Source organism: Conger conger, chromosome 2 (genome assembly GCF_963514075.1).
Source record: "Conger conger chromosome 2, fConCon1.1, whole genome shotgun sequence".
In the NCBI taxonomy this organism is placed as follows: Eukaryota; Metazoa; Chordata; class Actinopteri; order Anguilliformes; family Congridae; genus Conger; species Conger conger.
The window spans coordinates 77,695,050-77,767,138 of NC_083761.1; positions in this window are offsets into that span (position 1 = coordinate 77,695,050).

The following is a 72,089-nucleotide window of genomic DNA, read 5'->3' on the forward strand; positions in this document are numbered from 1 at the left end:
CAGGCAAAACCATGACCTTTCCTCTCCTACGGCTGTTACTGTTACCATGGGGATATGATTACATGAGCTCCCCAGTGGGTGGAGCTATTGTGTGTTATAAAAGGGGGCGGTTCATCCAAAAATTTAATAAAAGTATGTATCCATGTACCCACAGTACTGTCTATCCATCCAGATGCATTCACATGGCAGCTTTGAAATTTGTGCTTGGGAAATTTAACAGGTGTAATTTCTGTGACATAAATTACACCATGTTAACATCTCAATCTTGAATTTCGAAGCTGTCGTGCTAATTTAGTCAGTTGCAAAACAAGTTTTTATATTGAGACTACAAAACGCTGCACTCCACCAGTCAATTCTGTGAATCTAGACGCTCAAGCACGGGATAATATCTGGAAAGACACGCAACTGTTCACATTTTTTTTTTAATGTCAGTTTTTGGTACTTTGAAAGACACAGAACGAAGCATCTGCTTCACCAGGGTGAACTACAGCAAATATTAGCAAAATGCTACATAGCTTATTTCAGCGAGACTAGCTGGAGGGACAAGTGCTACACCTGCCAGGTGGAAACGTGACGTTACAGCGTCCAGCCGGGTACTCACTGCTGTTGAGCCTTCTCGCTCTGTCTGAACGCCTTTTTAAAAGTCTCCTGCTCCAGTCTGATTCTCTCCTCTCTCTCCTTCACCATCCCGTTGAGTGAGTCTCTCTCTTCTCTTGTTTTTCTGCACGTCCTGTCGAGCTCCCTGACACGTGCCTTGATGAAATATGAAACAAAAACTTTGTTTGAATGCCCATTTCCAATTTGAGCTGTTGCAGTAAGTGGACTACGTCAGCTATAGATTCCATGAGAAAGTCACATTCTGAAAGTAACTGAAAGAAATCACACACGTCTACAGTATATGATAGTGTTGGCCAATATTCGGTTGACAAATTGCTCAGTTTTGCTTCTCACCCTCAGCTTTCTGTTATAACGGTGGGAGGAAAGAAGAAATCTTTGTGTCCTTCTCATTTTTTCTTTCGTGTCTCGAATCTAAAATGTAGAAACATGTTGATTATGACAAATACAAGTGTTCCCAAGACATATGCTTTCTATCGGGATAAAATGAAACTGAAGCTTACTTTTTTGTTCAGGGCTGAAATTTTCATATGATTTTCATTGTTGGTCACTAAGAAATGGAAATAGAAAGAAAGACACAATGAGAGATTCTGGCACACAGTAATCAGGCCCATAAAACATTAAATCAGGAAATGATGGCTGATATTTAAACACTATCATGAAAACAGAGAAACTTACTTTGGTTGGTCCTGCTTTTAAACTGGAAATGGAAAGATAATGGAAAGGAGGGATCAGAAAAACAAATGAAATATATTCATTATAAATATAGAAATTAAATAAAAATGATAAGTTTATTAAAGTGTAAGTGGGTGTAGAGCATCCTGGTCAGCTGAAGAATCTTCATGCAGTACAATATGTGGTGGGAACTGAGAGACACTTTACACTGGTAATAATGAAAGAAACGCTTACTTTTCTCCAGATAAAGACCAAAATGATGAGCGCATCCAGAGCCGGGGTCATGGACATGAGCATCTTTGCCCACTGATAGAAGACGGAGCCGGGCGGCCAATCATGTGGGAGCATGCTGATGACCTGAACAGGAACAACCGGGGTCAGAGGTCAGAGGTCACTGGAGTCTTCCATTAGCCGAGGCTTCTTATGACATGAAGCCCCTCGGGTAATGATAACGCCTGAAAACACAACACTAGAAATGCGCACGATATAAAAGAGGGCGAGTCATTACCTTTGCTGAGTATGCATGGATATGCAGCTCCATCTGAAGGAGTAGACTGGTGAGAGTCACAGAGTTCGGTGAGGACACACTGTCCTTCATCTCAGCCATTTCATCCTGTGACACTGTTCCTGAATACAAAGAAGGTGCATTTCAATTTGGCGCGACATTAGCTCAGGTGCTAAGAGCAGTCGTCTGGCAGTCGGAGGGTTGCTGGTTTGATCCCATCCCTGGGTGTGTCTGAGTGTCCCTGAGCAAGACACCTAACCCCAAATGCTCCTGACAAGCTGGTTGGTGCCTTGCATGGCAGCCAATCGCCATCGGTGTGTGAGCGTGTGCATGAGTAGGTGAATGGGAATCATCAATTGTACAGCGATTTGGATAAAGGCGCTATATAAATGCCAGCCATTAATAACAGCAGGGAATGATGAGAGGCAGATATTTACATTAAAACCTCAATAAACATAAAAACATTAAACCTCAACAAACATGGCTAAATACCTGGTGACTTGTCTGACTGAACCAGCTGTAGCAGGAAGCAGGTACCAGTCAATGGGCGATGTGATTCAACACAGATATACGACAATGGGAAAACGTCCAGGTGCATTTTTGGCGTGCCCATGGGAACTAACGCCGTGCTTTTTCTTGTGTTTTCACCAGCAAAATCCATTTCCTGAAAAATGAATGATGAAGGAATGGGATTTTGTGAGAACAAAATGGATTCCCAATTCCTGGAGGCTATATCTGTTTCTAGATTTTAGATTATTTTTGTTTTGCTTCAGCCACAATATACTGAATCATGTATTTTCACCAAATTATTAATGCAGTTCTTTGATATTTGACTTTACACTTTGACCATGTGTTTTTGACAATTGCCAGGGAACTGCAGGAAAATACTCAATAACCATATCAAAATATGATTAACGCAGGTGTGCAGTGTAGCTTACACTTCCTATCTGTAAGATGCTCTGGTCTTTCACAAGATGGCCATCCGGATGGCAGACTGTCCTGGGGTGCAGAATCACTGAGAAAAGAACAAAATCACTCTGATTAGATAACACTCCCCAAATCACATTGCAGCAACAAAATAACACTCCCCAAATCACACCTTAGAGACAAAATAACACTCCCCAAATCACACCTTAGAGACAAAATAACACTCCCTAAATCACACCTTAGAGACAAAATAACACTCCCCAGATGACACTGCAGAGACAAACTGATGAGAAAACTATTTTTGTATGTGCTTTGGGTGCATTGTTTTGTTATTTAAATATCTTGGTATGTACTTGTGTTCATGATCAAGTCTATCTTAACAGGTGCTCCAGGACCATTTTTCACATAAAAAAAGAAAAGAAAAACAACCCGCCATATTTCAAAATGTATGGGATCTATTCCTACATAGATTTCACCACATGCAGTACCAAGTCCTTCCAATGGAGGGAAGAACGGTGAAACCGATGTAGGGCTTGTTTCACATAACTTGTGTGCTTCACGTAAGTGAAACAAACCCACTATTCTAGCGCGAATGGCATCGACGCAAAATCGCTGCGCCAGTTTGTTCCCCGGCCTCCCCTACTTAAATACTTAGATGATGCGTAGTGGTAAAGCAACACTGGATCAATGCAGCATTTTACTCTTACCGTCATACTCGTCCCTGCAAAACAGACTGGGATCCTCAAGAATCACGACGTATTGCGGTACCTTTAAACTAAGGAACGGAATTATGAACAGCCAACGCCAAAGTGGCATACTGGCTGTTTGGGACGCAATCCGATTTATAAATGCAAGTATATTGGATGAACTCACCAAGATAAGACGTGAAAATAACAACCTGTACACCAAAGAACGCAGTAATTAACTAACAGCTTTACTCGTTCGAAGCGTTTTAAATGTAAACCCTTCGTTCGAAATCGGAATTATGACGCAGATGCGGCGTTGTGAGCTGTCACAGAGGAATCGTCACGTTGCGGAGAAACAGGCTGCCATTCATGAGTAATTGTTCGTTAATTCGAAAATATTACATTATGGTCCAAATACGGATTTAAAAACTAGGTTATGGATCTAGAAACGCGGCAGACATGTTGCTACCTACTTCCAGGCCCACAAGTAGGCCAACTGCCATTTTTTCATCGCACTTTCATCTGTATTTTAAAAAACTGTTTCAATTCCTTTTACATTTATTTAATTTGTATGGTTCTGTTAGCAGATACACTGTGGCATAGACCCTTTACCAAAACAGAAACTGGAAAAAATAGGCCAGTCCCAGGAATTCTGCAAGTGAGGTCAAACTCCCCAGTAGAAAAGACACTAAAATAGTAGGAGTCATGTAGTGGTTAAGGTACATGACTGGGACCCGTAAGGTCTGTGGTTCGATCCCCGGTCTAGACACAATAAGATCCGCACAGCCGTTGGGCCCTTCAGCGAGACCCTTAACCCTGCATTGCTCCAGGGGAGGATTGTCTCCTGCTCAGTCTAATCAACTGTATGTTGCTCTGGATAAGTGCATCTGCCAAATGCCATTAATGCTAATGGAATGGGTCATGCTCGGTTGCTCAGCTGGTGTGCAGACAGATGGGGTGTGGGTTTCCTGCAGATGCACTGGGGAGTGCTCACTTTGGACCAGAGTCTTGGAGAATATGGATGGAAGCTCTGTTGTGCAGAGAATCAGCATCCACAATAAATAAAGGAGTGTGTGTCACAAGGATACTCTGTGATCATGGACAGGATGCTGGATTGATCTGCTCAGGTAGGACTCTGTGTTATTCAGCTCTTTCCATTGTTCTTACCCCAACTCAGTACATTGGATTTCAGATTTGTTTTCATCGTACAATAATAACACACACACACACACACACACACACACACACACACACACACACACACACACACACACACAGCCAAGGCTGTGTCAAAGTGTCCCTGAGCAAGACACCTAATCCCTAAATGCTCCTGACGAGCTGGTCGGTGCCTTGCATGGCAGCCAATCGCCGTCGGTGTGTAAGTGTGTGTATGAATGGGTGAATGAGAAGCATCCAGTACAGCGCTTTGGGTAAAGGCGCTATATAAATGCCAACCATTTACCATATATTAACCAATCATGTACTCCATGTTCAACATATTAACCAATCATGTACTCTCAGTCAACCCACAGAGCAGCAGATGATTGGCCAGAGTGGTGTCCCCGGAGTGCATGATTGGTTATGAGGAACAGATGCAGAAGTATCATTTTTGTAAGGGTACAATATGTTATTTCGGACTTCTAACGGTCAAGAGAGGAACAAACACGCTCAAACCACAACACTGTTTATCCCACCCCCTTCTCTGTGAACACACTGACATTGACACACCATTAGCTGTTAGGAACGGATTTACAATGGTCTTGTAATGGTATGTTTTAGCACAAAAATACCTATTACCTATTGTATGTTCTGTATACCGCTCATGTGCAAGTTTTGGATAATTTATTTTCTGCTGTGCTCTCTGAGCACCTGTGGGTTGCTGGTGGCTTTTTTCTCAGACAGGAAATGTGTGGGTGATCTTCAGCAGGTACCCAATGTGGTCTGTATTTGGGCGATGATGGTTTCATTTGACGGTTTCATTTGAAACTCATTGTGCTGGAGCACAACACAATACATTTGTGTCACTGTCCAAATACTTACGGGCCACACCCTATGCTGTATTTTCATTATAATTACCACAATAGTGGGAGGACTTGAGAGAATTTATTTGCAACTTACTGACCAAAGGAGTGCATCAGAAAAGAACACACTGGCTGTATTGTACAGTGTATTAGCTCTCTGTGTCTTTTCATTTTCACCACTGAAGTTGAAGCACAAAGGTCAGGGAAGAGGGATGGGTTAAGTGAGAGAAGCACAGTTCAGCTACTCTATATGTCAGGAATTACATCATATTTCAAATAGTTGCTTCAGTATGTTTTTATAAATGACACTTTTCTGACTAATCAAGAAAAAACTGTCATTTAGTGGATTTTGCCTTTTTAATTTGTCAACTTTGTTTTTCCGTGGCAACATACCCTGCTGAAAGCAGTTCAAGCTATGTTTTGAGACAGCTGGTAGTTGATGACCAGCTTGACGGGCTCCATTTCCACACAGGTCGGGCTGGCATAGCTGGGTTTTACAGCAGGGCAGCTCATGACTTCTGCGAGGAGCAGGCAGGAAGTGAGCTCAAGTCTATGTCGAGAGAGGTATCACTAAAAATAAGGTGAGACATCTAGGGCTGAGAGGCCTTGGGTGGAAAATGTAGCGGTCCGCTCGCTAATCTGGCTAGCCACAGTGGTCATGCAGCCACTTGTCAGCCACAAGACAGACTGTCTACTCGTCTGTCTAAGTGTGTCGTGGATAGCCAAAGCTGAGCGTTTCAAGATTAAAAAGGTGAAATCATCTAAATCGGTGCTTCTGGTCGTGAAAATGGACAATTAATTCATAAGAAATACTGAAGCAACAATCTGCAAAATATTTTTGTGGAAAAAAAAGAAAGAGAAAAAGATTCCCAGTTGAATTAACTTAATTGTAATGATTAGTTTGCTTTATATCTCAAAGAATATGAACATTAATGTGTAGTTAAGTAGGTTCAATGTAATTTTACATATGAAGCAAAACCCACATTGGTTGTTGTTCTTAAACTTATTTGCATGACATTAAGGTTATAGAAATCCCAGAAGCAGAGCTCTACAGCTTTAACCAGTCAACTGCCCCTCGTAATAGTACTGTAAAACAAAAAGTACAAAGATCCCACTCTGTCAATTGGTATGTCTATCCAGCAGACTGTATTGAACAATTTGAATATTTTAACAAAATTGTACAGGTTTGTAGGCCAAAAGTGGAGTGAAAACCAACATTTCGTCACTAATTTATTTCATGATATTTTGCAGAGTTTGTTTCACAAACGTATACCGAAGGTCCTTACTCCAAGCATACATTTTAGGTTTCTAATATCAGAAAAAGGATCTATCTATGAGGGAGATTGTATTTTTACACATGCCACTGAGTATGAGTTGTGATTTAAGTGAAAGTGAAGGCTTGTCCCTTGTGGAATATATATTCAAATTTGCAAGATGAATGAGAAATATGTGTTGAATAAGTTGGAATTACTGCATCCTGAGTCGGCTGAACTTTAATGAACACTGAATGAGTTACGTCTGTAAGTTCCAGCAGAATAGAAGCTAAAGCAGTGATCTGATAGTCTGCGTACTGGGTTTGCTGACATCGGAAACAGGAAACAAAAGAACACACCGTCTGTGCTTAAATAAACCACCAGGGGTTTGTATCACCATTTGACCAGTGACGTTCAATTGCCTCATCATGCAGGCAAACATAGGGTTTGCTTTGATCTGTGAGTACTGCCAAATGTCTTGCAATGTAAAGATTTTTTTAGCACACAGGCATGTTTTTGGGATGAAGTTTGCATTTGATTGATCCTATAGTAATGCATTTGCAGCTGATGTGACCTTCTTAGCACTAAAATTCACACCCAAAAATAGTCATTAATCAGGGAAACATTGTAATGACCTGCAAGTACCTTGAATGATAATTAAATGGCGAGAAGATCAGAGACACAATTTTGTATTAGCTCTAGATGTAATGTGTTTGACTTCAATTTGGATCATATTAAGAGTCAGATTTGTTATATGTTTGATTTAGTGGTGAGAAACAGATTGGTAGTTTGTGGCTGTTACTTTGCAACTTACTGGTTTGGGGCGGTTGAATATTTCCTATTTCCTGTTTATCCATCAAGCATCTTTGTGGTCGTTTCTCTGTAAAATAATACAAGTGTATAACTAATTGAACCAAACTGAAGTCAGTGTTCAATGCCACAGTGTTTTGGGACCAAATAATGTTAATGGCCTGAGCTATAGTGTTTTAAAACAATAGTTGAATTCAATACATGAAACACTGCGTGTGTAATTGCTATTAGAAAGTCACATGATTCTAAAACAAGCAAACACATTTCAGAATGAGTTGCCGAGGAACAACAGCAAGGAGTTGTTATTGAACAACGGAAATGAATGGAAATATAATTTTTAAATTATAACTGAGGGAGGTTGTATTTTTACACATGCCACTGAGTATGAGAGAGCAATGGTGTGATGGTGAAGAACACAGATGAAGCACAGTTTTTTTATGTTGTGCTGAGTAGACAGTGGTGGAAGTAGAATGGACAGAAAGTGATGTGTGTGGAATATATTCAAATATGCGAATACAGACCTGGAACCACACTGACCATTAACTGACCATTAAGCCTCATACCCCGTCACTGGCCGGGGCCTGAGTTTGCCCAGCATTCAGGGGATATCATGAGAACAGAGATCAACAATGAGGGTGCTGTTCAATTTTAAATTTTCAACATAATTGTCATTTTCATTTTCCTTGCGCATATTGATTCTGCCGATGATTCCTGACTGTTCTGTTTTGCAGTGCTGAGTCTTATGACCAGATTGGGTTTCAAGCAAACACCACCTTCCGTCACCTAAAGATTTACATTAAACTGTATTCAAACAGCAATGGGAATTATGATGTGCTTAAATTCATAACTGATAACAGAATATTAGTATTCACAATGACTGTATGACAGCACTATAGGGTGTTTGATCTGACTGCATATGTCAGCAGTAGTGTCTAATGCCATCCTACAATAGGGGTCATAAACAGAAGCAGATCTTTCCTGTTCTAGGAAAACATAGCATTGATCAGGACACTGTAAACTTGACATGAGTATTAAAACATGTGTACTTACACAGTCAATGTGCTGTTTGTACAGGGAGCCCCAAGACTGCACTGACTGTGCAGCCAAACTGGCCCCTGATTTTCACCGGAGAGAGCGTCACACTCAGGTGTTCGGGACAGCCAGACGTACTCACCGGGTTCACATGGAGTAAATTTGAATTGAACGGCTGGATGCTGAAACACAAATCCCATGAACACACCTACACCATCTCACCTGTTACTACTGCACACAGTGGTACATACAGGTGCGCCGATTTCAGCTCCCACAGTGATAATGTCACACTGAACGTGTCAGGTGAGTCGAAACTGGTCATCAGGTGAACATACAGTCCTGTGCAAAAGGTTCAGACAGGTGTGAAAAAATGCTGGAAAGTAAGAATGCTTTAAAAAATAGAAATAGTTTATTTTTATCAATTAACAAAATGCAAAGTGAGTGAGCAGAAGGAAACTCAAAATCAAATCAATATTTGGTGTGACCACCTTTTGCCTTCAAGCCAGCATCAATTCTTCTAGGTACACTTGCACAATATCAGGGATTTGTTAGGCATACAGTCAGGTGTGTGATTAACCAATTATACCAAACAGGAGCTAATGATCATCAATTTAATATGTAGGTTGAAACACAATCATTAACTGAAACAGAAACAGCTGTGTAGGAGGGTTAAAACTGGGTGAGGAACAGCCAAACTCTGCTTCCAAGGTGAGGTGGCTGAAGACAGTTTAGTGTCTGAAGTCATACACCATGGCAAGACAGAGCACGGCACACAAGACAAGGTAATTAAACTGAATCAGCAAGGTCTCTCCCAGGCAGAAATTTCTGGCACAGAGTTCCAGATTGAATAAATGAAACCTGTAGGTAATTGAATAAAGTAACCTTAATCAGAACATGATTATCTCTCTGTAGTCATGGCTACAATACACTACGTGGATAAGCGAAACGTCTTCTACTGAATCACAGTTTAAAACCAGTTTGCGCTGTTTGATGAAACCATTATGATGAACATTGGGAGAAACATGTTCTCCCTCTTACAGATATACCCTGGGCTTTCCTGACTGTGTCTCCACATGGGCGGATTCATGTAGGAGAAGCCATCAAACTCTCTTGTGAGGTTACAGTGACCTCTACTGGCTGGGAATATTACTGGTACAAAACCAGGGGGTTAGATGGCATTGCCCTCATTGCCAGTACAGCTGAAGGCTTGTACATCCTCAGTGCTGCAGCTCATGCACATACACAGTTGTACAGCTGCAGAGCAGGGAGGGGAAACCCAGTCTGGTACACAGACTACAGTTACCCCGTCCGCATACAGGTGACAGGTGAGTGCTGGTACACAGACTACAGTCATCCCCTCCACATACAGGTAACAGGTGAGTGCTGTTACACAGAGTACAGTTACCCCATCCACATAAAAGTAAAAGGTGTGTGCTGTTAAACAACCTACAGTTACCCCCTCCACATACAAGTAACAGGTGAGTGCTGTTACACAGAGTAGTCACCCCGTACACATACAGGTAACATGTGAGTGCGGTTACACAGAGTGCAGTTACCCCACCCACATACAGGTAACAGGTGAGTGCTGACTGGTATTATTTAGCGTGTAAAACCTGCAAGGTCCCACACTACAGTGGGTATTACTGTGAAACCACATGATTTCATCCCACTTCTGGGATGTTTTCTCAGATTTTCAAACAAACATCACCTTCTGTCACCTAATAATTTACATTAAACAGTATTCAAACAGCAATTGGAATTTGTATCAGCTTAAATGCATAACTGATACCAGAATTTCAGTACTCACAATAACTGTATAACAGCACTATGAGGTGTTTGGTCTGACTGCACATGTTAACAGTCATGCCTAATGCCAGGTTACAATAGGGGGCACTACAGAAGTCACAAACAGAAGCAGATCTTTCCTGTTCTATGAAAACATAGCATTGATCTGTAATCTTGACACGAGCATTAAAAGTCATGTACTTACACAGTCGATGTGCTGTTTGTACAGGGAACGCCAAGACTGCACTGACTGTGCAGCCAAACTGGCCCCTGTTTTTCACTGGAGAAACTGTTACACTCAGGTGTTTGGGACAGCCAGACGTACTCACCGGGTTCACATGGAGTAAATTTGAATTGAACGGCTGGATGCTGAAACATAAATCCCATGAACACATCTACACCATCTCACCTGTCACTACAGCACACAGTGGTACATACAGGTGCGCCGATTCCAGCTCCCACAGTGATGATGTCACACTGAACGTGTCAGGTGAGTCAAAACTGGTCATCAGGTGAACATAGGTGTCTCACTAGTGCCACAGAGACCATATTTAACACATTTACGTAATCTGGCCCAGGGCACACTTTATTGCAACCTTAATCAGAACATGATTATCTCTCTCGAGTCATGGCTACAATGCACGACACGGATAAGCAAAATGTCTTCTACTGAAGAAGCCAGTTTGCGCTGTATGATTGATGAGACCATTATTATGAACATGGGGAGAAACATGTTCTCACTCTTACAGAGAATCCCCAGCCTGTCCTGACTGTCTCTCCACATGGGCGGATTCATGCAGGAGAATCCGTCAATCTCTCTTGTGAGGTTACAGTGACCTCTGCTGGCTGGGAATATTACTGGTACAAAGCCAATGGATCAGATGGCATTGGCAGTACAGCTGAAGGCTCGTACACCCTCAGTGCTGCAGCTCATGCACACACCGGGGAGTACAGCTGCAGAGCAGGGAGGGGGAACCCAGTCTGGTACACAGAGTACAGTCACCCTGTCCACATACAGGTGACAGGTGAGTGCTGTTAAACAGACTACAGTTACCCCATCCACATACAGGTGACAGGTGAGTGCTGGTACACAGACTACAGTTACCCCACCACATACAGGTAACAGGTGAGTGCTGTTAAACAGACTACAGTTACCCCACCACATACAGGTAACAGGTGAGTGCTGTTAAACAGACTACATTACATTACATTACATTATTGGCATTTGGCAGACGCTCTTATCCAGAGCGACGTACAACAAAGTGCATACCCATAACCAGAGATAAGTTCGCTGAAAGACCCTAGAGGGAAGTACAATTTCAACTGCTACCTGTACAACAAAGATAAGGACAAGGGCCATTTTTTTTTTTTTTTTTTTTTTTTTTTGAACAAACAAACAAAAGTGACCAAAGTTAACTATCCAAACACTGCTTACCTAGCCAACTAAAAATACCGATACACAAAGCAAGTCACAGAGACAACAATTAAGGTTCACAGGGAGGTAGGGAGGGATGGGGAGAGGTGCTGCTTGAAGAGGTGTGTCTTCAGCTTGCGCTTGAAGGTGGGGAGAGATTCTATAGTTCTGACTTCAACGGGGAGTTCGTTCCACCACCGTGGAGCCAGAACAGACAGTAGTCGTGAGCGTGAGGTGGAGGTTCTGAGAGGGGGAGGTGCCAAGCGGCCTGTGGAGGCTGAACGAAGAGGTCTGGCAGGGGTGTAGGGTCTGATGATTTTTTGCAGATAAGCTGGGGAAGACCCTTTAACTGCTTGGAAGGCTAGCACCAATGTTTTGAATTTGATGCGAGCCATGACAGGCAGCCAGTGGAGGGAAGTAAGCAGGGGAGTGACGTGTGAGTATTTGGGAAGGTTGAAGACCAGACGAGCTGCTGCATTCTGGATGAGTTGGAGGGGTCTGATGGCGGACGCTGGGAGGCCAGCCAAGAGGGAATTGCAGTAGTCCAGGCGGGACAGAACCATCGCTTGGACCAGGAGCTGGGTCGAGTAGGGGGTGAGAAAGGGGCGGATTCTCCGTATGTTGTATAGGAAGAACCTGCAAGACCGGGTCACCGCCGCAATGTTCTCGGAAAGGGACAGTCTGCTGTCCATCACCACGCCGAGGTTCCTTGCACTGGGTGACGGCGTGAGTGTGGTATCCCCGAGGGAGATGGAGAGATCCAGATGGGGAGAGGTATTAGCAGGGATGAATATCATTTCAGTTTTACCTGGGTTGAGCTTTAGATGGTGGTTGTCCATCCAGCTCTGGATGTCCCTCAGTTACCCCACCACATACAGGTAACAGGTGAGTGCTGTTAAACAGACTACAGTTACCCCACCACATACAGGTAACAGGTGAGTGCTGTTAAACAGACTACAGTTACCCCACCACATACAGGTGACAGGTGAGTGCTGACTGGTATTCTAGAGTGTTTAAAACTTGCAAGGTCCCATAATGCATGGGAAGGTTTATTAGACGACTTTGGCTCAGGCGATAGGAGTGGTCGTCTGGCAGTTGGAGTGTTGCCGGTTCACAGTATCCCTGAGCAAGACACCTACATCCCAAATGCACGGCTGGATGGTGCCTTGCATGGTAGCCAATTGCCATATGTGTATGAATGGGTAAATCCCATACTGATACCATAACTGGGAACATAAGAGCTTTTCCATTGTTTATTCTTGAGCATATTTTCTAAATATAATTAGAAATATAATTCCAACTGCCCTGGTTCTTTGTCCCTCTGTTAGGGTGGTTTGTTATCTCCATAGTCAATAAAATGAAAAAGGAACAGAGACCCAGTCTGTCTGCTTACACACTACTGCCTAAGTCCACTCTGGCTATAGAGCCAAAATGGCGCCCACTGTACACCAGAGAGACTGTCACCCTGAAGTGTGTGGTGGACCCCAATGGCATTTTTTTAAAATAATCATGCAATTCCCTGGAATTTGAGAGTTTGATTCAGATATTTCAGGGGACTTATCTTGAAATTCCACTAAATCAGCTTTGGTTACGAAGCAATTTCCCGCCTCACGCAGCTTGAGATTTACAGATGTACCTGTGTAAACATTACTAACAACAAGATTATAGCTAGTGTCACAGCTGACGGCAAAACATACAACCCCCTCCCTTCATCGGCTGCAGTTGCAGTGATTGGTCATTCCAAACTGGGGTGGGAATCGGACATACCCAGACCTTCATTGGGCACCAAATAAAAATAAAAAGAGTAATCTCTGCGTCTCTCCACAGGCAGAATGATGCTGCTCCCCTCCTGCTGGCCACCATCGTCCTGTGTGTGAAATGGCACAGGAGACCAGGTGATGTCCTGGGATTTACCCTCTGAAAGTGATGAGTCAGGTTTCAGGCTGCAGCACTGTTCATATGTAGTGTTGACACGTGTTTGTTGATGTACAGGGCCGTCTAATGAAGCAGCTGTCCAATACGCTGACGGGACTGTGGAAATGGACATTTAACATGCCGAACTTCTCACAGAAGCTGGAGCAGTGGGCTTATGTGAAATTGTAAGGCTGTGAATTTAAAGGATTAGTTTTCTCTGTGATGACCCTCGGCTTGCAGGAGGGGAAATCCTTATTTGGGGTGCTCTCAATGTGAACAGGAAGTTGTTGTGCCTTTAGAGTGCAACGAACCTGATCTTCTCATTCACCAAGGCTGCATTTGTGATGTTAGTCTAAGTTAGTTACCTTTGATTGCTTTGTATTTGTTCTAGGTCAGCTCACTGAATCTTGTATTTGATGCAGCAAATTGACATAGGCTTTCATGTGTCTACATGCATGTGTTTTAAATTAGATAGACATTAAAGTGTGTTATTTCATTATTAAAGTGTTGTATAGTTATGTTACTCTTCCTCTATTTAAGTTTAAATTTAAATTTATATTTAAATTTAAAAACACATTTAATGACCATACCCATCCCTGCATTTTCAAGCAAATGAATAAATACATAAATACACAGTAGAAAACATAAAATAAGAACAAAGTAAAATGAGTCTATTGAGTCTCATGAGTTTATTAGAAAATCTCTTATTTATATCATTGAAATATTGATATACAGAGCACTGAATAGCACTGGGACTAGCTGTGTGTGCAGAGCACTGAATAGCACTGGGGCTAGCTGTGTGTGCAGAGCACTGAATAGCACTGGGGCTAGCTGTGTGTGCAGAGCACTGAATAGCACTGGGGCTAGCTGTGTGTGCAGAGCACTGAACAGCACTGGGGCTAGCTGTGTGTGGACACTGCAGTCACGGCTGATTGACACTGTGAGGACACTGTGCCAGTCTAAAAGAGCCTTTACACCTCGGCATGTGGGTGATGGGGAATCCACCTCACTGTGTCACACAGGACCTGATGTGACCCGGCGTTAACAGTGAGACAGAGCACAGAGGAACACTGCGCCCCCTGCTGGAAGATGCCTCTAAGAATACCTAAAAATCAATGTGGGCTGAAGGGTAGTATTTCAGTGCTTCTGTGTGGTAGGAGGAGTGGATTAACAGTGTAACCCCTTGTGCCTATAACTGAAGTTTTAATATTTGTATGTGATAAATCTCAAATAGGACTACACCACAGGCATTTAGCAGACGCTTTCATTCAGAGAAACCTATACAGTGTTTGCATTTTTACACACATTTATATGTTTATACCAGTACCAGTTTATACGCCTGCATCCTGTGTAAGTTTGTTTTTAGTGCTGCCACCACTTACCCTGGCCCAATCAGATAATGAGCCATACTGTATGCATCATGACCGATCCACTCGTGAATAAGTCCAGAGTAAAATGCTACAAGACAAGGACATTAATTAACATTAATTAACAAGAACACTCGACCATCACGAAAAGAGGTCTGTCATTTTAATGTTTTCTTTTCTGTCTTGACCTATTATGCTATCAAGTTAAAATAAAGTATATTATTATGATTATTATGATTATTATGATTATTATTATTATTAATATTATAATCAGGTGAATATATCACAAAATGTGGTGAAAAAGTTTAAATCATGTAAACTAGTGGGCTAGTAATATAAGTAAGAGCAGAAGTTTGTCTGAAATCCAGAAATAGATATGAACTGCAGTGCCCATCCCTGATTTATACAGCGGGATAATTACTGAAGCGATTCAGTTCCTGAACAATTACAGCCTACTACACTGCTGTCTGTACTCCGACAAGAGTACATTTTAGTCTCCTGTAAAGTGCAGACTTCGATAAAACACTGTTATGGTTGAATTAACTCCGAGTAGGTAAGCCTAATTACGGAAGTAGATTCAATGAAGAGCCTTCCCTGTGCAGTGCAACAGATTTGCTCTCAGCTCTCTGTCTCCCCCTGCAGGCGGCAAAGCAGATGTGCTGCGCTCCACTGTCAACATCGGCTGAAGAGAGCTGCCTGATCCTTCCCCTCTTTAAATTGGCCTCCAGGCCAGGTTTTACCTCATACTGGATATAAAAACGCTGCATTAGCTTATAGTCTGACCTTGAGGATCACCACACAATGTGGGTTTTTTTTTTTTTTTACTTACTATCATATAATTAATTCTCCTATAAAAGCCTAGGTCCATATTTATAAAGCACGTCATAGTAGGATTGTTTTTAGCTTATGATGGATTTTGACTGAGGAAACATGATCTAAGACAGGAATGGGCAACTCCGGTCCTGGAGAGCCGGTGTGTATGCAGATTACCCTGGCCATATGCAACATAACCGATTCACTCGTAAATTAGACCACAATAAAATGCTACAAGGCCCCCGCTGTCTACGTTCGCATGGTGTTGGCCCTGTAACTACACCCTCCCACAAGACAGAAGGTATGAGAGCTAGTAGTTAATAAACTACACGGATTTATAAACTTGAACGTACCTCTCCTGGTTTAATGTTTAAGTCCCAATACCCATGTGAGATACCCTCCTGAAGTCCTCGCTGACTCTTGGCTGATTTAGTACCTACCTGTGTCCAGGTGGGGGCAGCAGAGGTCATGTTTCACTGTCAGCAAAAACACCAAGAAAAACTAAACAAGTCCAAGTGAACCACCAAAAAAACTAAAACAAAACAGGAAATAAGGTAAAAAGGCATAAAGTGTCCTTCCCAGTGTGAAAAGATCTTCTGGGGACCCTGTTTATAGAGGAAGAGCCCATCCTCCACTGGCAGGCCTGGTGTCGGCAGGTAAAGATGGACGAAATGGCAACAGAGAGCTAACGGGGAATCTGTCAGTGTAAATCATCAAAGTGGCTGGAGAGACTCTCACCTGAGGTGTGAAACCAGCTGGCAAGATACACACAGCTTTGTGCTTATGAATATGCAGCTCAGAAGAGTGACATCATCCAGGAGAGGAGAGCGCAGAGGCAAAATGCAGTGTGAATATTCCCTTTCAGACAAAGGAGTCTTCCTCCCTCCTTCTTTGTGCTCTTTTCTTCACCCACCTCCCTCTGGATCTTCTCTGATGTCTCCTCTCCCGCAGCTGGGACCTCCTCTGCTCCGTACTGCTGTCAATCGTCTGCAGGAGCCGTGTGATCTAGCCCTGTTCTGGTTCTGGTTCTGTCACGATGCTCCTGGCGCTCACGGCCGAGCTGCACATTGGTCTCTAAACATCTCCTTTCCCATCTGTCTCCATGTGTGAGCAGCACTATTCTCATACACCTTCATTCCACATTGAGAGTGGGCTGCCGATCGGAGATATTCTCCTCCCGACCACCAGGGGGTGGGCTTCATAACACTGCAGGGTAACACTGCCTCCCAGTGTACAATTAGACTGCGTCCCAGTGGGCCACGGTTCTCTCCTTCCCTCAGTGACGCCTGGAATGCACCAGGTCCAGTCCAGCCCGGTCCAGTCCAGTCCAACCCAGTCCAGCCACGGGTTATGTGTACATAGTACTTTGCAAGCAGCTTTTCTATATTTTCATGAAATATATCTGTATTTATGTTACTGAACTAGCTAGTTCTCTAAAAATGTCGCAGTGTGTTTTTCAGTTCTACAAGCTGCTGCCTTCCTGGTGTCACTGAGGGAAGATAGTACCTTGGACTTGCCGATGGGGAGGTAAAGCGACTATGAGGTAAAGCGGATGTCCCGCTGAATGGCATTTCTGGTGTACTGCTAAATGCTATGCTAGCACATTTCATCTTAGACTGCACCAGCCACAACTTTTTAGAAGCAAATTAAGCATTACATTGTTCTGCAACCACAAGCTAGTGATCGACATGCAGCTTTCCATTGCTTTTTTAAAAATATTGTAATTTCAAGCGCACGTTCATATTTGTGAACCAAACACAACAACAAAGATGACATTATCTATCCTGGGCTGCCGAGTCTCATGGGACGTACCAAAAACATTTGTGCCCGTGAGGCAGGCTGACATCGACAGGCTACTGATTACACCAATATATACGTTTCTAAGCCAAAGTAATTCCGGCTAAGCCGGGTTTTTAAATCGTACGTGGCATTAGGCAGGTCCAATTGAGGAAATGTTATCACTGTGAAACGAAAGCATTATGGATGACTAAGTTTTAGCCCATCACAGCGATCTAAAAATACAAAACAGGACTTTAAAAACAAACTGAAAACCCATGTTATTCAACGCTACGAAGCTTGCTTATATTTCGCTTTCGCTGTTCTATTGAAGCAGTATACCAGAAATGTAGTACTTCCGCTTTACCTCGCAAAAGCATTTAATGGTCATTTAATGAGCAGACCGAAGAAATACTCCTGAGCTAGAGGTGTTCTGCCAGGAAGAAATTCCAAAAGCGAGAATTGAAAGACTCTTCTCTGGGTGCAGGAAGCGTTTACAAGCTGTTACGGCTGCCCGAGGAGGAGTTACAAAGCACAAAGTCCCACACTTTGATTATAATAATAAATCATTTTATTATTTTGAAACTGTAAAAAATTGTAAATAAAAAGTAATTTTCCTTTAAAATTTAAAAAGTCTCATGTTTAACATTTAGAGGTCAGATTCCCTTTTGTTCACTTACGAACTGAAACTAACTGAAAAAGTTATTTTGGGCAGGGATGCGCAGATTTTTGAACACCACCGTACACAGCCCAGCCTGCAGAGCATGGACCCCCTTGTTCACACGCTGTCCGTACTCCCTGCTGTCCTCCATCGCCCATTTCAGCTCTGCTCTCCAGTCCTGCTCCAGCTGCACCAGCTTCCTGCAGGGCAGAGAACACGGCTTCAGTCCCACACTGGGCCAGAGCCAGCAGTACTCCATCTGCTTTCCATAAAAACCAGCACGTCAGCAAACGCTTCATCATTCCAGCGTCATTTCAGCTTGTGTCTTTTTCATAAGCATCCATCCATTGTTCATGAGGATGACTGCGGCTAAAATTACAGGCAAAACCATGACCTTTCCTCTCGTACGGCTGTTACTGTTACCATGGGGATATGATTACATGAGCTCCCCAGTGGGTGGAGCTATTGTGTGTTATAAAAGGGGGCGGTTCATCCAAAAATTTAATAAAAGTATGTATCCATGTATCCACAGTACTGTCTATCCATCCAGATGCATTCACATGGCAGCTTTGAAATTTGTGCTTGGGAAATTTAACAGGTGTAATTTCTGTGACATAAATTACACCATGTTAACATCTCAATCTTGAATTTCGAAGCTGTCGTGCTAATTTAGTCAGTTGCAAAACAAGTTTTTATATTGAGACTACAAAACGCTGCATTCCACCAGTCAATTCTGTGAATCTACACGCTCAAGCACGGGATTATATCTGGAAAGACACGCAACTGTTCACATTTTTTTTTTAATGTCAGTTTTTGGTACTTTGAAAGACGAAGCATCTTCGAAGCATCTGCTTCACCAGGGTGAACTACAGCAAATATTAGCAAAATGCTACATAGCTTATTTCAGCGAGACTAGCTGGAGGGACAAGTGCTACACCTGCCAGGTGGAAACGTGACGTTACAGCGTCCAGCCGGGTACTCACTGCTGTTGAGCCTTCTCGCTCTGTCTGAACGCCTTTTTAAAAGTCTCCTGCTCCAGTCTGATTCTCTCCTCTCTCTCCTTCACCATCCCGTTGAGTGAGTCTCTCTCTTCTCTTGTTTTTCTGCACGTCCTGTCGAGCTCCCCGACACGTGCCTTGATGAAATATGAAACAAAAACTTTGTTTGAATGCCCATTTCCAATTTGAGCTGTTGCAGTAAGTGGACTACGTCAGCTATAGATTCCATGAGAAAGTCACATTCTGAAAGTAACTGAAAGAAATCACACACGTCTACAGTATATGATAGTGTTGGCCGATATTCGCACAAGGTTGACAAATTGCTCAGTTTTGCTTCTCACCTTCAGCTTTCTGTTAAAACGGTGGGAGGAAAGAAGCAATCTTTGTGTCCTTCTCATTTTTTCTTTCGTGTTTCTAATCTAAAATGTAAAAACATGTTGATTATGACAAATACAAGTGTTCCCAAGACATATACTTTCTATCAGGATAAAATGAAACTGAAGCTTACTTTTTTGTTCAGGGCTGAAATTTTCATGTGACTTTCATTGTTGGTCACTAAGAAATGGAAATAGAAAGAAAGACACAATGAGAGATTCTGGCACACAGTAATCAGGCCCATAAGACATTAAATCAGGAAATGATGGCTGATATTTAAAGACTATCATGAAAATAGAGAAACTTACTTTGTTTTGTCCTGCTTTTAAACTGGAAATGGAAAGATAATGGAAAGGAGGGATCAGAAAAACAAATGAAATATATTCATTATGAATATAGAAATTAAATAAAAATGAAATGTTTATTAAAGTGTAAGTGGGTGTAGAGCATCCTGGTCAGCTGAAGAATCTTCATGCAGTACAATATGTGGTGGGAACTGAGAGACACTTTACACTGGTAATAATTAAAATAACGCTTACTTTTCTCCAGATAAAGACCAAAATGATGAGCGCATCCAGAGCCGGGGTCATGGACATGAGCATCTTTGCCCACTGATAGAAGACGGAGCCGGGCGGCCAATCATGTGGGAGCATGCTGATGACCTGAACAGGAACAACCGGGGTCAGAGGTCAGAGGTCACTGGAGTCTTCCATTAGCCAAGACTTCTTATGACATGAAGCCCCTCGGGTAACGATAACGCCTGAAAACACAACACTAGAAATGCGTACGATATAAAAGAGGGCGAGTCATTACCTTTGCTGAGTATGCATGGATATGCAGCTCCATCTGAAGGAGTAGACTGCTGAGAGTCACAGAGTTCGGTGAGGACACGCTGTCTTTCATCTCAGCCATTTCATCATGTGACACTGTTCCTGAATACAAAGAAGATGCATTTCAATTTGGCGCGACATTAGCTCAGGTGCTAAGAGCAGTCGTCTGGCAGTCAGAGGGTTGCTGGTTTGATCCCATCCCTGGGTGTGTCTGAGTGTCCCTGAGCAAGACACCTAACCCCCAAATGCTCCTGACGAGCTGGTTGGTGCCTTGCATGGCAGCTAATCGCCATCGGTGTGTAAGTGTGTGCATGAGTAGGTGAATGGGAATCATCAATTGTCCAGCGATTTGGATAAATGCGCTATATAAATGCCAGCCATTAATAACAGCAGGGAATGATGAGAGGCAGATATTTACATTAAAACCTCAATAAACATAAAAACATTAAACCTCAATAAACATGGCTAAATTCCTGGTGACTTGTCTGACTGAAACAGCTGTAGCAGGAAGCAGGTACCTGTCAATGGGCGATGTGATTCAACACAGATATACGGCAAAGGGAAAACGTCCAGGTGCATTTTGGGCGTGCCCATGGGAACTAACGCCGTGCTTTTTCTTGTGTTTTCACCAGCAAAATCCATTTCCTGAAAAATGAATGATGAAGGAATGGGATTTTGTGAGAACAAAATGGATTCCCAATTCCTGGAGGCTGTATCTGTTTCTAGATTTTAGATTCTTTTTGTTTTGCTTCAGCCACAATAAACTGAATCATGTATTTTCACCAAATTATTAATGCAGCTCTTTGATATTTGACTTTACACTTTGACCATGTGTTTTTGAAAATTGCCAGGGAACTGCAGGAAAATATTCAATAACCATATTCAAATATGATTAACGCAGGTGTGCAGTGTAGCTTACACTTCCTATCTGTAAGATGCTCTGGCCTTCACAAGCTGGCCATCCGGATGGCAGACTGTCCTGGGGTGCAGAATCACTGAGAAAAGAACAAAATCACTCTGATTAGATAACACTCCCCAAATCACACTGCAGCAACAAAATAACACTCCCCAAATCACACCTTAGAGACAAAATAACACTCCCTAAATCACACCTTAGAGACAAAATAACACTCCCCAAATCACACCTTAGAGACAAAATAACACTCCCCAAATCACACCTTAGAGACAATTACTCCCCAGATGACACTGCAGAGACAAACTGATGAGAAAACTATTTTTGTATGTGCTTTGGGTGCATTGTTTTGTTATTTAAATATCTTGGTATGTACTTGTGTTCATGATCAAGTCTATCTTAACAGGTGCTCCAGGACCATTTTTCACATAAAAAAAGAAAAGAAAAACAACCCGCCATATTTCAAAATGTATGGGATCTATTCCTACATAGATTTCACCACATGCAGTACCAAGTCCTTCCAATGGAGGGAAGAACGGTGAAACCGATGTAGGGCTTGTTTCACATAACTGTGCTTCACGTAAGTGAAACAAACCCACTATTCTAGCGCGAATGGCATCGACGCAAAATCGCCGTGCCAGTTTGTTCCCCGGTCTCCCCTACTTAAATACTTAGATGATGCGTAGTGGTAAAGCAAGACAGGATCAATGCAGCATTTTACTCTTACCGTCATACTCGTCCCTGCAAAACAGACTGGGATCCTCAAGAATCACGACGTATTGCGGTACCTTCAAACTAAGGAGCGGAATTATGAACAGCCAACGCCAAAGTGGCATACTGGCTGTTTGGGACGCAATCCGATTTATAAATGCAAGTATATTGTATAAACTCACCAAGATAAGACGTTAAAATAACAACCTGTACACCAAAGAACGCAGTCATGAACTAACAGCTTTACTTGTTAGAAGCGTTTTAAATGTAAACCCTTCGTTCGAAATCGGAATTATGACGCAAAAGCGGCGTTGTGAGCTGTCACAGAGGCATCGTCACGTTGCGGAGAAACAGGCTGCCATTCATGAGTAATTGTTCCTTAATTCGAAAATATTACATTATGGTCCAAATACGGATTTCAAAACTAGGTTATGGATGTAGAAACGCGGCAGACATGTTGCTACCTACTTCCAGGCCCACAAGTAGGCCAACTGCCATTTTTCCGTCGCACTTGATGAAAATTACAGGAAATCTGTATTTTAAAAAACTGTTTCAATTCCTTTTACATTTATTTAATTTGTATGGTTCTGTTAGCAGATACACTGTGACATAGACCCTTTACCAAAACAGAAACTGGAAAAAATAGGCCAGTCCCAGGAATTCTGCAAGTGAGGTCAAACTCCCCAGTAGAAAAGACACTAAAATAGTAGGAGTCATGTAGTGGTTAAGGTACATGACTGGGACCCGTAAGGTCTGTGGTTCGATCCCCGGTCTAGACACAATAAGATCCGCACAGCCGTTGGGCCCTTCAGCGAGACCCTTAACCCTGCATTGCTCCAGGGGAGGATTGTCTCCTGCTCAGTCTAATCAACTGTATGTTGCTCTGGATAAGTGCATCTGCCAAATGCCATTAATGCTAATGGAATGGGTCATGCTCGGTTGCTCAGCTGGTGTGCAGACAGATGGGGTGTGGGTTTCCTGCAGATGCACTGGGGAGTGCTCACTTTGGACCAGAGTCTTGGAGAATATGGATGGAAGCTCTGTTGTGCAGAGAATCAGCATCCACAATAAATAAAGGAGTGTGTGTCACAAGGATACTCTGTGATCATGGACAGGATGCTGGATTGATCTGCTCAGGTAGGACTCTGTGTTATTCAGCTCTTTCCATTGTTCTTACCCCAACTCAGTACATTGGATTTCAGATTTGTTTTCATCGTACAATAATAACACACACACACACACAGCCAAGGCTGTGTCAAAGTGTCCCTGAGCAAGACACCTAATCCCTAAATGCTCCTGACGAGCTGGTCGGTGCCTTGCATGGCAGCCAATCGCCGTCGGTGTGTATGGATGGGTGAATGAGTGTGTGTATGAATGGGTGAATGAGAAACATCAATTGTACAGCGCTTTGGATAAAGGCGCTATATAAATGCCAACCATTTACCATATATTAACCAATCATGTACTCTCTGTTCAACCCACAGAGCATTTTATTTCATTCATTTAATTTATGTTATTTTGGACTTCTAACGGTCAAGAGAGGAACAAACACGCTCAAACCACAACACTGTTTATCCCACCCCCAACTCTGTGAACGCACTGACATTGACACACCATTAGCTGTTAGGAACGGATTTACAATGGTCTTGTAATGGTATGTTTTAGCACAAAAATACCTATTACCTATTGTATGTTCTGTATGCCGCTCATGTGCAAGTTTTGGATAATTTATTTTCTGCTGTGCTCTCTGAGCACCTGTGGGTTGCTGGTGGCTTTTTTCTCAGACAGGAAATGTGTGGGTGATCTTCAGCAGGTACCCAATGTGGTCTGTATTTGGGCGATGGTGGTTTCATTTGACGGTTTCATTTGACACTCATTGTGCTGGAGCACAACACAATACATTTGTGTCACTGTCCAAATACTTACGGGCCACACCCTATGCTGTATTTTCATTATAATTACCACAATAGTGGGAGGACTTGAGAGAATTTATTTGCAACTTACTGACCAAAGGAGTGCATCAGGAAAGAACACACTGGCTGTATTGTACGGTGTATTAGCTCTCTGTGTTTTTTCATTTTCACCACTGAAGTTGAAGCACAAAGGTCAGGGAAGAGGGATGGGTTAAGTGAGAGAAGCACAGTTCAGCTACTCTATATGTCAGGAATTACATCATATTTCAAATAGTTGCTTCAGTATGTTTTTATAAATGACACTTTTCTGACTAATCAAGAAAAAACTGTAATTTAGTGGATTTTGCCTTTTTAATTTGTCAACTTTGTTTTTCCGTGGCAACATACCCTGCTGAAAGCAGTTCAAGCTATGTTTTGAGACAGCTGGTAGTTGATGACCAGCTTGACGGGCTCCATTTCCACACAGGTCGGGCTGGCATAGCTGGGTTTTACAGCAGGGCAGCTCATGACTTCTGCGAGGAGCAGGCAGGAAGTGAGCTCAAGTCTATGTCGAGAGAGGTATCACTAAAAATAAGGTGAGACATCTAGGGCTGAGAGGCCTTGGGTGGAAAATGTAGCGGTCCGCTCGCTAATCTGGCTAGCCACAGTGGTCATGCAGCCACTTGTCAACCATAAGACAGACTGTCTAAGTGTGTCGTGGATAGCCAAGCTGAGCATTTCAAGGTCAAAAAGGTGAAATCATCTAAATCGGTGCTTCTGGTCGTGAAAATGGACAATTAATTCATAAGAAATACTGAAGCAACAATCTGCAAAATATTTTTGTGGAAAAAAAGAAAGAGAAAAAGACTCCCAGTTGAATTAACTTAATTCTAATGATTAGTTTGCTTAATATCTCAAAGAATATGAACATTAATGTGTAGTTAAGTAGGTTCAATGTAATTTTACATATGAAGCAAAACCCACATTGGTTGTTGTACTTAAACTTATTTGCATGACATTAAGGTTACAGAAATCCCAGAAGCAGAGCTCTACAGCTTTAACCAGTCAACTGCCCCTCGTAATAGTACTGTAAAACAAAAAGTACAACGATCCCACTCTGTCAATTGGTATGTCTATCCAGCAGACTGTATTGAACAATTTGAATATTTTAACAAAATTGTACAGGTTTGTAGGCCAAAAGTGGAGTGAAAACCAACATTTCGTCACTAATTTATTTCATGATAGTTTGCAGAGTTTGTTTCACAAACGTATACCGAAGGTCCTTACTCCAAGCATACATTTTAGGTTTCTATTATCAGAAAAAGGATCTATCTATGAGGGAGGTTGTATTTTTACACATGCCACTGAGTATGAGTTGTGATTTAAGTGAAAGTGAAGGCTTGTCCCTTGTGGAATATATTCAAATTTGCAAGATGAATGAGAAATATGTGTTGAATAAGTTGGAATTACTGCATCCTGAGTCGGCTGAACTTTAATGAACACTGAATGAGTTACGTCTGTAAGTTCCAGCAGAAGAGAAGCTAAAGCAGTGATCTGATAGTCTGCGTACTGGGTTTGCTGACATTGGAAACAGGAAATAAAAGATCACACCTTCTGTGCTTAAATAAACCACCAGGGGTTTGTATCACCATTTGACCAGTGACGTTCAATTGCCTCATCATGCAGGCAAACATAGGGTTTGCTTTGATCTGTGAGTACTGCCAAATGTCTTGCAATGTAAAGATTTTTAGCACACAGGCATGTTTTTGGGATGAAGTTTACATTTGATTGATCCTTCTTAGCACTAAAATTCACACCCAAAAATAGTCATTAATCAGGGAAACATTGTATTGACCTGCATTACGGGGAAAGAAGAAAAATATGTGAAGTGAAGAAATCGGCCTTTTCTTCAGCAGATCAAGTACCTTGAATGATAATCAAATGGAGACACAGTTTTGTATTAGCTCTAGATGTAATGTGTTTGACTTCGATTTGGATCATATTAAGAGTCAGATTTGTTGCATCTTTGATTTAGTGGTGAGAAACAGATTGGTAGTTTGTTGCTGTTACTTTGTAACTTACTGGTTTTGGGGCAGTTGAATATTTCCTATTTCCTGCATCTTTGTGGTCGTGTCTCTGTAAAATAATGCAAGTGTATAACTAATTGAACCAAACTGAAGTCAGTGTTCAATGCCACAGTGTTTTGGGACCAAATAATGTTAATGGCCTGAGCTGTAGTGTTTTAAAACAATAGCTGAATTCAATTCATGAAACACTGCGTGTGTAGTTGCTATTAGAAAGTCACATGATTCTAAAACAAGCAAACACATTTCAGAATTAGTTGCCAAGGAAAAACAGCAAGGAGTTGTTATTGAACATGAAAATGAATGGAAATATAATTTTTAAATTATAACTGAGGGAGGTTGTATTTTTACACATGCCACTGAGTATGAGAGAGCAATGGTGTGATGGTGAAGAACACAGATGAAGCACAGTTTTTTTATGTTGTGCTGAGTAGACAGTAGTGGAGAGTAGAATGGACAGAAAGTGATGTGTGTGGAATATATTCAAATATGCGAATACAGACATGGAACCACACTGACCATTAACTGACCATTAAGCCTCATACCCCCTCACTGGCCGGGGCCTGAGTTTGCCCAGCATTCAGGGGATATCATGAGAACAGATATCAACGATGAGGGTGCTGTTCAATTTTAAATTTTAAACATAATTGTAATTTTGTTTTTCCTTGCGCATATTGATTCTGCCGATGATTCCTGACTGTTCAATTTTGCAGTGCTGAGTCTTATGACCAGATTGGGTGAGTGTTCACAGATTCTCAAGCAAACACCACCTTCTGTCACCTAAAGATTTACATTAAACTGTATTCAAACAGCAATGGGAATTATGATGTGCTTAAATTCATAACTGATAACAAAATTTTAGTATTCACAATGACTGTATGACAGCACTATGAGGTGTTTGATCTGACTGCATATGTCAACAGTAGTGTCTAATGCCATCATAAAATATGGGTCACAAACAGAAGCAGATCTTTCCTGTTCTATGAAAACATAGCATTGATCAGGACACTGTAAACTTGACATGAGTATTAAAACATGTGTACTTACACCTTCAATGTGCTGTTTGTACAGGGAGCCCCAAGACTGCACTGACTGTGCAGCCAAACTGGCCCCTGTTTTTCACTGGAGAGACTGTTACACTCAGGTGTTCGGGACAGCCAGACGTACTCACCGGGTTCGCATGGGTTAAATTTGAATTGAACGGCTGGATGCTGAAACACAAATCCCATGAACACACCTACACCATCTCACCTGTTACTACTGCACACAGTGGTACATACAGGTGCGCCGATTCCAGCTCCCACAGTAATGATGTCACACTGAACGTGTCAGGTGAGTCAAAACTGGTCATCAGGTGAAAATACAGTACTGTGCAAAAGGGTTTGTGGGCGGCCTGTAGCGTAGTGGTTAACACACCAGGTCGGTGGTTCTAATCCCGGTAATAAGCAGATCTTTCCTGTTCTATGAAAACATAGCATTGATCTGTAATCTTGACACAAGCATTAAAAGTCATGTACTTACACAGTCGATGTGCTGTTTGTACAGGGTACCCCAAGACTGCACTGACTGTGCAGCCAAACTGGCCCCTGTTTTTCACTGGAGAAACTGTTACACTCAGGTGTTTGGGACAGCCAGACGTACTCACCGGGTTCGCATGGGTTAAATTGGAATTGAACGGCTGGATGCTGAAACACAAATCCCATGAACACACCTACACCATCTCACCTGTTACTACTGCACACAGTGGTACATACAGGTGCGCCGATTCCAGCTCCCACAGTGATAATGTCACACTGAACGTGTCAGGTGAGTCAAAACTGGTCATCAGGTGAACATAGGTGTCTCACTAGTGCCACAGAGACCATATTTAACACATTGACGTAATCTGGCCCAGGGCACACTTTATTGTAACCTTAATCAGAACATGATTATCTCTCTCGAGTCATGGCTACAATGCACGACACGGATAAGCAAAATGTCTTCTACTGAAGAAGCCAGTTTGCACTGTATGTTTGATGAGACCATTATTATGAACATGGGGAGAAACATGTTCTCCCTCTTACAGAGAAACCACGGCCTGTCCTGACTGTCTCTCCACATGGGTGGATTCATGCAGGAGAATCCGTCAATCTCTCTTGTGAGGTTACAGTGACCTCTGCTGGCTGGGAATATTACTGGTACAAAGCCAATGGATCAGATGGCATTGGCAGTACAGCTGAAGGCTCGTACATCCTCAGTGCTGCAGCTCATGCACACACCGGGGAGTACAGCTGCAGAGCAGGGAGAGGGAACCCAGTCTGGTACACAGAGTACAGTCACCCTGTCCACATACAGGTGACAGGTGAGTGCTTTTAAACAGTCTACAGTTACCCCATCCACATACAGGTGACAGGTGAGTGCTGGTACACAAACTACAGTTACCCCACCACATACAGGTGACAGGTGAGTGCTGGTACACAGACTACAGTTACCCCACCACTTACAGGTAACAGGTGAGTGCTGTTAAACAGACTACAGTTACCCCACCACATACAGGTAACAGGTGAGTGCTGTTAAACAGACTACAGTTACCCCACCACATACAGATGACAGGTGAGTGCTGACTGGTATTCTAGAGTGTTTAAAACCTGCAAGGTCCCATAATGCATGGGAAGTTTTATTAGACGACATTGGCTCAGGCGATAGGAGTGGTCGTCTGGCAGTCGGAGGGTTGCCGGTTCACAGTATCCCTGAGCAAGACACCTACATCCCAAATGCACGGCTGGTTGGTGCCTTGCATGGTAGCCAATTGCCGTATGTGTATGAATGGGTAAATGAGAAGCATTAATTGAATGGTGATTTGAATAAATGCCAACCATTTACCTTTTAGTCCCATACTGATACCATAACTGTGAACATAAGAGCTTTTCCATTGTTTATTCTTGAGAATATTTTCTAAATATAATTAGAAATATAATCCCAACTGCCCTGGTTATTTGTCCCTCTGTTTGAGTGGTTTATTATCTCCATAGTCAATAAAATGAAAATGTAACAGAGACCCAGTCTGTCTGCTTACACACTACTGCCTAAGTCCACTCTGGCTGTAGAGCCAAAATGGCGCCCACTGTACACCAGAGAGACTGTCACCCTGAAGTGTGTGGTGGACCCCAATGGCATTTTTTAAAATAATCATGCAATTCCCTGGAATTTGAGAGTTTGATTCAGATATTTCAGGGGACTTATCTTGAAATTCCACTAAATCAGCTTTGGTTACGAAGCAATTTCCCGCCTCACGCAGCTTGAGATTTACAGATGTACCTGTGTAAACATTACTAACAAGATTCTAGCTAGTGTCACAGCTGACGGCAAAACATACAACCCCCTCCCTTCATCGGCTGCAGTTGCAGTGATTGGTCATTCCAAACTGGGGTGGGAATCGGACATACTCAGGCCTTCATTAGGCACCAAATAAAAATAAAAAGAGTAATCTCTGCGTCTCTCCACAGGCAGAATGATGTGCGGTCTGGCTGCTGCTCCCCTCCTGCTGGCCACCATCGTCCTGTGTGTGAAATGGCACAGGAGACCAGGTGATGTCCTTTTCCTGGGATTTACCCTCTGAAAGTGATGAGTCAGGTTTCAGGCTGCAGCACTGTTCATCTGTTGTGTTGACACGTGTTTGTTGATGTACAGGGCCGTCTAATGAAGCAGCTGTCCATTACGCTGACGGGACTGTGGAAATGGACATTTAACATGCGGCACTTCTCACAGATGCTGGAGCAGTGGGCTTGTGTGAAATTGTAAGGCTGTGAATTTAAAGGATTAGTTTTCTCTGTGATGACCCTCGGCTTGCAGGAGGGGAAATCCTTATTTGGGGTGCTCTCAATGTGAACAGGACGTTGCTGTGCCTTTAGACTGTAACGAACCTGATCTTCTCATGCACCAAGGCTGCATTTGTGATGTTAGTCTAAGTTAGTTACTTTTGATTGCGTTGTGTTTGTTCTAGGTCAGCTCACTGAATCTTGTATTTGATACAGCAAATTGACATAGGCTTTCATGTGTCTGCATGCATGTGTTTTAAATTAGATATTAAAGTGTGTTATTTCATTATTAAAGTGTTGTATAGTTCTGTTACTCTTCCTGTATTTAAGTTTAAATTTAAATTTAAATTTAAAAACACATTTAATGACCATACCCATCCCTGCATTTTCAAGCAAATGAATAAATACATAAATACACAGTAGAAAACATAAAATAAGAACAAAGTAAAATGAGTCTATTGAGTCTCATGAGTTAGAAAATCTCTTATTTATATCATTGAAATATTGATATACAGAGCACTGAATAGCACTGGGGCTAGCTGTGTGTGCAGAGCACTGAATAACACTGGGACTAGCTGTGTGTGCAGAGCACTGAATAACACTGGGACTAGCTGTGTGTGCAGAGCACTGAATAACACTGGGGCTAGCTGTGTGTGCAGAGCACTGAATAGCACTGGGACTAGCTGTGTGTGCAGAGCACTGAATAGCACTGGGGCTAGCTGTGTGTGCAGAGCACTGAATAGCACTGGGACTAGCTGTGTGTGGACACTGCAGTCACGGCTGATTGACACTGTGAGGACACTGTGCCAGTCTAAAAGAGCCTTTACACCTCGGCATGTGGGTGATGGGGAATCCACCTCACTGTGTCACACAGGACCTGAAGTGACCCGGCGGTAACAGTGAGACAGAGCACAGAGGAACACAGCGCCCCCTGCTGGAAGATGCCTCTAAGAATACCTAAAAATCAATGTGGGCTGAAGGGTAGTATTTCAGTGCTTCTGTGTGGTAGGAGGAGTGGATTAACAGTGTAACCCCTTGTGCCTATAACTGAAGTTTTAATATTTGTATGTGATAAATCTCAAATAGGACTACACCACAGGCATTTAGCAGACGCTTTCATTCAGAGAAACCTATACAGTGTTTGCATTTTTTCACACATTTATATGTTTATACCAGTACCAGTTTATACGCCTCCATCCTGTGTAAGTTTGTTTTCAGTGCTGCCACCACTGACCCTGGCCCAATCAGATAATGAGCCATACTGTATACATCATGACCGATCCACTCGTGAATAAGTCCAGAGTAAAATGCAACAAGACAAGGACATTAATTAACATTAATTAACAAGAACACTCGACCATCACGAAAAGAGGTCTGTCATTTTAATGTTTTCTTTTCTGTCTTGACCTATGATGCTATCAAGTTAAAATAAAGTATATTATTATGATTATTATGATTATTATGATTATTATTATTATTATTATTATTATTATTATTATTATTATTAATAATATTATAATCAGGTGAATATATCACAAAATGTGGTGAAAAAGTTTAAATCATGTAAACTAGTGGGCTAGTTATATAAGTAAGAGCAGAAGTTTGTCTGAAATCCAGAAATAGATATGAACTGCAGTGCCCATCCCTGATTTATACAGCGGGATAATTACTGAAGCGATTCAGTTCCTGAACAATTACAGCCTACTACACTGCTGCCTGTACTCCGACAAGAGTACATTTTAGTCTCCTGCAGAGTGCAGACTTCGATAAAAAACTGTTATGGTTGAATTAACTCCGAGTAGGTAAGCCTAATTACGGAAGTAGATTCAATGAAGAGCCTTCCCTGTGCAGTGCAACAGATTTGATCTCAGCTCTCTGTCTCCCCCTGCAGGCGGCAAAGCAGTGCTGCGCTCCACTGTCAACATCGACTGAAGAGAGCTGCCTGATCCTTCCCCTCTTTAAATTGGCCTCCAGGCCAGGTTTTACCTCATACTGGATATAAAAACGCTGCATTAGCTTATAGTCTGACCTTGAGGATCACCACACAATGTGGTCTTTTTTTTTAACTTACTATCATATAATGAATTCTCCTATAAAAGCCTAGGTCCATATTTATAAAGCACGTCATAGTAGGATTGTTTTTAGCTCATGACGGATTTTGACTGAGGAAACATGATCTAAGACAGGAATGGGCAACTCCGGTCCTGGAGAGCCGGTGTGTATGCAGATTACCCTGGCCATATGCAACATGACCGATTCACTCGTAAATTAGCCCCCGCTGTCTACGTTCGCATGGTGTTGGCCCAGTAACTACACCCTCCCACAAGACAGAAGGTATGAGAGCTAGTAGTTAATAAACTACACGGATTTATAAACTTGAACGTACCTCTCCTGGTTTAATGTTTAAGTCCCAATACCCATGGGAGATACCCTCCTGTAGTCCTCGCTGACTCTTGGCTGATTTAGTACCTACCTGTGTCCAGGTGGGGGCAGCAGAGGTCATGTTTCACTGTCAGCAAAAACACCAAGAAAAACTAAACAAGTCCAAGTGAACCACCAGAAAAACTAAAACAAAACAGGAAATGAGGTAAAAAGGCATAAAGTGTCCTTCCCAGTGTGAAAAGATCTTCTGGGGACCCTGTTTATAGAGGAAGAGCCCATCCTCCACTGGCAGGCCTGGTGTCGGCAGGTAAAGATGGACGAAATGGCAACAGAGAGCTAACGGGGAATCTGTCAGTGTAAATAATCAAAGTGGCTGGAGAGACTCTCACCTGAGGTGTGAAACCAGCTGGCAAGATACACACAGCTTGTGCTTATGAATATGCAGCTCAGAAGAGTGACATCATCCAGGAGAGGAGAGCGCAGAGGCAAAATGCAGTGTGAACATTCCCCTTCAGTCACCGGAGTCTTCCTCCCTCCTTCTTTGTGCTCTTTTCTTCACCCACCTCCCTCTGGATCTTCTCTGATGTCTCCTCTCCCGTAGCTGGGACCTCCTCTGCTCCGCACTGCTGTCAATCGTCTGCAGGAGCCGTGTGATCTAGCCGTGTTCTGGTTCTGGTTCTGGTTCTGTCACGATGCTCCTGGCGCTCACGGCCGAGCTGCACATTGGTCTCTAAGCATCTCTTTTCCCACCTGTCTCCATGTGTGAGCAGCACTATTCTCATACACCTTCATTCCACATTGAGAGTGGGCTGCCGATCAGAGCAATTCTCCTCCCGACCACCAGGGGGTGGGCTTCATAACACTGCAGGGTAACACTTCTTCCCAGTGTACAATTAGACTGCGTCCCAGTGGGCCATGGTTCTCTCCTTCCCTCAGTAATGCCTGGAATGCACCAGGTCCACCTAGGGGTTATGTGTACATAGTACTTTGCAAGCAGCTTTTCTATATTTTCATGAAATATATCTGTATTTATGTTACTGAACTAGCTAGTTCTCTAAACATGTTGCAATGTGTTTTTTAGTTCTACAAGCTGCTGCCTTCCTGGTTTCACTGAGGGAAGATAGTACCTTGGACTTCCCGATGGGGAGGTGAAGCGACTATGAGGTAAAGCGGATGGCCCACTGAATGGCATTTCTGGTATACTGCTAAATGCTATGCTAGCACATTTCATCATAGACTGCACCAGCCACAACTTCATAAAAGCAAATGAAGCATTACATCGTTCTGCAACCACAAGCTAGTGATCGACATGCGGCTTTCCATTGCTTTTTAAAAAATATTGTAATTTCAAGCGCACGTTCATATTTGTGAACCAAACATGCGACATGGCTCAGGCAGTAAGAGCTGACGCCTGGCAGTCGGAGGGTTGCCGGTTCGATCCCCCGCCCAGGCTGTGTCGAAGTGTCCTTGAGCAAGACACCTAACCCCCAAATGCTCCTGACGAGCTGGTCGGCGCCTTGCATGGCAGCCAATCGCCGTCGGTGTGTGAGTGTGTGTATGAATGGGTGAATGAGAAGCATCAATTGTACAGCGCTTTGGATAAAGGTGCTATATAAATGCCAGACATTTGACATTTACCATTGAAACACAACAACAAAGATGACGTTATCTATCTTGGGGGAGTCTCATGGGACGTACCAAAAACATTTGTGCCCGTGAGGCAGGCTTACATCGACAGGCTACTGATAACTCAAATATATACGTTTCTAAGCCAAAATAAATCCGGCTAAGCCGGGTTTTTAAATCGTACGTGGCATTAGGCAGGTCCAATTGAGGAAATGTTATCACAGTGAAGCGGAAAGCATTATGGATGACTAAGTTTTAGCCCATCACAGCTAAAAACACAAAACAGGACTTGAAAAACAAATTGAAAACCCATGGTATTCAACGCTACGAAGCTTACTTATATTTTGCTTTCGCTGTTCTATTTAAGCAGTATACCAGAAATGTAGTACTTCCGATTTACCTCGCAAAAGCATTTAATGGTCATTTAATGAGCAGACCGAAGAAATACTCCTGAGCTAGAGGTGTTCTGCCAGGAAGAACGGGGAGCAATTCCAAAAGCGAGAATTGAAAGACTCTTCTCTGGCTGCAGGAAGCGTTTACAGGCTGTTACGGCTGCCCGAGGAGGAGTTACAAAGCACAAAGTCCCACACTTTGATTATAATAATAAATCATTTTATTATTTTGAAACTGTAAAAAATTGAAAATAAAAAGAAATTTTCCTTTAAAATTTGAAGAAAAGTCTCATTTTTAACTTTGTACCATTTAGAGGTCAGATTCCCTTTTGTTCACTTGGATACTAACTGAAAAAGTTATTTCAGGCAGGGATGCGCAGATTTTTGAACACCACCGTACACAGCCCAGCCTGCAGAGCCTGGACCCCCTTGTTCACACGCCGTCCGTACTCCCTGCTGTCCTCCATCGCCCATTTCAGCTCTGCTCTCCAGTCCTGCTCCAGCTGCACCAGCTTCCTGCAGGGCAGAGAACACGGCTTCAGTCCCACACTGGGCCAGAGCCAGCAGTACTCCATCTGCTTTCCATAAAAACCAGCACGTCAGCAAACGCTTCATCATTCCAGCGTCATTTCAGCTTGTGTCTTTTTCATAAGCATCCATCCATTGTTCATGAGGATGACTGCGGCTAAAATTACAGGCAAAACCATGACCTTTCCTCTCCTACGGCTGTTACTGTAACCATGGGGATATGATTACATGAGCTCCCCAGTGGGTGGAGCTATTGTGTGTTATAAAAGGGGGCGGTTCATCCAAAAATTTAATAAAAGTATGTATCCATGTACCCACAGTACTGTCTATCCATCCAGATGCATTCACATGGCAGCTTTGAAATTTGTGCTTGGGAAATTTAACAGGTGTAATTTCTGTGACATAAATTATACCATGTTAACATCTCAATCTTGAATTTCGAAGCTGTCGTGCTAATATAGTAAGTTGCAAAACAAGTTTTTGTATTGAGACTACAAAACGCTGCACTCCACCAGTCAATTCTGTGAATCTACATGCTCAAGCACGGGATAATATCTGGAAAGACACGCAACTGTTCACATTTTTTTTTTTATGTTAGTTTTTGGTACTTTGAAAGACACAGAACGAAGCATCTGCTTCACCAGGGTGAACTGCAGCAAATATTACCAAAATGCTACCTAGCTTATTTCAGCGAGACTAGCTGGAGGGACAAGTGCTACACCTGCCAGGTGGAAACGTGACGTTACAGCGTCCAGCCGGGTACTCACTGCTGTTGAGCCTTCTGTCTGAACGCCTTTTTAAAAGTCTCCTGCTCCAGTCTGATTCTCTCCTCTCTTTCCTTCACCATCCCGTTGAGTGAGTCTCTCTCTTCTCTTGTTTTTCTGCACGTCCTGTCGAGCTCCCCGACACGTGCCTTGATGAAATATGAAACAAAAACTTTGTTTGAATGCCCATTTCCAATTTGAGCTGTTGCAGTAAGTGGAATACGTCAGCTATCGATTCCATGAGAAAGTCACATTCTGAAAGTAACTGGTAGAAATCACACACGTCTACAGTATATAATAGTGTTGGGCGATATTCACACAATTTTGACAAATTAGCCAATTGCTCAGTTTTGCTTCTCACCCTCAGCTTTCTGTTATAACGGTGGGAGGAAAGAAGCAATCTTTGTGTCCTTCTCATTTTTTCTTCCGTGTTTCTAATCTAAAATGTAAAAACATGTTGATTATGACAAATACAAGTGTTCCCAAGACATATACTTTCTATCGGGATAAAATGAAACTGAAGCTTACTTTTTTGTTCAGGGCTGAAATTTTCATATGATTTTCATTGTTGGTCACTAAGAAATGGAAATAGAAAGAAAGACACAATGAGAGATTCTGGCACACAGTAATCAGGCCCATAAGACATTAAATCAGGAAATGATGGCTGACATTTAAACACTATCATGAAAATAGAGAAACTTACTTTGGTTGGTCCTGCTTTTAAACTGGAAATGGAAAGATAATGGAAAGGAGGGATCAGAAAAACAAATGAAATATATTCATTATAAATATAGAAATTAAATAAAAATGACATGTTCATTAAAGTGAAAGTGGGTGTAGAGCATCCTGGTCAGCTGAAGGATCTTCATGCAGTACAATATGTGGTGGGAACTGAGAGACACTTTACACTGGTAATAATGAAAGAAACGCTTACTTTTCTCCAGATAAAGACCAAAATGATGAGCGCATCCAGAGCCGGGGTCATGGACATGAGCATCTTTGCCCACTGATAGAAGACGGAGCCGGGCGGCCAATCATGTGGGAGCATGCTGATGACCTGAACAGGAACAACCGGGGTCAGAGGTCAGAGGTCACTGGAGTCTTCCATTAGCCGAGGCTTCTTATGGCATGAAGCCCCTCGGGTAACGAAAACGCCTGAAAACACAACACTAGAAATGCGCACGATATAAAAGAGGGCGAGTCATTACCTTTGCTGAGTATGCATGGATATGCAGCTCCATCTGAAGGAGTAGACTGCTGAGAGTCACAGAGTTCGGTGAGGACACGCTGTCCTTCATCTCAGCCATTTCATCATGTGACACTGTTCCTGAATACAAAGAAGATGCATTTCAATTTGGTGCGACATTAGCTCAGGTGCTAAGAGCAGTCGTCTGGCAGTCGGAGGGTTGCTGGTTTGATCCCGTCCCTGGGTGTGTCTGAGTGTCCCTGAGCAAGACACCTAACCCCCAAATGCTCCTGACGAGCTGGTTGGTGCCTTGCATGGCAGCCAATCACCATCGGTGTGTGAGCGTGTGCATGAGTAGGTGAATGGGAATCATCAATTGTACAGCGATTTGGATAAATGCGCTATATAAATGCCAGCCATTAATAACAGCAGGGAATGATGAGAGGCAGATATTTACATTAAAACCTCAATAAACATAAAAACATTAAACCTCAACAAACATTGCTAAATTCATGGTGACTTGTCTGACTGAAACAGCTGTAGCAGGAAGCAGGTACCTGTCAATGGGCGATGTGATTCAACACAGATATACGGCAATGGGAAAACGTCCAGGTGCATTTTGGGCGTGCCCATGGGAACTAACGCCATGCTTTTTCTTGTGTTTTCACCAGCAAAATCCATTTCCTGAAAAATGAATGATGAAAGAACGGGATTTTGTGAGAACAAAATGGATTCCCAATTCCTGGAGGCTGTATCTGTTTCTAGATTTTAGCTTCTTTTTGTTTTGCTTCAGCCACAATAAACTGAATCTTGTATTTTCACCAAATTATTAATGCAGCTCTTTGTTATTTGACTTTACACTTTGACCATGTGTTTTTGAAAATTGCCAGGGAACTGCAGGGAAATACAGAATAACCATATTCAAATATGATTAACGCAGGTGTGCAGTGTAGCTTACACTTCCTATCTGTAAGATGCTCTGGTCTTTCACAAGCTGGCCATCCGGATGGCAGACTGTCCTGGGGTGCAAAATCACTGAGAAAAGAACAAAATCACTCTGATTAGATAACACTCCCCAAATCACATTGCAGCAACAAAATAACACTCCCCAAATCACACCTTAGAGACAAAATAACACTCCCTAAATCACACCTTAGAGACAAAATAACACTCCCTAAATCACACCTTAGAGACAAAATAACACTCCCCAAATCACACCTTAGAGACAAAATAACACTCCCCAAATCACACCTTAGAGACAAAATAACACTCCCCAAATCACACCTTAGAGACAAAATAACACTCCCCAGATGACACTGCAGAGACAAACTGAGGAGAAAACTATTTTTGTATGTGCTTTGGGTGCATTGTTTTGTTATTTAAATATCTTGGTATGTACTTGTGTTCATGATCAAGTCTATCTTAACAGGTGCTCCAGGACCATTTTTCACATAAAAAAAAGAAAAGAAAAACAACCCGCCATATTTCAAAATGTATGGGATCTATTCCTACATAGATTTCACCACATGCAGTACCAAGTCCTTCCAATGGAGGGAAGAACGGTGAAACCGATGTAGGGCTTGTTTCACATAACTTGTGTGCTTCACGTAAGTGAAACAAACCCACTATTCTAGCGCGAATGGCATCGACGCAAAATCGCCGTGCCAGTTTGTTCCCCGGTCTCCCCGACTTAAATACTTAGATGATGCGTAGTGGTAAAGCAACACTGGATCAATGCAGCATTTTACTCTTACCGTCATACTCGTCCCTGTAAAACAGACTGGGATCCTCAAGAATCACGACGTATTGCGGTACCTTTAAACTAAGTAGCGGAATTATGAACAGCCAACGCCAAAGTGGCATACTGGCTGTTTGGGACGCAATCCGATTTATAAATGCAAGTATACTGTATAAACTCACCAAGATAAGACGTGAAAATAACAACCTGTACACCAAATAACGCAGTAATGAACTAACAGCTTTACTCGTTCGAAGCGTTTTTAATGTAAACCCTTCGTTCGAAATCGGAATTATGACGCAGATGCGGCGTTGTGAGCTGTCACAGAGGAATCGTGACGTTGCGGAGAAACAGGCCGCATTCATGAGTAATTGTTCCTTAATTCCAAAATATTACATGATGGTCCAAATACGGATTTCAAAACTAGGTTATGGATCTAGAAACGCGGCAGACATGTTGCTACCTACTTCCAGGCCCACAAGTAGGCCAACTGCCATTTTTCCGTTGCACTTGATGAAAATTACAGGAAATCTGTATTTTAAAAAACTGTTTCAATTCCTTTTACATTTATTTAATTTGTATGGTTCTGTTAGCAGATACACTGTGACATAGACCCTTTACCAAAACAGAAACTGGAAAAAATAGGCCAGTCCCAGGAATTCTGCAACTGAGGTCAAATTCCCCAGTAGAAAAGACACTAAAATAGTAGGAGTCGTGTAGTGGTTAAGGTACATGACTGGGACCCGTAAGGTCTGTGGTTCGATCCCCGGTCTAGACACAATAAGATCCGCACAGCCGTCGGGCCCTTCAGCGAGACCCTTAACCCTGCATTGCTCCAGGGGAGGATTGTCTCCTGCTTAGTCTAATCAACTGTATGTTGCTCTGGATAAGTGCGTCTGCCAAATGCCATCAATGTAAATGTAATGGGTCATGCTTGGTTGCTCAGCTGGTGTGCAGACAGATGGGGTGTGGGTTTCCTGCAGATGCACTGGGGAGTGCTCACTTTGGACCAGAGTCTGGGAGAATATGGATGGAAGCTCTGTTGTGCAGAGAATCAGCATCCACAATAAATAAAGTGTGTGTCACAAGGATACTCTGTGATCATGGACAGGATGCTGGATTGATCTGCTCAGGTAGGACTCTGTGTTATTCAGCACTTTCCATTGTTCTTACCCCAAATCAGTACATTGGATTTCAGATTTTTTTATTCAGATTTTTTTTCAGAGTACAATAATAACACATGCGCGCACACACACACACACACACACACACACACACACACATATATATCTATATGTAAATATATATAATATAAATATATTAACCAATCATGTACTGCCTGTTCAACATATTAACCAATCATGCACTCTCAGTCAACCCACAGAGCAGCAGATGATTGGCCAGAGTGGTGTCCCAGGAGTGCATGATTGGTTATGAGGAACAGGTGCAGAAGTATCGTTTTTGTAAGGGTACAATATGTTATTTCGGACTTCTAACGGTCGAGAGTGGAACAAACACGCTCAAACCACAACACTGTTTATCCCACCCCCTTCTCTGTGAACACACTGACATTGACACACCATTAGCTGTTAGGAACGGATTTACAATGGTCTTGTAGTGGTATGTTTTAGCACAAAAATACTTATTACCTATTGTATGTTCTGTATACCGCTCATGTGCAAGTGTTGGATAATTTATTTTCTGCTGCGCTCTCTGAGCACCTGTGGGTTGCTGGTGGCTTTTTTCTCAGACAGGAAACGTGTGGGTGATCTTCAGCAGGTACCCAATGTGGTCTGTGTTTGGGCGATGATGGCTTCATTTGACGGTTTCATTTGAAACTCATTGTGCTGGAGCACAACACAATACATTTGTGTCACTGTCCAAATACTTACGGGCCACACCCTATGCTGTATTTTCATTAAAATTACCACAATAGTGGGAGGACTAGAGAGAATTTATTTGCAACTTACTGACCAAAGGAGTGCATCAGAAAAGAACACACAAGCTGTATTGTACAGTGTATTAGCTCTCTGTGTTTTTTCATTTTCACAACTGAAGTTGAAGCACAAAGGTCAGGGAAGAGGGATGGGTTAAGTGAGAGAAGCACAGTTCAGCTACTCTATATGTCAGGAATTACATCATATTTCAAATAGTTGCTTCAGTATGTTTTTATAAATGACACTTTTCTGACTAATCAAGAAAAAACTGTAATTTAGTGGATTTTGCCTTTTTAATTTGTCAACTTTGTTTTTCCGTGGCAACATACCCTGCTGAAAGCAGTTCAAGCTATGTTTTGAGACAGCTGGTAGTTGATGACCAGCTTGACCGGCTCCATTTCCACACGGGTTGAGCTGGCATAGCTGGGTTTTACAGCAGGGCAGCTCATGACTTCTGCGAGGAGCAGGCAGGAAGTGAGCTCAGGTCTATGTCGTGAGAGGTATCACTAAAAATAAAGTGAGACATCTAGGGCTGAGAGGCCTTGGGTGGAAAATGTAGCGGTCCGCTCGCTAATCTGGCTAGCCACAGTGGTCATGCAGCCACTTGTCAACCACAAGACAGACTGTCTACTCGTCTGTCTAAGTGTGTCGTGGATAGCCAAAGCTGAGCGTTTCAAGATTAAAAAGGTGAAATCATCTAAATCGGTGCTTCTTGTCGTGAAAATGGACAATTAATTCATAAGAAATACTGAAGCAACAATCTGCAAAATATTTTTGTGGAAAAAAAAGAAAGAGAAAAAGATTCCCAGTTGAATTAACTTAATTCTAATGATTAGTTTGCTTAATATCTCAAAGAATATGAACATTAATGTGTAGTTAAGTAGGTTCAATGTAATTTTACATATGAAGCAAAACCCACATTGGTTGTTGTACTTAAACTTATTTGCATGACATTAAGGTTATAGAAAACCCAGAAGCAGAGCTCTACAGCTTTAACCAGTCAACTGCCCCTCGTATAGTACTGTAAAACAAAAAGTACAAAGATCCCACTCTGTCAATTGGTATGTCTATCCAGCAGACTGTATTGAACAATTTGAATATTTTAACAAAATTGTACAGGTTTGTAGGCCAAAAGTGGAGTGAAAACCAACATTTCGTCACTAATTTATTTCATGATAGTTTGCAGAGTTTGTTTCACAAACGTATACCGAAGGTCCTTACTCCAAGCATACATTTTAGGTTTCTAATATCAGAAAAAGGATCTATCTATGAGGGAGGTTGTATTTTTACACATGCCACTGAGTATGAGTTGTGATTTAAGTGAAAGTGAAGGCTTGTCCCTTGTGGAATATATATGCAAATTTGCAAGATGAATGAGAAATATGTGTTGAATAAGTTGGAATTACTGTATCCTGAGTCGGCTGAACTTTAATGAACACTGAATGAGTTACGTCTGTAAGTTCCAGCAGAAGAGAAGCTAAAGCAGTGATCTGATAGTCTGCGTACTGGGTTTGCTGACATCGGAAACAGGAAACAAAAGAACACACCGTCTGTGCACCAGGGGTTTGTATCACCATTTGACCAGTGACGTTCAAGTGCCTCATCATGCAGGCAAACACAGGGTTTGCTTTGATCTGTGAGTACTGCCAAATGTCTTGCAATGTAAAGATTTTTAGCACACAGGCATGTTTTTGGGATGAAGTTTACATTTTATTGATCCTATAGTAATGCATTTGCAGCTGATGTCACCTTCTTAGCACTAAAATTCACACCCAAAAATAGTCATTAATCAGGGAAACATTGTAATGACCTGCATTACGGGGAAAGAAGAAAAATATGTGAAGTGAAGAAATCGGCCTTTTCTTCAGCAGATCAAGTACCTTGAATGATAATTAAATGGCGAGAAGATCAGAGACACAGTTTTGTATTAGCTCTAGATGTAATGTGTTTGACTTCGATTTGGATCATATTAAGAGTCAGATTTGTTTCATGTTTGATTTAGTGGTGAGAAACAGATTGGTAGTTTGTGGCTGTTACTTTGTAACTTACTGGTTTGGGGCGGTTGAATATTTCATATTTCCTGTTTATCCATCAAGCATCTTTGTGGTCGTGTCTCTGTAAAATAATACAAGTGTATAACTAATTGAACCAAACTGAAGTCAGTGTTCAATGCCACAGTGTTTTGGGACCAAATAATGTTAATGGCCTGAGCTATAATGTTTTAAAACAATAGTTGAATTCAATATATGAAACACTGCGTGTGTAGTTGCTATTAGAAAGTCACATGATTCTAAAACAAGCAAACACATTTCAGAATTAGTTGCCGAAGAACAACAGCAAGGAGTTGTTATTGAACAACGGAAATGAATGGAAATATAATTTTTAAATTATAACTGAGGGAGGTTGTATTTTTACACATGCCACTGAGTATGAGAGAGCAATGGTGTGATGGGGAAGAACACAGATAAAGCACATTTTTATTATGTTGTGCTGAGTAGACAGTGGTGGAAGTAGAATGGACAGAAAGTGACGTGTGTGGAATATATTCAAATATGCGAATACAGACATGGAAACACACTGACCATTAACTGACCATTAAGCCTCATACCCCGTCACTGGCCGGGGCCTGAGTTTGCCCAGCATTCAGGGGATATCATGAGAACAGATATCAACGATGAGGGTGCTGTTCAATTTTAAATTTTAAACATAATTGTCATTTTGTTTTTCCTTGCGCATATTGATTCTGCCGATGATTCCTGACTGTTCTATTTTGCAGTGCTGAGTCTTATGACCAGATTGGGTGAGTGTTCACAGATTCTCAAGCAAACACCACCTTCTGTCACCTAAAGATTTACATTAAACTGTATTCAAACAGCAATGGGAATTATGATGTGCTTAAATTCATAACTGATAACAAAATTTTAGTATTCACAATGACTGTATGACAGCACTATAGGGTGTTGGATCTGACTGCATATGTCAGCAGTGGTGTCTAATACCGTCCTACAATAGGGGTCATAAACAGAAGCAGATCTTTCCTGTTCTATGAAAACATAGCATTGATCAGGACACTGTAAACTTGACATGAGCATTAAAACATGTGTACTTACACAGTCAATGTGCTGTTTGTACAGGGAGCCCCAAGACTGCACTGACTGTGCAGCCAAACTGGCCCCTGATTTTCACCGGAGAAACTGTTACACTCAGGTGTTCGGGACAGCCAGACGTACTCACCGGGTTCACATGGAGTAAATTTGAATTGAACGGCTGGATGCTGAAACACAAATCCCATGAACACACCTACACCATCTCACCTGTTACTACTGCACACAGTGGTACATACAGGTGCGCCGATTCCAGCTCCCACAGTGATAATGTCACACTGGACGTGTCAGGTGAGTCAAAACTGGTCATCAGGTGAACATGCAGTACTGTGCAAAAGGTTTAGACAGGTGTGGAAAAAATGCTGTCATGTAAGAAATCTTTAAAAAATAGAAATAGTTTATTTTTATCAATTAACAAAATACAAAGTGAGTGAACAGAAGGAAACTCAAAATCAAATCAATATTTGGTGTGACCACCTTTTGCATTCAAACCAGCATCAGTTCTTCTAGATACACTTGCACAATGTCAGGGATTTGTTAGGCATACAGTCAGGTGTGTGATTAACCAATTATACCAAACAGGAGCTAATGATCATCAATTTAATATGTAGGTTGAAACACAATCATTAACTGAAACAGAAACAGCTGTGTAGGAGGGTTAAAACTGGGTGAGGAACAGCCAAACTCTGCTTCCAAGGTGAGGTTTCTGAAGACAGACAAGGTAGTTATACTGCATCAGCAAGGTCTCTCCCAGCCAGAAATTTCAAGGCAGACAGGGGTTTCCAGATGTGCTGTCCAAGCTCTGTTGAAGAAGCACAAAGAAACAGCCAATGTTGAGGACCGTAGCATTTTTTCATCTAAGAAATATTGCCAAAGTTCTGCCTTTTTTAACCCAACTTGACGCAAAAAGTTAATTCATGCTTTTATTTCAAGTCGTTTAGATTATTGGAATGCTCTTTTTACCAGTCTGCCAAAAAAATCCATTGAGAAATTACAGATGATTCAAAACTCTGCAGCCAGACTTAACGAAAACACGGAAGAGAGAGCATATCAGTCCTGTTCTAGCTGCACTACATTGGCTCCCTGTCTCTTTTAGAATCGATACTTGTGTATAAGGCCTTAAATGATTTAGCACCATTTTATATCACAGAGTCTCTGCTGTTTTACATCCCTTCTAGAACACTAAAGCGAGTCTTTTAATTGTCCCTAAACTGCCCCACAGAAAAATCAGCCTTCTTCTATTACGCACAGAAAATGTGGAACACTTCCTAAAGGAATCAGAGAGGTGGGCTCAGTGGATCTTTTTAAACGGCGTTTGAAAACATATCTTTGCATGGCAGCCAATCGCCGTTGGTGTGTGAATGTGTGTATGAATGGTTGAACGAGAAGCATCAATTGTACAGCGCTTTGTCTTATTGTCAAAGCTCTCTGGGCTGCTTCCATTGCATGAACAGTTTGTTATTATTATTATTATTATTATTATTATTATTATTAAAGAAGAACAAGGAGTCCTGGAAGTGATGGTATGGCCCCAACCGAGCCCTAATCTCAACATCATCGAGTCTGTCTGGGATTACATGAAGAGACAGAAGCATTTGAGGCTGCCTAAATCCACAGAAGAACTGTGGCTTGTTCTCCAAGATGTTTGGAACAACCTACCTGCGGCAAGTATACCAAGAAGAATTGATGCTGTTTTGAAGGCAAAGGGTGGTCACACCAAACATTGATTTACATTTTACATTTACATTTTAGTCATTTGGCAGACGCTTTTAATCCAAAGCGATTTACAAGTGCATAGGTTCTACCATAAGTCAGAGCATCACATCCAGAAACTAGCAAAATACACAGGAAATGCTGTTCTAAACATAGTTGTCATCAGATTGTTTTTTTTTTTTTTTTTTGGGGGGGTTAGACAAGGATAGGGATATCAGAAAGGAGGGGCAGGGGAAATCAGGAGGGAGGACTAAGGTAGAGTTTGAAAAGGTGGGTTTTGAGTCTGCGTCGAAATAGGGGGAGGGATTCTGCTGTTCTGACAGTGGCAGGCAGGTCATTCCACCACTGAGGAACCAGAACGGAAAACAGGCGTGAACGTGCAGCTCGACCGCCAGGTGCACGTAGAGAGGGAACCGAAAGGCGACCAGAGCTGGCAGACCGGAGTGGTCTAGCTGGGGAGTAGGGAGTGATCAGGGATTGTATGTAAGGTGGGGCATTCCCCTTAGCAGCCTGAAATGCCAACACTAGGGCCTTGAAACGGATGCGTGCGGCAATGGGAAGCCAGTGGAGGCCAATGAGAAGCGGGGTGACATGAGCCGACCTGGGCTGATTGGTGATCAGGCGGGCTGCAGCATTCTGGACCAGCTGGAGGGGCTTGATGGCACACGCTGGGAGACCGGCTAGGAGGGAGTTGCAGTAATCCAGGCGGGAAATGACGAGCGCCTGGACTAGGAGCTGGGTGGCTTTCTCAGTCAGGAGATGACGGATACGGCGTATATTATACAGAAAGAACCTGCAGGTTCTGGCAGTGGAGGATACTTGTGGAGCCAGGGTGAAGCAGTTATCAAGAGTCACCCCGAGATTCTTTGCCGTACGGGAGGAGGAAACTACAAAGTCCTCAACAGTCAATGAGAGGTCGATTGACGGAGAGGACTTAGCAGGGATGTAGAGAAGCTCAGTTTTGGCAAGGTTGAGCTTCAGGTGATGGGAAGTCATCCACGCAGAGATATCAGCCAAGCAGGCAGAGATCTGTGTGGTGATTTGGGTGTCGGGGGGGAAGGAAATGAAGAGTTGGGTGTCATCAGCGTAGGAGTGATAAGAAAAGCCGTGGGAAGAGATAACAGAACCAAGAGACATGGTGTATAGCGAGAAGAGGAGAGGCCCAAGAACCGAGCCCTGCGGGACTCCAGTTCGTAGGGGTTGAGGGTCGGAGACTGCGCCCCTCAAAGTCACCTGGTAGGAGCGACCAGAGAGGTAGGAGGAAAACCAAGCGAGTGCAGAACCTGTGACACCCATCCCAGACAGCGATGAGAGCAGAATCTCATGGTTGACTGTATCGAAGGCGGCTGACAGGTCGAGGAAGATGAGGACAGAGGAGAGGGATTTTGCTTTAGCAGAGTGGAGTGCCTCAGTGACCGCGAGCAGGGCGGTTTCAGTGGAGTGGCCACTCTTGAAGCCAGACTGGTTGGGGTCATGGAGATTGTTGTGGAGAAGATAAGTGGACAGTTGGGAGCAGACCGCCCACAGTTGGGAGCAGACCGCCCATTTGATTTCGATTTTTCTTCTGTTCATTCACTTCTTCTGTTCATGCATTTTGTTAACTGATAAAAAATCAACAATTAAGATTTCTATCTTTTAAAGCATTCTTATTTTACAGCATTTTTTCACACCTGCCTAAACCTTTTGCACGGTACTGTAGGTCTCTCACCAGTGCCACCGAGACCATATTTAACACATTTATTCATTCTGGCACAGAGTTCCAGATTGAATAAATGAAACCTGTAGGTAATTGAATAAAGTAACCTTAATCAGAACATGATTATCTCTCTGTAGTCATGGCTACGTGGATAAGCGAAACGTCTTCTACTGAATCACAGTTTAAAACCAGTTTGCGCTGTATGTTTGATGAAACCATTATGATGAACATGTGGAGAAACATGTTCTCGCTCTTACAGATAAACCCTGGGCTTTCCTGACTGTCTCTCCACATGGGCAGATTCATGTAGGAGAATCCGTCAAACTCTCTTGTGAGGTTACAGTGACCTCTACTGGCAGGGAATATTACTGGTACAAAACCAGGGGTTTAGATGGCATTGCCCTTGTTGCCAGTACAGCTGAAGGCTCGTACATCCTCAGTGCTGCAGCTCATACACACTCTGGGCAGTACAGCTGCAGAGCAGGGAGGGGGAACCCAGTCTGGTACACAGACTACAGTTACCCCGTCCGCATACAGCTAACAGGTGAGTGGTATTACACAGAGTACAGTTACCCCATCCACATAAAAGTAAAAGGTGTGTGCTGTTAAACAATCTGCAGTTACCCCCTCCACATACAAGTAACAGGTGAGTGCTGTTACACAGAGTAGTCACCCCGTACGCATACAGGTAACAGGTGAGTGCGGTTACACAGAGTGCAGTTACCCCACCCACATACAGGTAACAGGTGAGTGCTGACTGGTATTATTTAGCGTGTAAAACCTGCAAGGTCCCACACTACAGTGGGTATTACGGTGAAACCACATGATTTCATCCAACTTCTGGGATGTTTTCTCAGATTTTCAAACAAACATCACCTTCTGTCACCTAATAATTTACATTAAACAGTATTCAAACAGCAATTGGAATTTGTTTCTGCTTAAATGCATAACTGATACCAGAATTTCAGTACTCACAATAACTGTCTAACAGCACTATGAGGTGTTTGGTCTGACTGCACATGTTAACAGTCGTGCCTAATGCCATGTTACAATAGGGGGCACTACAGAAGTCACAAACAGAAGCAAATCTTTCCTGTTTTATGAAAACATAGCTTTGATCGGTAATCTTGACACGAGCATTAAAACACCTGTACTTACACAGTCGATGTGCTGTTTGTACAGGGAACCCCAAGACTGCACTGACTGTGCAGCCAAACTGGCCCCTGATTTTCACTGGAGAAACTGTTACACTCAGGTGTTCGGGACAGCCAGACGTACTCACCGGGTTCACATGGAGTAAATTTGAATTGAACGGCTGGATGCTGAAACACAAATCCCATGAACACACTTACACCATCTCACCTGTTACTACTGCACACAGTGGTACATACAGGTGCGCCGATTCCAGCTCCCACAGTGATGATGTCACACTGAACGTGTCAGGTGAGTCAAAACTGGTCATCAGGTGAACATAGGTGTCTCACTAGTGCCACAGAGACCATATTTAACACATTTACGTAATCTGGCCCAGGGCACACTTTATTGCAACCTTAATCAGAACATGATTATCTCTCTCGAGTCATGGCTACAATGCACGACACGGATAAGCAAAATGTCTTCTACTGAAGAAGCCAGTTTGCGCTGTATGTTTGATGAGACCATTATTATGAACATGAGGAGAAATATGTTCTCACTCTTACAGAGAAACCCCGGCCTGTCCTGACTGTCTCTCCACATGGGCGGATTCATGCAGGAGAATCCGTCAATCTCTCTTGTGAGGTTACAGTGACCTCTGCTGGCTGGGAATATTACTGGTACAAAGCCAATGGATCAGATGGCATTGGCAGTACAGCTGAAGGCTCGTACACCCTCAGTGCTGCAGCTCATGCACACACCGGGGAGTACAGCTGCAGAGCAGGGAGGGGGAACCCAGTCTGGTACACAGAGTACAGTCACCCTGTCCACATACAAGTGACAGGTGAGTGCTGTTAAACAGACTACAGTTACCCCATCCACATACAGGTGACAGGTGAGTGCTGTTAAATAGACTACAGTTACCCCACCACATACAGGTGGTGACAGGTGAGTGCTGACTGGTATTCTAGAGTGTTTAACACCTGCAAGGTCCCATTATGCATGGGAAGTTTTATTAGACGACATTGGCTCAGGCGATAGGAGCGGTCGTCTGGCAGTCGGAGGGTTGCCGGTTCACAGTATCCCTGAGCAAGGCACCTACATCCCAAATGCACGGCTGGTTGGTGCCTTGCATGGTAGCCAATTGCCATATGTGTATGAATGGGTAAATGAGAAGCATTAATTGAATGGTGATTTGAATAAATGCCAACCATTTACCTTTTAGTCCCATACTGATACCATAACTGTGAAACTGCCCTGGTTATTTGTCCCTCTGTTAGGGTGGTTTGTTATCTCCATAGTCAATAAAATGAAAATGGAACAGAGACCCAGTCTGTCTGCTTACACACTACTGCCTAAGTCCACTCTGGCTGTAGAGCCAAAATGGCGCCCACTGTACACCAGAGAGACTGTCACCCTGAAGTGTGTGGTGGACCCCAATGGCATTTTTTAAAATAATAATGCAATTCCCTGCAATTTGAGAGTTTGATTCAGATATTTCAGGGGACTTGTTATCTTGAAATTCCACTAAATCAGCTTTGGGTACGAAGCAATTTCCCGCCTCACGCAGTTTGAGATTTACAGATGTACCTGTGTAAACATTACTAACAACAAGATTCTAGCTAGTGTCACAGCTGACGGCAAAACATACAACCCCCTCCCTTCATCGGCTGCTGTATTTATAGTTCTGCTTCGTGACCGCCGAGGTCAGCATAGTTTCTACCTCCTCCACAATGGCCTCTCCGGCTGGGGAGGGTTGAGAACATATCCCAGTACTGTGACTCCAGCTCCTTAGCCTTGGCCTTGGGATCAGGTCTTTTCCCAGTGACATGTAGACAGGGTCAGGCTCCTTTGTTGGGTTGGCACTGTGGCGATGGCTGCCTTGGGATGCGCAACCCTCTTTTGAAGTAGGTTCACTGGCTGGCGTGACTGGCCCAGCTGTCTCTCAGTGAGTATAGTTTCCATACTGGGCACTAGTGGTAGAACTCACTCCGTTGGCTGGAATTCAATGGGTTTTGACGAGTCTGTGGATGCACTGCAGGGTGTGCTGGGGCCCCTCCATTTACTCCCGCATTAGGAGCATCGCTTCCTCAGACTGTTCGATAACGCTCCGATGGGAGGATTGGCTGTTCCTCGCTGATCTCCTTTCCCAGATGGAGGAGTCCGCAAGGACAGGATCACAAGGAGAGAACCCAGTAGACACCCGGTGCGGTACCTCCAGGGTAGGGTATCTGACCTCGATGGCCAGATTAGAGGAGACCGACTGGTGTATGGTGGAGCCTTTCTCCTATGAGCGTGGGCTGCCTGTAGCGTATTGGTTAAGGTACATGACTGGAACCCGCAAGGTTGGTGGTTTGATCCCCGGTGAAGCCACAATAAGATCCGTCGTTATTTTGTGACCCACGCTGGTCGATCAGGTCCCCGCAGATTGCAGGCGAAGCTAAATATGAAGTGTCCTCCTTCAACTCCAAGCGTCGCTATGGTCTGTGGTGCGTAGAGAGCCAGTGCTGACACCGCGTGTTTTGAAGAAGCTTGGATGTCTAGCGCTGAGAGGTCTGCGCTCTCCCCGATCAGCAGCGGGGTTTGACCGTGTGCACGGCTGCAGTTGCAGTGATTGGTCATTCTAAACTGGGGTGGGAATCGGACATACTCAGGCCTTCATTGGGCACCAAATAAAAATAAAAAGAGGAATCTCTGCGTCTCGTCCTGTGTGTGAAATGGCACAGGAGACCAGGTGATGTCCTTTTCCTGGGATTTACCCTCTGAAAGTGATGAGTCAGGTTTCAGGCTGCAGCACTGTTCATCTGTTGTGTTGACACGTGTTTGTTGATGTACAGGGCCGTCTAATGAAGCAGCTGTCCATTACGCTGACGGGACTGTGGAAATGGACATTTAACATGCAGAACTTCTCACAGAAGCTGGAGCAGTGGGCTTATGTGAAATTGTAAGGCTGTGAATTTAAAGGATTAGTTTTCTCTGTGATGACTTTCGGCTTGCAGGAGGGGAAATCCTTATTTGGGGTGCTCTCAATGTGAACAGGACGTTGCTGTGCCTTTAGACTGCAACGAACCTGATCTTCTCATTCACCAAGGCTGCATTTGAGATGTTAGTCTAAGTTAGTTACCTTTGATTGCATTGTGTTTGTTCTAGGTCAGCTCACTGAATCTTGTATTTGATGCAGCAAATTGACATAGGCTTTCATGTGTCTGCATGCATGTGTATTAAATTAGATAGACATTAAAGTGTGTTATTTCATTATTAAAGTATTGTATAGTTCTGTTTCTCTTCTTCTATTTCAGTCACAAATGTAAAAACAATTAGAAAAAAGGACACACCATACCGATCCCTGCATTTTCAAGCAAATTAATGAATACATAAATACACAATAGAAAATGTCAAATGAGAACAAAGTAAAATTAGTCTTTTAAGCTTCATCAGAAAATATCTTATTGATGTGCAGCCATTGAAATATTGATATTGCTGAAGGCAGCGAAACACATTGTGAGCAAAATATAATGTTTCATTTTTATGACATATGGCATGAGTAAGACTCAAAGTTTTGAACTAACTAACAAAGTCAGTGCAGACTTGTTCATCTTTGCTCAGATGGAAAGAGAGACAAACTAATAATGTAATACTGGAGCTAGCTGTGTGTGCAGAGCACTGAATAACACTGGGACTAGCTGTGTGTGCAGAGCACTGAATAGCACTGGGACTAGCTCTGTGTGCAGAGCAGCACTGAATAACACTGGGACTAGCTGTGTGTGGACACTGCAGTCACGGCTGATTGACACTGTGAGGACACTGTGCCAGTCTAAAAGAGCCTTTACACCTCGGCATGTGGGTGATGGGGAATCCACCTCACTGTGTCACAGGACCTGGCGGTAACAGATGCCTCTGAAAATACCTAAAAATCAATGTGGGCTGAATGGTAGTATTTTAGTGCTTCTGTGCTATTTGTATGCTATGAATATATAATATAATCTCAAATATGACTACACCACAGGCATTTAGCAGTTTGTTTTTAGCGCACAGACTACCACCTCCATGGATTTTGCTGCCACCACTTACCCTGGCCCAATCAGATAATGAACCATACTGTGTGCATCATGACCGAATCACTCGTAAATAAGTCCAGAGTAAAATGCTACAAGACGAGGACATTAATTAACATTAATTAACAAGAACACTCGACCATCACGAAAAGAGGTCTGTCATTGTAATGTTTTCTTTTCTGTCTTGACCTATGATGATATCAAGTTAAAATAAAGTATATTATTATTATTATTATTATTATTATTATTATTATTATTATTATTACAAATATTAATATTAATATTAATATTATAATCAGGTGAATATATCACAAAATGTGGTGAAAAAGTTTAAATCATGTAAACTCGTGGGCTAGTAATATAAGTAAGAGCAGATGTTTGTCTGAAATCCAGAAATAGGTATGAACTGCAGTGCCCATCCCTGATTCATACAGTGGGATAATTACTGAAGCGATTCAGTTCCTGAACAATTATAGCCTACTACACTGCTGCCTGTACGCCGACAAGAGTACATTTTAGTCTCCTGCAGAGTGCAGACTTCGATAAAACACTGTTATGGTTGAATTAACTCTGAGTAGGTAAGCCTAATTATGGAAGTAGATTCAATGAAGAGCCTTCCCTGTGCAGTGCAACAGATTTGATCTCAGCTCTCTGTCTCCCCCTGCAGGCGGCAAAGCAGATGTGCTGCGCTCCACTGTCAACATCGGCTGAAGGGAGCTGCCTGATCCTTCCCCTCTTTAAATTGGCCTCCAGGCCAGGATTTACCTCATACTGGATATAAAAACGCTGCATTAGCTTATAGTCTGACCTTGAGGATCACCACACAATGTGGGTTTTTTTTATTTTTTTTTATTACTGTCATATAATGAATTCTCCTATAAAAGCCTAGGTCCATATTTATAAAGCACGTCATAGTAGGATTGTTTTTAGCTCATGACGGATTTTGACTGAGGAAACATGATCTAAGACAGAGATGTGCAGATGGTCCTGGAGAGCCGGTGTGTATGCAGATTACCCTGGCCATAGGCAACATGACCGATTCACTCGTAAATTAGACCACAATAAAATGCTACAAGGCCACCTCTGTCTACGTTCGCATGGTGTTGGCCCAGTAACTACACCCTCCCACAAGACAGAAGGTATGAGAGCTAGTAATTAATAAACTGCAAAGATTAATAAACTTGAACGTACCTCTCCTGGTTTAATGTTTAAGTCCCAATACCCATGTGAGATACCCTCCTGTAGTCCTTGCTGACTCTTGGCTGATTTAGTACCTACCTGTGTCCAGGTGGGGGCAGCAGAGGTCATGTTTCACTGTCAGCAAAAACACCAAGAAAAACTAAACAAGTCTAAGTGAACCACCAAAAAAACTAAAACAAAACAGGAAATAAGGTAAAAAGGCATAAAGTGTCCTTCCCAGTGTGAAAAGATCCTCTCCCTCTGGATCTTCTCTGATGTCTCCTCTCCCGCAGCTGGGACCTCCTCTGCTCCGCACTGCTGTCAATCGTCTGCAGGAGCCGTGTGATCTAGCCCTGTTCTGGTTCTGGTTCTGGTTCTGGTTCTGCCACGATGCTCCTGGCGCTCACGGCCGAGCTGCACATTGGTCTCTAAGCATCTCCTTTCCCATCTGTCTCCATGTGTGAGCAGCACGATTCTCATACACCCTCATTCCACATTGAGAGTGGGCTGCCGATCGGAGCAATTCTCCTCCCGACCACCAGGGGGTGGGCTTCATAACACTGCAGGGTAACACTGCTTCCCAGTGTATAATTAGACTGCATCCCAGTGGGGGCGGCACGGATGGTGCAGTGGGTAGCACTGCCGCTTCACAGCAAGAAGGTCCTGGGTTCGAATCCCCGTCGGCCGGGGCCTCTCTGTGCAGAGTTTGCATGTTCTCCCCGTGTCTGCGTGGGTTTCCTCCGGGTACTCCGGTTTCTTCCCACAGTCCAAAGACATGCACGTTAGGCTGATTGGAGAGTCTAAATTGCCCGTAAGTATGAGTGGGTGAGTGAATGGTGTGTGTGCCCTGCGATGGACTGGCGACCTGTCCAGGGTGTATTCCTGCCTTTCACCCAATTCCAGCCCCCCTGCAACCCTGATCAGGATAAGCGGGTTCAGATAACCCGCTTGGATGGATCCCAGTGGCCACGGTTCTCTCCTTCCCTCAGTGACGCCTGGAATTCACCAGGTCCAGTCCAACCACAGGTTATGTGTACATAGTACTTTGCAAGCAGCTTTTCTATATTTTCATGAAATATATCTGTATTTATGTTACTGAACTAGCTAGTTCTCTAAACATATCGCAATGTGTTTTTTAGTTCTACAAGCTGCTGCCTTCCTGGTGTCACTGAGGGAATATAGTAACTTGGACTTCCCGATGGGGAGGGAAAGCGACTATGAGGTAAAGCGGATGTCCCGCTGAATGGCATTTCTGGTATACTGCTAAATGCTATGCTAGCACATTTCATCATAGACTGCAGCAGCCACAACTTCATAGAAGCAAATGAAGCATTACATCGTTCTGCAACCACAAGCTAGTGATCGACATGCGGCTTTCTATTGCTTTTTTAAAAATATTGTAATTTCAAGCGCACGGTCATATTTGTGAACCAAACATGCAACATGGCTCAGGCAGTAAGAGCAGTCATCAGGCAGTCAGAGGGTTGCCAGTTCGATCCCCGACAAGGCTGTGTCGAAGTGTCCTTGAGCAAGACTCCATCTGCTTTCCATAAAAACCAGCACGTCAGCAAACGCTTCATCATTCCAGCCTCATTTCAGCTTGTGTCTTTTTCATAAGCATCCATCCATTGTTCATGAGGATGACTGCGGCTAAAATTACAGGCAAAACGATGACCTTTCCTCTCCTACGGCTGTTACTGTAACCATGGGGATATGATTACATGAGCTCCCCAGTGGGTGGAGCTATTGTGTGTTATAAAAGGGGGCGGTTCATCCAAAAATTAAATAAAAGTATGTATCCATGTACCCACAGTACTGTCTATTCATCCAGATGCATTCACATGGCAGCTTTGAAATTTGTGCCTGGGAAATTTAACAGGTGTAATTTCTGTGACATAAATTACACCATGTTAACATCTCAATCTTGAATTTCAAAGCTGTCGTGCTAATTTAGTAAGTTGCAAAACAAGTTTTTATATTGAGACTACAAAACGCTGCATTCCACCAGTCAATTCTGTGACTCTACACGCTCAAGCACGGGATTATATCTGGAAAGGCACGCAACTGTTTTTTTTTTAATGTTTTTTTTTTAATGTCAGTTTTTGGTACTTTGAAAGACACAGAACGAAGCATCTGCTTCACCAGGGTGAACTACAGCAAATATTAGCAAAATGCTACATAGCTTATTTCAGCGAGACTAGCTGGAGGGACAAGTGCTACACCTGCCAGGTGGAAACGTGACGTTACAGCGTCCAGCCGGGTACTCACTGCTGTTGAGCCTTCTGTCTGAACGCCTTTTTAAAAGTCTCCTGCTCCAGTCTGATTCTCTCCTCTCTCTCCTTCACCATCCCGTTGAGTGAGTCTCTCTCTTCTCTTGTTTTTCTGCACGTCCTGTCGAGCTCCCCGACACGTGCCTTGATGAAATATGAAACAAAAACTTTGTTTGAATGCCCATTTCCAATTTGAGCTGTTGCAGTAAGTGGACTATGTCAGCTATAGATTCCATGAGAAAGTCACATTCTGAAAGTAACTGAAAGAAATCACACACGTCTACAGTATATGATAGTGTTGGCCAATATTCGGTTGACAAATTGCTCAGTTTTGTTTCTCACCCTCAGCTTTCTGTTATAACGGTGGGAGGAAAGAAGAAATCTTTGTGTCCTTCTCATTTTTTCTTTCGTGTCTCGAATCTAAAATGTAAAAACATGTTGATTATGACAAATACAAGTGTTCCCAAGACTTTCTATCGGGATAAAATGAAACTGAAGCTTACTTTTTTGTTCAGGGCTGAAATTTTCATATGATTTTCATTGTTGGTCACTAAGAAATGGAAATAGAAAGAAAGACACAATGAGAGATTCTGGCACACAGTAATCAGGCCCATAAAACATTAAATCAGGAAACGATGGCTTACATTTAAACACTATCATGAAAATAGAGAAACTTACTTTGGTTGGTCCTGCTTTTAAACTGGAAATGGAAAGATAATGGAAAGGAGGGATCAGAAAAACAAATGAAATATATTCATTATAAATATAGAAATTAAATAAAAATGGCATGTTTATGAAAGTGAAAGTGGGTGTAGAGCATCCTGCTCAGCTGAAGAATCTTCATGCAGTACAATATGTGGTGGGAACTGAGAGACACTTTACACTGGTAATAATGAAAGAAACGCTTACTTTTCTCCAGATAAAGACCAAAATGATGAGCGCATCCAGAGCCGGGGTCATGGACATGAGCATCTTTGCCCACTGATAGAAGACGGAGCCGGGTGGCCAATCATGCGGGAGCATGCTGATGACCTGAACAGGAACAACCGGGGTCAGAGGTCAGAGGTCACTGGAGTCTTCCATTAGACGAGGCTTCTTATGGCATGAAGCCCCTCGGGTAACGATAACGCCTGAAAACACAACACTAGAAATGCGCACGATATAAAAGAGGGCGAGTCATTACCTTTGCTGAGAATGCATGGATATGCAGCTCCATCTGAAGGAGTAGACTGGTGAGAGTCACAGAGTTCGGTGAGGACACGCTGTCCTTCATCTCAGCCATTTCATCATGTGACACTGTTCCTGAATACAAAGAAGATGCATTTCAATTTGGCGCGACATTAGCTAAGGTGCTAAGAGCAGTCGTCTGGCAGTCGGAGGGTTGCTGGTTTGATCCCATCCCTGGGTGTGTCTGAGTGTCCCTGAGCAAGACACCTAACCCCAAATGCTCCTGACAAGCTGGTTGGTGCCTTGCATGGCAGCCAATCGGCATCGGTGTGTGAGCATGTGCATGAGTAGGTGAATAGGAATCATCAATTGTACAGCGATTTGGATAAAGGCGCTATATAAATGCCAGCCATTAATAACAGCAGGGAATGATGAGCCTTGATGCCATTTACATTAAACCTCAATAAACATTGCTAAATTCCTGGTGACTTGTCTGACTGAAACAGCTGTAGCAGGAAGCAGGTACCTGTCAATGGCCGATGTGATTCAACACAGATATACGGCAATGGGAAAACGTCCAGGTGCATTTTGGGCGTGCCCATGGGAACTAACGCCGTGCTTTTTCTCGTGTTTTCACCAGCAAAATCCATTTCCTGAAAAATGAATGATGAAAGAATGGGATTTTGTGAGAACAAAATGGATTCCCAATTCCTGGAGGCTGTATCTGTTTCTAGATTTTAGATTATTTTTGTTTTGCTTCAGCCACAATAAACTGAATCATGTATTTTCACCAAATTATTAATGCAGCTCTTTGATATTTGACTTTACACTTTGACCATGTGTTTTTGAAAATTGCCAGGGAACTGCAGGAATATACAGAATAACCATATTCAAATATGATTAACGCAGGTGTGCAGTGTAGCTTACACTTCCTATCTGTAAGATGCTCTGGTCTTTCACAAGCTGGCCATCCGGATGGCAGACTGTCCTGGGGTGCAGAATCACTGAGAAAAGAACAAAATCACTCTGATTAGATAACACTCCCCAAATCACACTGCAGCAACAAAATAACACTCCCCAAATCACACCTTAGAGACAAAATAACACTCCCCAAATCACACCTTAGAGACAAAATAACACTCCCTAAATCACACCTTAGAGACAAAATAACACTCCCCAAATCACACCTTAGAGACAATTACTCCCCAGATGACACTGCAGAGACAAACTGATGAGAAAACTATTTTTGTATGTGCTTTGGGTGCATTGTTTTGTTATTTAAATATCTTGGTATGTACTTGTGTTCATGATCAAGTCTATCTTAACAGGTGCTCTAGGACCATTTTTCACATAAAAAAAAGAAAAGAAAAACACCCCGCCATATTTCAAAATGTATGGGATCTATTCCTACATAGATTTCACCACATGCAGTACCAAGTCCTTCCAATGGAAGGACGAACGGTGAAACCGATGTAGGGCTTGTTTCACATAACTTGTGTGCTTCACGTAAGTGAAACAAACCCACTATTCTAGCGCGAATGGCATCGACGCAAAATCGCCGTGCCAGTTTGTTCCCCGGTCTCCCCTACTTAAATACTTAGATGATGCGTAGTGGTAAAGCAAGACAGGATCAATGCAGCATTTTACTCTTACCGTCATACTCGTCCCTGCAAAACAGACTGGGATCCTCAAGAATCACGACGTATTGCGGTACCTTTAAACTAAGGAGCGGAATTATGAACAGCCAACGCCAAATTGGCATACTGGCTGTTTGGGACGCAATCCGATTTATAAATTGTCATGGTGGGAGGTAGTACCCGGTGGGTCCACCAGAGGGCTGAGGATCATTAGTTCCACCTGTTCCTCATTAACTCCTGGGGAATTGCCTTCCCCAAGAGTATTTAAAGCCAGTGCTGACTCCCTTCAGTGCTTTTGTGTTCAACGATTGCACGTGCACAAAGCCGGTAACACACCAGGTAGACGCTGTTCTGGTAGAGTCAGGTACGGTGTTGGTTATTTACAAAAATCTCTGAGACTACCAAAAAATTTGGTAAGGAAGGCGCTCGGTTGTGGTGTTTGTTCACCGACGCCTTCCTGAAAGGTTTTCATTTCTTCCTTTTTGTTTTGGGCTCGTGTGAGCCGGTGGTAGAGGGACGTTGTCCCCGGTATTGTATTTTAGTTTGTGTTTTTCTTCCTGAGCTGCGCCTCATGGGTTTTTGCTAGGTTGTACTTTTATTTGGGGAATTCACTATTATTTATCAGTGCTCACTTCCCAGCACTATATCTGGTTTGTGTATTCGCCCTGTTTTCTGAGGGTTGTTTTTATTTTCTACAGCTGTTTTTTGGGGCTTAATTTCAGTTCTCCATTACCGCCTACGGGTTAGTTTCTGTTCCTCCCTGTGTCCCGGGAGAAGGTCTTATTGTTGTATCTCACTTTCTTTATTGTGAGTTCGCCTTCAAGGGTCGAACCTCAGTCGCTACTGGCCCTCCACCCTGCCCCTACCTTACATAAATGCAAGTATATTGTGTAAACTCACCAAGATAAGACGTGAAAATAACAACCTGTACACCAAAGAACGCAGTAATGAACTAACAACTTTACTCGTTCGAAGCGTTTTAAATGTAAACCCTTCGTTCGAAATCGGAATTATGATGCAAAAGCGGCCTTGTGAGCTGTCACAGAGGAATCGTCACGTTGCGGAGAAACAGGCTGCCATTCATGAGTAATTGTTCCTTAATTTGAAAATATTACATTATGGTCCAAATACGGATTTCAAAACTAGGTTATGGATCTAGAAACGCGGCCGACATGTTGCTACCTACTTCCAGGCCCACAAGTAGGCCAACTGCCATTTTTCCGTCGCACTTCATGAAAATTACAGGAAATCTGTATTTCACAAAACTGTTTCAATTCCTATTACATGTTTTTAATTTGTATGGTTCTGTTAGCAGATATACTGTGACATAGACCCTTTACCAAAACAGAAACTGGAAAAAATAGGCCAGTCCCAGGAATTCTGCAAGTGAGGTCAAACTCCCCAGTAGAAAAGACACTAAAATAGTAGGAGTCGTGTAGTGGTTAAGGTACATGACTGGGACCCGTAAGGTCTGTGGTTCGATCCCCGGTCTAGACACAATAAGATCCGCACAGCCGTTGGGCCCTTCAGCGAGACCCTTAACCCTGCGTTGCTCCAGGGGAGGATTGTCTCCTGCTCAGTCTAATCAACTGTATGTTGCTCTGGATAAGTGCGTCTGCCAAATGCCATCAATGTAAATGTAATGGGTCATGCTCGGTTACTCAGCTGGTGTGCAGACAGATGGGGTGTGGGTTTCCTACAGATGCACTGGGGGGTGCTCACTTTGGACCAGACTCTGGGAGAATATGGATGGAAGCTCTGTTGTGCAGAGAATCAGCATCCACAATAAATAAAGTGTGTGTCACAAGGATACTCTGTGATCATGGACAGGATGCTGGATTGATCTGCTCAGGTAGGACTCTGTGTTATTCAGCTCTTTCCATTGTTCTTACCCCAACTCAGTACATTGGATTTCAGATTTTTTTTATTCAGATTTTTTTTCATAGTACAATAATAACACATGCGCGCACACACACACACACACACACACACACACACACACACACACATATATATATATATCTATATGTAAATATATATAATATAAATATATTAACCAATCATGTACTGCCTGTTCAACATATTAACCAATCATGCACTCTCAGTCAACCCACAGAGCAGCAGATGATTGGCCAGAGTGGTGTCCCAGGAGTGCATGATTGGTTATGAGGAACAGGTGCAGAAGTATCGTTTTTGTAAGGGTACAATATGTTATTTCGGACTTCTAACGGTCAAGAGTGGAACAAACACGCTCAAACCACAACACTGTTTATCCCACCCCCTTCTCTGTGAACGCACTGACATTGACACACCATTAGCTGTAATTAGCTGTTAGGAACGGATTTAGGAACGGATTTACAATGGTCTTGTAATGGTATGTTTTAGCACAAAAATACCTATTACCTATTGTAAGTTCTGTATACCGCTCATGTGCAAGTTTTGGATAATTTATTTTCTGCTGTGCTTTGAGCACCTGTGGGTTGCTGGTGGCTTTTTTCTCAGACAGGAAATGTGTGGGTGATCTTCAGCAGGTACCCAATGTGGTCTGTATTTGGGCGATGGTGGTTTCATTTGACGGTTTCATTTGAAACTCATTGTGCTGGAGCACAACACAATACATTTGTGTCACTGTCCAAATACTTACGGGCCACACCCTATGCTGTATTTTCATTATAATTACCACAATAGTGGGAGGATTTGAGAGAATTTATTTGCAACTTACTGACCAATGGAGTGCATAAGAAAAGAACACACCAGCTGTATTGTACAGTGTATTAGCTCTCTGTGTTTTTTCATTTTCACCACTGAAGTTGAAGCACAAAGGTCAGGGAAGAGGGATGGGTTAAGTGAGAGAAGCACAGTTCAGCTACTCTATATGTCAAGAATTACATCATATTTCAAATAGTTGCTTCAGTATGTTTTTATAAATGACACTTTTCTGACTAATCAAGAAAAAACTGTCATTTAGAGAATTTTGCCTTTTTAATTTGTCAACTTCGCTTTTCCGTGGCAACATACCCTGCTGAAAGCAGTTCAAGCTATGTTTTGAGACAGCTGGTAGTTGATGACCAGCTTGACGGGCTCCATTTCCACATGGGTTGAGCTGGCATAGCTGGGTTTTACAGCAGGGCAGCTCATGACTTCTGCAAGGAGCAGGCAGGAAGTGAGCTCAGGTCTATGTCGTGAGAGGTACCACTAAAAATAGAATGAGACATCGAGGGCTGAGAGGCCTTGGGTGGAAAATGTAGCGGTCCGCTCGCTAATCTGGCTAGCCACAGTGGTCATGCAGCCACTTGTCAACCACAAGACAGACTGTCTACACGTCTGTCTAAGTGTGTCGTGGATAGCCAAAGCTGAGCGTTTCAAGATTAAAAAGGTGAAATCATCTAAATCGGTGCTTCTTGTCGTGAAAATGGACAATTTATTCATAAGAAATACCGAAGCAACAATCTGCAAAATATTTTTGTGGAAAAAAAAGAAAGAGAAAAAGATTCCCAGTTGAATTAACTTAATTCTAATGATTAGTTTGCTTAATATCTCAAAGAATATGAACATTAATGTGTAGTTAAGTAGGGTCAATGTAATGTTGCATATGAAGCAAAACCCACATTGGTTGTTATACTTAAACTTATTTGCATGACATTAAGGTTATAGAAAACCCAGAAGCAGAGCTCTACAGCTTTAACCAGTCAACTGCCCCTCGTAATAGTACTGTAAAACAAAAAGTACAAAGATCCCACTCTGTCAATTGGTATGTCTATCCAGCAGATGGTATTGAACAATTTGAATATTTTAACAAAATTGTACAGGTTTGTAGCCAAAAGTGGAGTGAAAACCAACATTTCGTCACTAATTTATTTCATGATAGTTTGCAGAGTTTGTTTCACAAACGTATACCGAAGGTCCTTACTCCAAGCATACATTTTAGGTTTCTAATATCAGAAAAAGGATCTATCTATGAGGGAGGTTGTATTTTTACACATGCCACTGAGTATGAGTTGTGATTTAAGTGAAAGTGAAGGCTTGTCCCTTGTGGAATATATTCAAATTTGCAAGATGAATGAGAAATATGTGTTGAATAAGTTGGAATTACTGCATCCTGAGTCGGCTGAACTTTAATGAACACTGAATGAGTTACGTCTGTAAGTTCCAGCAGAATAGAAGCTAAAGCAGTGATCTGATAGTCTGCGTTCTGGGTTTGCTGACATCGGAAACAGGAAATAAAAGAACACACCGTCTGTGCTTAAATAAACCACCAGGGGTTTGTATCACCATTTGACCAGTGGCGTTCAAGTGCCTCATCATGCAGGCAAACACAGGGTTTGCTTTGATCTGTGAGTACTGCCAAATGTCTTGCAATGTAAAGATTTTTTAGCACACAGGCATGTTTTTGGGATGAAGTTTACATTTGATTGATCCTATAGTAATGCATTTGCATTACCCAAAAATAGTCATTAATCAGGGACACATTGTAATGACCTGCATTACGGGGAAAGAAGAAAAATATGAGAAGTGAAGAAATCGGCCTTTTCTTCAGCAGATCAAGTACTGAAGTCAGTGTTTAATGCCACAGTGTTTTGGGACCAAATAATGTTAATGGCCTGAGCTATAGTGTTTTAAAACAATAGTTGAATTCAATACATGAAACACTGCGTGTGTAATTGCTATTAGAAAGTCACATGATTCTAAAACAAGCAAACACATTTCAGAATTAGTTGCCGAGGAACAACAGCAAGGAGTTGTTATTGAACAACGGAAATGAATGGAAATATAATTTTTAAATTATAACTGAGGGAGGTTGTATTTTTACACATGCCACTGAGTATGAGAGAGCAATGGTGTGATGGTGAAGAACACAGATGAAGCACAGTTTTATTATGTTGTGCTGAGTAGACAGTAGTGGAAGTAGAATGGACAGAAAGTGAAAGTGTGGAATATATTCAAATATGTGAATACAGACATGGAAACACACTGGCCATTAAGTGACCATTAAGCCTCATACCCCGTCACTGGCCGGGGCCTGAGTTTGCCCAGCATTCAGGGGATATCATGAGAACAGATATCAACGATGAGGGTGCTGTTCAATTTTTAATTTTCAACATAATTGTCATTTTGTTTTTCTTGCGCATATTGATTCTGCCGGTGATTCCTGACTGTTCTGTTTTGCAGTGCTGAGTCTTATGACCAGATTGGGTGAGTGTTCACAGATTTTCAAGCAAACACCACCTTCTGTCACCTAAAGATTTACATTAAACAGTATTCAAACAGCAATGGGAATTATTATGTGCGTAACTGATAACAGAATATTAGTATTCACAATGACTGTATGACAGCATATGAGGTGTTGGATCTGACTGCATGGAGTGTCTAATGCCATCCTACAATAGGGGTCATAAACAGAAGCAGATCTTTCCTGTTCTATGAAAATATAGCATTGATAAGGACACTGTAAACTTGACATGAGTATTAAAACATGTGTACTTACACAGTCAATGTGCTGTTTGTACAGGGAGCCCCAAGACTGCACTGACTGTGCAGCCAAACTGGCCCCTGATTTTCACCGGAGAGAGCGTCACACTCAGGTGTTCAGGACAGCCAGACACAGGGTTCACCAGGTTCACATGGGTTAAATTTGAATTGAACGGCTGGATGCTGAAACACAAATCCCTTGAACACACCTACACCATCTCACCTGTTACTACTGCACACAGTGGTACATACAGGTGCGCCGATTTCAGCTCCCACAGTGATAATGTCACACTGAACGTGTCAGGTGAGTCAAAACTGGTCATCAGGTGAACATAGGTGTCTGACTAGTGCCACAGAGACGATATTTTACACATTTAATTAATCTGGCCCAGGGCACACTTTATTGTTACCTTAATCAGAACATGATTATCTCTCTCGAGTCATGGCTACAATGCACGACACGGATAAGCGAAGTGTCTTCTACTGAAGAAGCCAGTTTGCGCTGTATGATTGATGAGACCATTATTATGAACATGGGGAGAAATATGTTCTCCCTCTTACAGAGAAACCCCGGCCTGTCCTGACTGTCTCTCCACATGGGCGGATTCATGCAGGAGAATCCGTCAATCTCTCTTGTGTGGTTACAGTGACCTCTGCTGGCTGGGAATATTACTGGTACAAAGCCAATGGATCAGATGGCATTGGCAGTACAGCTGAAGGCTCGTACACCCTCAGTGCTGCAGCTCATGCACACACCGGGGAGTACAGCTGCAGAGCAGGGAGGGGGAACCCAGTCTGGTACACAGAGTACAGTCACCCTGTCCACATACAGGTGACAGGTGAGTGCTGTTAAACAGACTACAGTTACCCCACCACATACAGGTAACTGGTGAGTGCTGTTAAACAGACTGCAGTTACCCCATCCACATACAGGTGAAAGGTGAGTGCTGTTAAACAGACTACAGTTACCCCACCACATACAGCTAACAGGTGTGTGCTGCTAAACAGACTACAGTTACCCCACCACATACAGGTAACACGTGAGTGCTGACTGGTATTCTAGAGTGTTTAAAACCTGCAAGGTCCCATAATGCATGGGAAGGTTTATTAGACGACATTGGCTCAGGCGATAGGAGTGGTCGTCTGGCAGTTGGAGTGTTGCCGGTTCACAGTATCCCTGAGCAAGACACCTACATCCCAAATGCACGGCTGGTTGGTGCCTTGCATGGTAGCCAATTGCCGTATGTGTATGAATGGGTAAATGAGAAGCATTAATTGAATGGTGATTTGAATAAATGCCAACCATTTACCTTTTAGTCCCATACTGATACCATAACTGTGAACATAAGAGCTTTTCCATTGTTTATTCTTGAGAATATTTTCTAAATATAATTAGAAATATAATCCCAACTGCCCTGGTTATTTGTCCCTCTGTTTGGGTGGTTTGTTATCTCCATAGTCAATCAAATGAAAATGTAACAGAGACCCAGTCTGTCTGCTTACACACTACTGCCTAAGTCCACTCTGGCTGTAGAGCCAAAATGGCGCCCACTGTACACCAGAGAGACTGTCACCCTGAAGTGTGTGGTGGACCCCAATGGAATTTTTTTTAATAATCATGCAATTCCCTGCATTTTGAGAGTTTGATTCAGATATTTCAGGGGACTTGTTATCTTGAAATTCCACTAAATCAGCTTTGGTTACGAAGCAATTTCCCGCCTCACGCAGCTTGAGATTTACAGATGTACCTGTGTAAACATTACTAACAACAAGATTATAGCTAGTGTCACAGCTGACGGCAAAACATACAACCCCCTCCCTTCATCGTTTGCTGTATTTATCCCCTTTGTCTCTCCACAGGCAGACTGATGTGCGGTCTGGGTGCTGCTCCCCTCCTGCTGGCCAGCATCGTCCTGTGTGTGAAATGGCACAGGAGACCAGGTGATGTCCTTTTCCGGGGATTTACCCTCTGAAAGTGATGAGTCAGGTTTCAGGCTGCAGCACTGTTCATCTGTTGTGTTGACACGTGTTTGTTGATGTACAGGGCCGTCTAATGAAGCAGCTGTCCAATACGCTGACGGGACTGTGGAAATGGACATTTAACATGCGGAACTTCTCACAGAAGCTGGAGCAGTGGGCTTATGTGAAATTGTAAGGCTTTGAATTTAAAGGATTAGTTTTTGTCTGTGATGACCCTCGGCTTGCAGGAGGGGAAATCCTTATTTGGGGTGCTCTCAATGTGAACAGGACGTTGCTGTGCCTTTAGACTGTAACGAACCTGATCTTCTCATGCACCAAGGCTGCATGTGTGATGTTAGTCTAAGTTAGTTACCTTTGATTGCGTTGTGTTTGTTCTAGGTCAGCTCACTGAATCTTGTATTTGATACAGCAAATTGACATAGGCTTTCATGTGTCTGCATGCATGTGTTTTAAATTAGATATTAAAGTTTGTTATTTCATTATTAAAGTGTTGTATAGTTCTGTTACTCTTCCTCTATTTAAGTTTAAATTTAAATTTAAATTTAAAAAAACATTTAATGACCACACCCATCCCTGCATTTTCAAGCAAATGAATAAATACATAAATACACAGTAGAAAACATAAAATAAGAACAAAGTAAAATGAGTCTATTGAGTCTCATGAGTTTATTAGAAAATCTCTTATTTATATCATTGAAATATTGATATACAGAGCACTGAATAACCCTGGGACTAGCTGTGTGTGCAGAGCACTGAATAACACTGGGACTAGCTGTGTGTGCAGAGCACTGAATAACACTGGGACTAGCTGTGTGTGCAGAGCACTGAATAGCACTGGGACTAGCTGTGTGTGCAGAGCACTGAATAACACTGGGACTAGCTGTGTGTGCAGAGCCCTGAATAGCGCTGGGGCTAGCTGTGTGTGCAGAGCACTGAATAGAACTGGGACTAGCTGTGTGTGCAGAGCACTGAATAGCACTGGGGCTAGCTGTGTGTGCAGAGCACTGAATAGCACTGGGGCTAGCTGTGTGTGCAGAGCACTGAATAACACTGGGACTAGCTGTGTGTGCAGAGCACTGAATAACACTGGGACTAGCTGTGTGTGTAGAGCACTGAATAGCACTGGGACTAGCTGTGTGTGCAGAGCACTGAATAGCACTGGGACTAGCTGTGTGTGCAGAGCACTGAATAGCACTGGGGCTAGCTGTGTGTGGACACTGCAGTCACGGCTGATTGACACTGTGAGGACACTGTGCCAGTCTAAAAGAGCCTTTACACCTCGGCATGTGGGTGATGGGGAATCCACCTGACTGTGTCGCACAGGACCTGATGTGACCCGGCGGTAACAGTGAGACAGAGCACAGAGGAACACAGCGCCCCCTGCTGGAAGATGCCTCTAAGAATACCTAAAAATCAATGTGGGCTGAAGGGTAGTATTTCAGTGCTTCTGTGTGGTAGGAGGAGTGGATTAACAGTGTAACCCCATGTGCCTATAACTGAAGTTTTAATATTTGTATGTGATAAATCTCAAATAGGACTACACCACAGGCATTTAGCAGACGCATTCATTCAGAGAAACCTATACAGTGTGTGCATTTTTACACACATTTATGTTTATACCAGTACCAGTTTATACGCCTCCATCCTGTGTCAGTTTGTTTTTAGTGCTGCCACCACTTACCCTGGCCATATCAGATAATGAGCCATACTGTTTACATCATGACCGATCCACTCGTGAATAAGTCCAGAGTAAAATGCTACAAGACAAGGACATTAATTAACATTAATTAACAAGAACACTCGACCATCACGAAAAGAGGTCTGTCATTTTAATGTTTTCTTTTCTGTCTTGACCTATGATGCTATCAAGTTTAAATAAAATATATTATTATTCGTATTATTATTATTATTAGTATTATTATAATCAGGTGTATATATCACAAAATGTGGTGAAAAAGTTTAAATCATGTAAACTAGTGGGCTAGTAATATAAGTAAGAGCAGAAGTTTGTCTGAAATCCAGAAATTGATATGAACTGCAGTGCCCATCCCTGATTTATACAGTGGGATAATTACTGAAGCGATTCAGTTCCTGAACAATTATAGCCTACTACACTGCTGCCTGTACTCCGACAAGAGTACATTTTAGTCTCCTGCAGAGTGCAGACTTCGATAAAACACTGTTATGGTTCAATTAACTCCGAGTAGGTAAGCCTAATTATGGAAGTAGATTCAATGAAGAGCCTTCCCTGTGCAGTGCAACAGATTTGATCTCAGCTCTCTGTCTCTCCCTGCAGGCGGCAAAGCAGATGTGCTGCGCTCCACTGTCAACATTGGCTGAAGAGAGCTGCCTGATCCTTCCCCTCTTTAAATTGGCCTCCAGGCCAGGTTTTACCTCATACTGGATATAAAAACACTGCATTAGCTTATAGTCTGACCTTGAGGATCACCACACAATGTGGGTTTTTTTTTTTTTTACTTACTATCATATAATGAATTCTCCTATAAAAGCCTAGGTCCATATTTATAAAGCACGTCATAGTAGGATTGTTTTTAGCTCATGACAGATTTTGACTGAGGAAACATGATCTAAGACAGGAATGGGCAACTCCGGTCCTGGAGAGCCGGTGTGTATGCAGATTACCCTGGCCATATGCAACATAACCGATTCACTCGTAAATTAGACCACAATAAAATGCTACATGGCCACCGCTGTCTACGTTCGCATGGTGTTGGCCCTGCAACTACACCCTCCCACAAGACAGAAGGTATGAGAGCTAGTAATTAATAAACTACACAGATTAATAAACTTGAACGTACCTCTCCTGGTTTAATGTTAAGTCCCAATACCCATGTGAGATAGCCTCCTGTAGTCCTCGCTGACTCTTGGCTGATTTAGTACCTACCTGTGTCCAGGTGGGGGCAGCAGAGGTCATGTTTCACTGTCAGCAAAAACACCAAGAAAAACTAAACAAGTCCAAGTGAACCACCAAAAAAACTAAAACAAAACAGGAAATAAGGTAAAAAGGCATAAAGTGTCCTTCCCAGTGTGAAAAGATCTTCTGGGGACCCTGTTTATAGAGGAAGAGCCCATCCTCCACTGGCAGGCCTGGTGTCGGCAGGTAAAGATGGACGAAATGGCAACAGAGAGCTAACGGGGAATCTGTCAGTGTAAATAATCAAAGTGGCTGGAGAGACTCTCACCTGAGGTGTGAAACCAGCTGGCAAGATACACACAGCTTGTGCTTATGAATATGCAGCTCAGAAGAGTGACATCATCCAGGAGAGGAGAGCGCAGAGGCAAAATGCAGTGTGAATATTCCCCTTCAGTCACCGGAGTCTTCCTCCCTCCTTCTTTGTGCTCTTTTCTTCACCCACCTCCCTCTGGATCTTCTCGGATGTCTCCTCTCCCGCAGCTGGGACCTCCTCTGCTCCGCACTGCTGTCGATCGTCTGCAGGAGCCGTGTGATCTAGCCCTGTTCTGGTTCTGGTTCTGGTTCTGCCACGATGCTCCTGGCGCTCATTGCACATTGGTCTCTAAGCATCTCCTTTCCCATCTGTCTCCATGTGTGAGCAGCACTATTCTCATACACCTTCATTCCACATTGAGAGTGGGCTGCCGATCGGAACAATTCTCCTAACGACCACCAGGGGGTGGGCTTCATAACACTGCAGGGTAACACTGCTTCCCAGTGTACAATTAGACTGCGTCCCAGCGGGCCACGGTTCTCTCCTTCCCTCAGTGATGCCTGGAATGCACCAGGTCCAGTCCAGCCCGGTCCAGTCCAGTCTAGCCACAGGTTATGTGTACATAGTACTTTGCAAGCAGCTTTTCTATATTTTCATGAAATATATCTGTATTTATGTTACTGAACTAGCTAGTTCTCTAAACATGTCGCAATGTGTTTTTTAGTTCTACAAGCTGCTGCCTTCCTGGTGTCACTGAGGGAAGATAGTAACTTGGACTTTCCGATGGGGAGGGAAAGCGACTATGAGGTAAAGCGGATGTCCCGCTGAATGGCATTTCTGGTATACTGCGAAATGCTATGCTAGCACATTTCATCATAGACTGCAGCAGCCACAACTTCATAGAAGCAAATGAAGCATTACATCGTTCTGCAACCACAAGCTAGTGATCGACATGCAGCTTTCCATTGCTTTTTAAAAAATATTGTAATTTCAAGCGCACGGTCATATTTGTGAACCAAACATGCAACATGGCTCAGGCAGTAAGAGCAGTCGTCAGGCAGTCAGAGGGTTGCCGGTTCGATCCCCCGCCCAGGCTGTGTCGAAGTGTCCTTGAGCAAGACAACTAACCCCCAAATGCTCCTGACGAGCTGGTCGGCGCCTTGCATGGCAGCCAATCGCCGTCGGTGTGTGAGTGTGTGTATGAATGGGTGAATGAGAAGCATCAATTGTACAGCGCTTTGGATAAAGGTGCTATATAAATGCCAGACATTTGACATTTACCATTGAAACACAACAACAAAGATGACGTTATCTATCTTGGGGGAGTCTCATGGGACGTACCAAAAACATTTGTGCCCGTGAGGCAGGCTTACATCGACAGGCTACTGATAACTCAAATATATACGTTTCTAAGCCAAAATAAATCCGGCTAAGCCGGGTTTTTGAATCGTACGTGGCATTAGGCAGGTCCAATTGAGGAAATGTTATCACAGTGAAGCGGAAAGCATTATGGATGACTAAGTTTTAGCCCATCACAGCTAAAAACACAAAACACGACTTTAAAAACAAATAGAAAACCCATGGTATTCAACGCTACGAAGCTTGCTTATATTTAGCTTTCGCTGTTCTATTTAAGCAGTGTACCGGAAATGTAGTACTTCTGCTTTACCTCCCAAAAGCATTTAATGGTCATTTCATGAGCAGACCGAAGAAATACTCCTGAGCTAGAGGTGTTCTGCCAGGGAGAACGGGGAGAAATTTCAAAAGCGAGAATGGAAAGGCTGCAGGAAGCGTTTACAAGCTGTTACGGCTGCCCGAGGAGGAGTTACAAAGCACAAAGTCCCACACTTTGATTATAATAATAAATAATTTTATTATTTTGAAACTGTAAAAAAAAGTCAATAAAAAGTAATGTTCCTTTAATATTTAAAATCATGTTTAACTTTGTACCATTTAGAGGTCAGATTCCCTTTTGTTCACTTGGATACTAACTGAAAAAGTTATTTCAGGCAGGGATGCGCAGATTTTTGAACACCACCGTACACAGCCCAGCCTGCAGAGCATGGACCCCCTTGTTCACACGCCGTCCGTACTCCCTGCTGTCCTCCATCGCCCATTTCAGCTCTGCTCTCCAGTCCTGCTCCAGCTGCACCAGCTTCCTGCAGGGCAGAGAACACGGCTTCAGTCCCACACTGGGCCAGAGCCAGCAGTACTCCATCTGCTTTCCATAAAAACCAGCACGTCAGCAAACGCTTCATCATTCCAGCGTCATTTCAGCTTGTGTCTTTTTCATAAGCATCCATCCATTGTTCATGAGGATGACTGCGGCTAAAATTACAGGCAAAACCATGACCTTTCCTCTCGTACGGCTGTTACTGTAACCATGGGGATATGATTACATGAGCTCCCCAGTGGGTGGAGCTATTGTGTGTTATAAAAGGGGGCGGTTCATCCAAAAATAAAAGTATGTATCAATGTACCGACAGTACTATCTATCCATCCAGATGCATTCACATGGCAGCTTTGAAATTTGTGCTTGGGAAATTTAACAGGTGTAATTTCTGTGACATAAATTACACCATGTTAACATCTCAATCTTGAATTTCGAAGCTGTCGTGCTAATTTAGTCAGTTGCAAAACAAGTTTTTATATTGAGACTACAAAACGCTGCATTCCACCAGTCAATTCTGTGAATCTACACGCTCAAGCACGGGATTATGTCTGGAAAGACACGCAACTGCATCTGCTTCACCAGGGTGAACTACAGCAAATATTAGCAAAATGCTACATAGCTTATTTCAGCGAGACTAGCTGGAGGGACAAGTGCTACACCTGCCAGGTAGAAACGTGACGTTACAGCGTCCAGCCGGGTACTCACTGCTGTTGAGCCTTCTCGCTCTGTCTGAACGCCTTTTTAAAAGTCTCCTGCTCCAGTCTGATTCTCTCCTCTCTCTCCTTCACCATCCCGTTGAGTGAGTCTCTCTCTTCTCTTGTTTTTCTGCACGTCCTGTCGAGCTCCCCGACACGTGCCTTGATGAAATATGAAACAAAAACTTTGTTTGAATGCCCATTTCCAATTTGAGCTGTTGG